General features: G+C 39.2%; 1 protein-coding gene across 1 annotated transcript; it reads right to left on the bottom strand.

Annotated features, from left to right (window-relative positions):
- Window positions 1-14,118: 14,118 nt before the first annotated feature.
- LOC121959321 (carbohydrate sulfotransferase 15-like) lies at window positions 14,119-60,432 on the bottom strand. The gene is made up of 8 exons (XM_042508576.1): window positions 60,181-60,432; window positions 35,023-35,604; window positions 30,929-31,268; window positions 24,738-24,881; window positions 19,999-20,155; window positions 18,367-18,523; window positions 16,130-16,277; window positions 14,119-14,372 (listed from the first exon to the last, which is right to left on the bottom strand). Exons 2-8 carry the CDS (start codon window positions 35,461-35,463, stop codon window positions 14,173-14,175), a joined length of 1,587 nt encoding a protein of 528 aa, XP_042364510.1. The 5' UTR covers window positions 35,464-35,604; window positions 60,181-60,432; the 3' UTR covers window positions 14,119-14,172.
- Window positions 60,433-64,237: the final 3,805 nt, after the last annotated feature.

Below are 64,237 nucleotides of genomic sequence, written 5' to 3'. Positions count from 1 at the left end.
AAAGTAAACACTTTTGTTCCAACAATGTACTTTCATTAAAAGTGCATGTCTTTGCTACTGACAGGCTCAGATTATTGTTCCTATTGTCTGACAGCAGTATGGAAAGGATCCCTACAGAGACAGACCTTTTCATCAGCTGAGAAAGATCCTTTCTGTTTGATCAGAAAGTGGACCGAAATTTTCGCCAAAGCTACCAGGCTCAATTTAAAAAAACAATAATTTAATTATCATGAAACACACTTCATTTAAAGTTGACAGAAACATAACAAAACTGACAAAAACCATCTTGGTTGCTCTCTCTCACTGTTCTCACAATCACCAACTCTGGTTTGGTTAATATAAACTTGAATTCACCCAGTTAGATGTGAGCATATGTCAGCTCTATACTACACTTAACTGCACTAAAATGACTGTTTATTTAAACAGAATCTGGTTAGTTTTTGCAATTGCAATTTCTGGGCTGTTTCTAGTTAAACTCTTAAAGAAAAAGGTCTATCTCTGTAGGAATCCTTTCCATAATATTGTAAGACACTTACAATATCAATCTGAACCTGTCAGTGGCAAAAACAATAACTTTTAGTCAGCTAATGGATACAGCGTTCTCTCTCCACACTGGACCAATTTCAAAAACTGTCTTTCCCATTAGAGCCCTTTGACACAAAAACATGGGAAAATAGTGTCCAGGCTGAAGTAAACTGAATGTACCCTTAAAAGACACTGACTCACTGAGACTGAAATAGCTCTGTGATGCAGGTCATTATTAGTACGTGTTGTCTGACCAAGATTGAACTCTTATGCTGCAGTAAGTTCTGTTGCCCGTTTATGTTTTCACCATCTACAAAATCTAGCCAATATCCTGCATTTACTTTCCTCTATAGATCTCAAAAGACCTAAAAATATAGATTCCAATTTACATCCAGGGACAAATTTCTACTACAGTACTATATCAGTAGTGCCAGTATACTACGGTTTACGACAATGCAGGAAGTATTGTGTCCGTTATGTAGTGAGGTGGACTGCAATATTAAAAGGTTAGGATAGAGTGGTATGTAGTTCATAGGATTTTTATGCAATCACTTATGTGCAGGAGTCCAGATTACATCCCATGAAAGACCTGTGATTAATGTATGCTTTTTGATGAACCATAATCACAATTTTTCCTTAACTAACTGGTAAAATAAAACACAAACAAACTGTAGTTCCCAGGTAGTGTAACAGTAGTTTTATTATAATTTTTACAGACATATTTTACCAAAGAACTTTCCCTCTCATGCACTTATTTTGTACTATGTTCTTGTTGTTATTTCATTTGAACATTTGTTTTTAGAAATGCTCAACAAATAAATTATTATTGTTAATATTGTGCAATTTTTAAAGCCAAATGAAACCTAAAACTGCTTATAGCAAAGAGAAACCCTACATATGGACCATATTTATCTTAGCTGTGTGATCCCTGGTTCTTACAGGGATCAATTTATAAGTTACTTAGACACAGTCAACATTTATTAAAGCATGAAATGTTTTCCTAAATTTGCTGTCTAAAACAGCTAAAATGTGTGCATTAAAATACCTGCTGTAGTCTGAAAGCAAGCAGATCAAACAGCCACTTATCAGGCAGCAGAGCGGAGCAGCTCGAGGCAGGGATGTTGTGACAATAGCTGTCTTTCTCAGTGAAGAACACCCAAGGTGGGAGAGTGATGGCTCCTGCCTCTCTCCATAATCTCTTATAGGTAGAAAATCCCTGGCTGAATTCTCATTAATTGGACGTCAGCGCCCAGAGTGACAGGCTAGAGGCTCAGTGACAAATACCTTCCTGTGCTGCTTTGGCACCTTGTAACTGATGAAAATTGGGGACTGGTTTGAGATAGAGAATCTGAGGGAAGAAAGAATATTGTATAGTGGATTTGTACTGTTAGGCAGAACATGGCAAAATCATGTGTTCCCTGATAAACAACATGTAGTTAGTGTCAACTGGGACTTAAGTAAGAAATAAAGAAGCAAATGTAATATTCCACACTGCTTGAATTATGCATATTGAGCACATTATGAATATAGGTTCGGTAAGATTGAGCTGCATATAAAGTCAACAACAGACGTTTTTTAGTCCTTTGGGGGAGTGCAAAGTGGAACAGCTTGGTTTAAGACCTCCAGTTGGTGCTCCACCTACAGGCTTGGAGAACTTCTGTTGCTGTATTTGTTTTGGATTTTAATACATGTTTTTGAATTGTTTCTCAAGCTGCAGCACATTGCCCTAATGGAAATGTTTTTTTGGCTGATGCAGTTCTTTTGCCCTTGTTGACCACTGTAGTAATGGACCAAAAGTGGCTTACAAATGTGCAGCTTTTTCTTTTTTGCATGAGGGGAGACTGATTTATGTGTGTAATCTCACAAATTCTGTACACACACAGAAAAACCTGTACAGTGTGCATGCAAACACATTTTGTGATCATCCATCAAACACAACCTTGAGAGTGTCAAACTGGCTTGTGTCCAATACTTCTAATAAATGCTGATGTTAAGAGTTCAATGAGGACGAACCGGTACAGCCCTGGTTGACAGGGACGAACATGTCTTGTCTTATTTATTTTTTTATTTACATGTTCACCTAAATGTAATGTGACACTTTTATGGATCCAGAAAGTGTCTTATAACAACCTTGGATTTACTACTTTAAATCATGTGCATTTCATTATCGATGAATCTCAACTCTTGGTATTATTGATATTCAGACGGGTAGGGAAACTAAATATGCTAGTGGAATTTTGGTTCAACTTCAATTGAAAGCCAAATGTGCTGAGTTTCCTCCACAAGGATGACATTGGTGCTGTCAGTGTAAATTTTAATGACATAGACAAGACATTTCTGCACGGTAGTATATGTTTCTGAACTTGGCTAAATTGTATCTGTGAACATTTCTGATCATAGAAGAAAGTAAAAGGCAGGTGATGAATTTTAGCAATACTTCCCCTGTGTCCATGGAAACTGTATGAAAACGTGGCGATGGTCAATTTGCTCGACCGGCACACTTGCAGAGCAGTATGCTTTGAGTCTTGAAGTCTGTGTCAGGTTATGTTCTCTGTCTTGGAACTCAGAAACCTGCTTTCCCAGCCAAGTCAAAGATATAAGCTGTTTTTTATTGGTTTGATCATCGTCAATATATCTAATGTTGTAACATAAAGTAGCAGGATCACACCACATAGCAGCCCGGTGGTAATATTTCTCTCATGGTGGCAGCAGATTTCAAATGTCAAGATCAGATATTACATTTTTGAAGCGGGTTCAGTTGATCCAGTTTCATTAGATTTTGCTTTTGTAGACACTTTATACCTGATCCTGATTAGTACGCGGCAGTGAGATGTTTTTCTTTCTTTTGGTTTAGTACTCGCCACATACAGAATCAAAGCAGTCAAACCTGATATTTTGTACAATTACAGTTATGGAACCATTTCTACTGAAGAGAGAAAAACCTCAGAAGTACAGGCTGTGATGAACGACTATATGACATTGAGAGAGAAAATGTTTTATATGAGTTATATGAAGTGGAACTTATGAATGTGTGGGTATTCAAGGAGCCCAGCCAGCCTGTGGTTACTATTTTCACGCTTTTGCAAAATCATTTAGAATAGTGTAAGACAAGATGAATATGAGAGGCAGTTGCCTTTAACTTTACTCTTACTCCCAAGTTTTTAGAAATTAAAGCTGCTTTAACCAGAACTTTAAAATTAACAATGGATCAGATGACTGCGTGTATTAAAAAGGGGTCACTCATAGTGATGGGCCAAGTTGGTGGAGAGCAAAACAAAGCAAAAAACAGATTGAATACTGGACTTGCATTTGCTGGGTGGCCAGAAAAACAACTCAAAATGAATGCTAATGTTTCTACGTATGTTACACAATAAATAAACTACTGCTTTCTAACAACTTTGTCATGTTAATTTAAAGGTATACCATGCAGGAAATCTGTGTTACTGCTTGTAAACACAACATTTAAACTCGGCCCCTCCTCCCTACACTGCTTATACACTTCAAGCTGTGCTATTGCATCAACACGTTCTCATCCAAATTCATCAAATATTTCTGCTTTGTCAGTGGACCTACACATCATGTTAAGTACCCTCCTGCATCAGTTTTGGACAGTGTGTCAATTTAAGTGTGTTACATGCAATGTGCCTTGACAAAGTACACCTGAGTGGAAGTTCACTATTTGTTTAACCAATCCTCTTCACCTCCCACCTGCCATATACAGACTTTCTAGCTTTTTCTCCTGCAGTAGTTGCCACCATCTACTGGCCAATTTTTTTTTATTTATTTTTTTAAAAGCTAATTTAAAGTCCAGAACCTTTAAAAGTTACTTTTACTAAATTTCAAAAGCAAATGCTTTCAACGGTATGTGAATAATAACTTGTCATCGAGCGCAGTAAGCTGTTTATTCAGACCCATTGAGACAAAAATACTTTTGACATCTGTCTTTTACACTGGATTTAACCTACTGGTTTTCTACTTACCGCATTGACTGTGTCCAGTTATAGCACTATTTTATGATTGCTGCAGAAACTATTATCATTTATCATATCCCTACAACTTTGGACAATTTATTGTTGTTTGCGGTTTGGGGAGGTTGTTGGAATGCCTCCCCTTTGGGGACCTCTGGGTGATGAAAAGCTCTTTATCTATTCATCACACACTTAGACCTCAAGTTGCTTTGTTACAATGTCAGTTTTTTCTATTCAGTGTCCTGGATCCTGATGTGTTTCAGCACAACCGCCTTCAGTCTCCCTCCCCAAAAACGCTCCCTTCCTGAACACCTGTGTTTCTAATTCTTTGTCCACATTCACCGGGGTTGGGACAGGTTCCAGCTGGATGTGACCGAAAACACGCCAGATGTTCACATCTAATAACAGGGACAGCTTTTAATTTGAATTGCAGGACAATCCTGCTAGAAGCGTTCATTTGCATATGAGCACGATCAAATGTAATAAAAGTTGATGTAACATTTAGCTATTCATTGTGGCCAAGTTGTTTATTTTTCTTCTCATGTATTGTCTCAGGGAAGTAGAAATCTTGGACTCTGTTAACACGCTAATGACACATAGACTATCAATCTCTAAAACACCAAGGATTTCTTCAATGCATCATCCAGGATTTAATAATACAGCTGTGTTCAGCATATTGGCAGTAAAGCAAAGCAGCGTTGCACGTTCTACGGGCACCCTGAAGGACATCTGGTAGTTTAGCTGCTGCAAGGAAGGAGATGGTCCGCCCAGGCACAGATGTAACCACATTAAAATTCTGTACTGTCCTTGTTGTGAAATGCCTGGCTGGACTCTGAGGGGGGAGTTAATGCAGAGCAACGACCCTGTATCCATTAAACCTTGCTGAACAATGACAAAACTGCAGGGGCACAAGATGCCTCGGAGGAGAGAGAAAAAACAAGAAGAAACATCTGGTTAAGCACATCCTCCATTGTTTAATGTTTGGTCTGATAAAAATAGCTGAATTGATTAATTTCAGCCACATGGAGACTCACCAGCACTAAACAGTACCATAAGGACTAAAAATAAAGATGCAAACATGCAGGAAAAGGCATGAATGATTTCCTTAATGGGTTTACCGGGCAAAGGGTTGCGGGCCCAAAGTCTTAGGCCCCCCCCCCAAAAATGTCACTCAAATTAACAAGAACTCACCGGGAGGAGACTCAAAATGATTACAAAAATAGGCAAAACAATCACAAAGAGACAAAAAAACAACCACAACAAAATGCAAAATGACTACAAAGCAATACAAAATTACCAAAAAAAGATACAAAATGACAAAAGAGACAAAAAATACCTCATAGAGACACAAACCAACCACAAGGAGACACAAAACGCCCATAAAGAGACAAAAAACAACAACAAAAACAACCTTGGAGAAACACAAAACAACTGCATGGAGACACAAAACAATAAAAACAGCCAAAAAAAACCTCAACAAAGTCGTTGTGTCTTGCTCCTGTTTAGGTGAAGTGGTGGGGCTCTTTGCGTGTCTCTGCCCAGGGGCCCATTATCTCCCCATTAATACGCTCATGGTAAAAGGAGTTCTTGAGGTTTGAGGCATTTTTAAAGATTTTGGCTGTCCTTGACTTTGGAGGTATAAATAGTTTTAAAAGAGGGTGGGCAACAATCTTTATAAGTAAAATGCCCACTGCCTGAAAACATCAAAACAACCTGCAAGTTTGACACACCAATCTCAATAGCATTTTATAGCTTAGTACACTGTGTGAAGTAAGAAGCAGAGCAATCAGTAATCACTAGCTACGCCACAGACCATTTCTATTTCTACAATATGTGTCCAAAAGAGATAAAACTGCATAGCACTGTATATCACAAACAGATGTTTAGGGCTGAACATTTAATATCCCACAAATGTTAGGAGAGAGAAGTGAATAGGAGTATCAGGACTCCTCAGTTCAATATCTTCAGCTTAAGTTTGCATAACTGTATGTGATATAAAGAGAATAATCACTATATTACATAAATACAGATGGGGTTTTATAAAGATCTGTTTGTTTCTTGCATTCCTCACTTTCTCCATCATCAGTGGGCATGATTGGGCCTCACACAGCCTCTTCACAAATAACTGGCAGGCTATCAGAGCACTCAATCAGCGTGATGGATAGCAAATGTTTGTTGCATAAACTTGTTTATTCAAATTGTTTTTTCTTGCTATCTAAAGACATAGATCACAGAGTTGTGATTTAAAAGATGATTTTTAAATTTTTTTTTCCCCACTCAGCTTGTTTTAAAGCAGTGATACTCAACTTACGGCATGCAGGCCAAATCTGGCCCCTGGTAGGATGCTGGGTGCCCCCCTTCCAGCCATTTTCTAATTTACAATAAAAATAAAGTGATTCAAATTGGGAATAGTTTTTGTACTTTTAGTATATATAAGGTGCAAGAGTGCATGGAACAGCATAAAAATAAAGCTTGTTTTATCAAAATAAGTGCCAGTGGAGGATCCCCGCACCCTCTGACAGAGGTCCTAGATAAAACCCCAATGTTCCAAAATCACAGAAATGTTCTAAAATCCTTGAAGCGTCCTAAAATCCTAGAAATGTCCCAAAATCCTTGAAGCATCCTAAAGTTCTAGAAATGTCCTTAAAACCTGGAAACGTCTTAAAACATCTTGAAATGCCCTAAAATCCTAGAAACATATTAAAATCCTAGAAACATGTTAAAATCTGAGAAATATTGTATAATCCAAGAAACATTTATGAGGCTGCTGCGACTGGCCCCTTGCCACTGGTCATTTTGTAAAAGTGGCCCCCAAGCAACGCAAGTTGACTATCCCTGTTTTAAAAAAAGTTCTGAGAGGGAGATGCAGTGATATTGTTGGTGGTCTTTGACAGCATTTTCCCTGGATGTGATGGTAAGAGGTCAGAAACATAATTTAGTGATCAGAGACAAGCATCCGTCACATGAAGAGGTCCCACACCACCAGCTTATTCTGAAAGAGGGCTATGAGAAGGAAGAGCGGGGGAGTTTAGAGATACTTGATGAGGAGTGAAAAGAAAAGTTATGGGAAACACTTTGGAGAGAGAGAGGCCTCTCTGCTAGAGCCCTGCTTCAAAGCTTATCCAGACTGACAGAGGAGAAATGGACCTGGGGACAAAGTTTCTCCCAGCCACATCCAACATCCTGTTGTGAATCCCATGAATGTGACCTGAATGTGACGTCCATATTACAGCTTCAGGCACTCCATCGTCATGCTGTCGGCATCCAGACGTCTTCTTTCAAGCAAGGAGGATCTGTACAGCAACAAAGGCAACAGAGCCAACTTCAAAACAGAGAAGGCAGCTTACGGAAGATTTTCTGATGTTCTTATCACTGATGTCATCAGATCAATTACTCCTGTTTAATAAGATTTTTACCCAGCAGCATCACGTAATGTTTATAACATGTAAATAAGAGCAGAGTAAAAAAAAAAAAAAAAAAAAGGATTGATAAAGTCTTCTTCCTCTTCAGTTTCAGTCTTTCATAATCATAATTTTAAAAGCAATAAATTAATTAATTAATTAAAAAAAATAAAAATAAAAATAACACATATATATATATATATATATATACACACACACACACAGATACAGATAAATGATGAAACGCCAAAAATATCAGCCCAATAGTCAGCCAAGCTGATAATCTGTTAAACCCTAATTATTATTATTATTATTATTATTATTATTATTATTATTATTATTATTATTATTAAGGTGCTTTTACCCTCAACAATCCACAATTGATAATATTTAGCAAAAATACGTATGTTGTATAAAATACATTCAAAATAGGCCTAAGTGTACGGATCAAACCTCTGCCATTCATCCTGCATATCTCACAGAGGCTTTATTTATGAAACAAAAAAATATTGGATTGCGCAAAGGTAGCTTCTTGTTGCAGACTACTGCAGCTACACTTGCACGTGACAAACTCCACTTCTTGGAGCTTAAATCAAACGCACCCTTTACAGCAACGTTAGCGCGCGAGGCGGTCTATTTAAAACGCTACTTCACTTCGCTTTCTGTTGTTTTCACCGAATAACATTCCTGCTCTTTTGCTAACTATTTCTTATGCTCGTTTTTTATAGTAGTTTTTAAGCCTACAGCCCATATATACAGTATTATGTTGTGCCGGGACGAGTTTGAAGAGGATATAATCCTGCTGCTGCCACCGTTCACGGATAAGTTACCTTGTCAGGTGTTGATGCTAACGTTAGCTCTCATAACAAACTTGGATTTTTTTCTGACTTGGGACCTCAACAGCTGTTGCCAAAGGATTTATTGTCCCCCCCCGACACAACAACCAGAATCACTTCTACACTTCGGCAGGGTAAGTTTCGCTAAAAATGATATATAATTGAATGTCTTGGCTGTGTTTGGTTGGTGTTCTTGTGCCTGGTTAGCCATATTATTAAGCTAGGCTAACGTGGCTTTCGCCCTTATGCTGGCTGTTTGTTGTCCCCAGCTGAAATGTTGCTGCCATATTAATGTGAAGGAGGCAATTTTTATCTGTTGACTGTTTGTTAATTATTCAGCTCGCTGGTAATGACTTAACTTGTTTTCTTTTGGTTGTTTGTTGGAACAAGCATTGTGAATTTTTCATGCTGTTGATTTATGATGATGAATGCTGATGTTTGTGTGGTGTTGTTAGTTTTGCTGCATATTTCCCACTTGGGTGTCTGTTGGCTCACTGTAATTGAAGGTAATGATGTGTACACACAACAACTACTACTACTGCTGCTGTTACTACTATTACTACTACTACTACTACTAAAACTAAAACTAATAATAATAATAACAATCATTATTTATATAGCACTTTACAAGCTTAAGAACAAAGTATTTCCCAAATAAAAAAAGTTAACAAAATAAAATAAAACAAGATAATGATAACCCAAAATGAGAATATTAAGAACATTATAAAAATTAAGTTTAAAAGAAATATCCATATGCATAAGCAGTAAGATGCCAATAAAAGAAATGATGTCAACAGGTTGAATGCCCATAAAACAACAAACTCTTGTATTTAAAACTGGTGAAAGTGCAAAGTATATAGCAGTTCATAAATAAATACATGGCAAAAATAAAACATAATTATAATAATCATAATCAACTTAATTTACAGAGCACTCAAAACAAAGTCACGAAGTGCTTTACATGATTGAACCAGGATTTAAAACATTATAGCACTTGAAACCAGGCAATTTCGATTATTCAGAAAGTAAATTGGATAAAAGAAAAACCGACAATAAAGAGTACCGACAATAAAACAGATAAGCAATGTTGGCAATTGAGTTCCCTGATGACTAGGACAAATAAAATCAAACAATTCATGCAAAAATAAAAGACTAGAATAGAAAACACAATTATAATATGAGAATAAAGACAATGATAATACTACTACTAATAATGATGAGGATAATAATATTAAAAATGATAAATGGGAGATTTTTCTGAATTGAGGTGTTTCCATTAGGGTATTTTGTATTCACAATTTCAATTTGTGCAATTTGAGGTTAATGGAAACCCACCTTGTGACACTGTGTGGTTTAAAGTCTGCACATTGAAGTTGTTCACCAGATTTTGTCATAGTCTGAGGTGCCCTTTGCTCTGCTATGGATGCAAACTCTACTGTATACTGCACAAGTAAAAAGAAACTATTTGTTTTAAAATTTTAAGCTGACGCTGGAGATAAATGGAGGTAGTCTAATCTTAACCCTAACTCTGTTTTTTATCAAATTCAGTCAATTTAAAATCCTTAACCCTTTGAAATCTGGATTGACATCAGCTTTCTTGTGCTGTGTCCAGGCGCCTTTCACAAGCATTGAAACCTTTGAGACCTGTGAAAATTCATTTGGTTTCTTTTAAAACTTTGGGAGAAAGGCAATGAGCAGGAGATGCCTCATAAGAAATTGAGGTCTGTTTCCTAATTTTGTTGGAAATTAGGAAACAATGACAAGACAATGGCCTGAAAATTAGTTTAGACAAGAGATGAAATTATTTAAAATTTATTTGTGAAAAAATGGGTAATGTCCAGAAATGCTACACATATGTGAGTGTATAATAGCATTTCTTACAGTTTATTTATTTATTTTTTTAATTTTCAGGTTATGTTCTTTTTGTGTTTTTGTTTGTTTTTTGGGGGGCTTATTTTTAGGTAACTTTTTCTCTTAACAAATTTCTCTCTAATTTTGAGTAATTTTGTGTTTAGTTGCTCATTGCCTTCTCCCCATGTTTTTGAGAGAAATCAATCCAATTTGCTGAGGTTTCAAAGGGTTAAGCAGCCCGGATACTACTAACTAAAGTTAAAACTAATCATTTATTTTTACACTGTGATACTGCTGCAGCTACTGCTGTTCATACAGCCTTTTTCTGAGCTCCACCTCCAGCCCAGCATCCACCTGTAGGCTCTGAGTCTACGTCCCCTTTGGGTGCAGTTTATTATCATCACTCCCCAGTCTCCACTGTGCTGGGCTTGTTTCCTTGTGGAATGTGATGGGGTCAAGTTGCTAAATATCATCATCTCTGTAATACCGCCATAAATCTGCTCCATGTGAGTTTTTCTTTTGTCCAACAGACAGCTAAGTACAGCCTGAAAAAAATGTGTAATTTCCTACAACAACAGGTTGTGTTTTTGGAATACAGAGGCCAAGATTCAGCACAGAGGCAATGAAAAGGAATGTGGGATCTTTGGCAAAATGTGTGTCTGAAAAACTCTCTGGAGTTTTCTCAGCAGCAGCAGTTGTCCAGTTTCCTGTCAGTCACTGTACTCTGATACAGTGCAGACGAGGATGAAAGACGCTTTGATAATGTTTGTGAATTCCAAGGAAATTGAAGTTGGTCAGAGGCTCTCCTTGAAGTGGAACCTCTTCAGCCAGCCAGATGGACAGTCCAACTCCAAACAAAATATGCAAATGATTTGCAGTCACTTTTTGTCAGATTGTCTTGATTTCAGTGAGAAGGAAATAGTCAAAACTGCTTGCATTTTTGAGATTGTGCAGTGAAGGAGCTGCGTTCCCTTTTGAAAATGGCAACAAAGGAAAATGGGATCTAATGGTATTCAATAAATCTGTGTGAATGCAGGTTTACTGTTAGTTATGGAAGTAGGCTTTCCAGTGGTATTTGGGTCAGTTGGTCTTGATATGAATGTTTGAGAGGAAGGCTCAAGGCCTGCCAGAAAAGAGAAACATGAAATTGAAGCACCTTTTTTATTTAAAGCTCATTAAATCATCTGGCAGTGGTTGATGCTAGAGAAATGTTACTGTTTTACTGTTGACACAACTTAATAAATGCTGGAAATTCAAGTTGCAACTGTATATTGTTAAGCATTGTCTGCCCTCTGGTGCAGAGAAAGGGGATATTACAACTTTTGTATTATGTCAGTATGTCAAATTATTGCATTTCTTTAATTCATAAATTGAATTTGTTCAGCCGTGCACGTCTCTATCTTAAGTTGTTCAAAAGTCTTTGTTTCAAGACTTTTTAGATTTAATGGCCTCACATTCAATCAAAACCTTTCAGTTCAGCTCCCTACTAATTGATAATCATTTTGTGTTTTTGGGATACACTTCCAACAGGAAGGAGAGGAAATCATTTTGAGGGCTTGAACAAAGTAATTACATTCAGTTATCTGACTCACTCAACTTCAGTCAGAAAACAGTGTTTTTCATTAAGATTTATTTAAAAATCAAGGTAGTATAATATTTATAATTCTAATTGTGTTATTATTCTTATCAAACTGTTATTATCTATACATTTATTTTTTATGATGTTTTTATGTTTTTTTTTTTGGTGTTATTTTTGTATTTATTTGTCGTGCACCTTTTTAGCATTTTTGGGATGGTAAATTATTAAACTCATATAATAGCTATGTGCAGTGGATCCCTGTTTATTCCATTTGATATCTTTAATTTTTATGCACGGTGAAGGATAGCGGCATGATCAGGCAGAGGTGGGAGCAAGTCATTGTTTTCCAAGTCACAATTAATTTCATTTATTATTCTTGAGTCTGTAGCTCCTGATGTATATAAACTAAGGTGTCTTACTACGTTCCTGGGAATTCAGTTTGATACCTTCAGCTTGTGACATTGGTTGTTGTTGTTGTTGTTGTTGTTGTTGTTTCTGAATGTTGTGGACAAACCTCCTACAAATACGAGGCAGTAACTAGGCAGGTCATTTACAGATGGATCCTATTAGCAGTTATGTATTCTCTTTCCTGAGTGTTGTTCGAACCTCACCTGAAAATTTTTATATATTGCCCGTTCTGCTTGTTTGATCGCTAGGGCTGCAGCAAAGGATTATTTTCATCATTGATGAATCTGCCTAATATTTTCACGATTAATCAATTAATTGTTTAATCAATGAAATTAAAAAAAAAAAAAATAATAATAATATGCTCAAAGTGATGTCTCCAAGTTGCTCAGTTTGTCCAAAAAAACGTGCAAAACCTGAAGACTATCATACATTTACTACATCCTTCACTATCATAAATAACAAAAGCAGCAAATGTCTACATTTCAGAAACTGGAACCAGCAAACATTTTGCTTGAAAAATGACCGAAATTATTAATTAATTATCAAAATAGTTGGATTATTTTTCTTTTGATTGATTAAATGACTAATTGTTGCACCTGAACTGATCATGCTCATGATGACTTTGAGATGAAAAGTGTTTTTTGTTTTTTTTGCCCAAGTTAAATAAGAAAAAAGGGGTCGGCAGGAGCACTTCTGGTGTCCCTCAAACCAGCGGTGTTCATGGAAGGGGATCATTTTTTTTTTTAAAAAAGGAGGAACTTAAAAGGACCTAAAGTGCCTGGACCTGCTTCTTTTACACCACAGTTTTTTTTGGTTATAATTTCCTAGTTATTTAAAATAAGAAAATATGTGAGTACTATTGTTCTGTAGTATTTTTAGCTTTTAGATGCTACTATTGTTATCAACAGCAATGGTGTTGAATCAGGGCAATTACAAGTGGCTTCCAGTAGAAGGCGGTGTTGTTTCATTAAACTTGTGCTCTGACACCAGACGACTCCATTCAGCTTGTTCTTAGTACATACACTGTAGAAGTACGCAGGGGAGACTCTGAATTATGATCAAGGCACAAAGTCTTTTATCTGCCTGGATGTATCCCGGCTGTGTCGGACAAAAAGGGCGAGCGCTATCATCCTTTCAGCTCTGTGTGGCGGACTATCTTTTAATTAATCAAACCAAACTTAAAAAGACAACACAGGACTCTGTTTTATTATCTTTGAATTCACTATTTAATTTTGTACATCTGGTCACAAAAAAAGCAAAACAATAAAGACCTTCCAACATTTCTTTCGCTCTTGTGTTCGCTCACTCACTCTCACTCTCACTCTCTCTCTCTCATACACACACACACACACACACACACACACACACACACACACACACACACACATACATACATACATACATACACACACACAAAATCACCACACTCTCTTGTGCTATTTTCTATCTTTGATTCATCTCGTCTTTTATAACTTAGAAAATAATTTAAATTAAAAAAACATCGATTTTTATGGGCACTTGCGAGAGATGGAGCTTAAACGAAGGGGGCTGGCTGACATGTCAGTGGTTTCTTTTTTTACTGAAGTAAAGGGGAGGTGGGTTGTTCAGAGTTTTGAGTTGTTCTCCCAGAGGAAGGAGTCATTCCGCAGCACTTTGGCCAATTTCTCATTGAACGGCGTGTAGAAATCCCGCAGGATCTCTTTAGTGATGGGCAACATGGGTCCCAGGTTTTTGTCAGCCGGCCTCCTGGTGTTTGACGCCGGACTTCTTGTGATCTCTGACTCCTTTTCTTGTGTCAGCGGCCCTGTAAAACACACAGAAACACCTCTCTCACATCTCTCCTTTTATTCTGGGCCACTTCAGATTTTGCTGCAGAATTAAACAAATGGAACAAAACTACAGTAAAGGACTCTGAAATGTCACTGCGTATCAGCGGTGCTCTGAGCAGAAGATTTGACGCACTGGGAGGTAATCGCATCTTTGGCAGCTCTTTGAAGAGGCAAGTCTTAGCTTTGGGGCAATTAAATGTGGGATGAACCAATGAGAAAAGGGGGCTACGAGGCAAAACTGTATTTGACTGTCGCACGTATACCCTAGCCTGTTACAAACAGCAATCTACTGTACGCCCCAAGGATCTTTGATACGGAAAATATAGAAGGTATTAGAAAGTTTAGAGCTGTATCTGAGGGAAATTTAATTTTCTTTACTAAGCTAGTGGCTATACATGACTTAAGCATTTCAAAATCAACATGACTTCCTAATGCAGTACATCTGCTGCTCTTTGTTAACATGGTAGCAGAAAACTCCATTATTTCCCATGAGTACTTACCTCAACAGCAGACATTTGTGGTTGAAACAAATGCATTTAATGTTATACATTAGGGCTGGGTTATGTGGCGAAAAATTTTATCACAATATAAATTTTCATATTGGTCAGTATTGATAATTATCCACCAGAAACGTCAAATCATTATTTAATTAAAGCTTATAGGCTGATATTTGCAACTGAGTAAAAGCTGAAAAAATCATATGGTTAATTCTGGCTTAAGCTATTATTAATTGCCAGAACATGACAACATTTGCCAACAGCAATCTGAGGTGATTCAGAACAATTATAGTCAAAATAATGTCATTAAAAAAAACAATAGATTGACAAATGGATCCTAATTGTGGTCAGCAGTGTATTATCCATGGTCAAAACAATACTGATAATTAATTAATGTGTCTGTTGAATTTTGCCGTAATATTATGGATTGCTGTGTGCGTTAGTGGCTGGCGAAAGGTAGCCAATCTAGTGTAGTTACCATTTAAGGTGCATTATCGCCCCCTCTATGGAGCGTTTGGTTGGTTTAATTATATGGAGGATTTTTTGAGCATTTTTAAATATATTTTTTGGGGCATTTTTGCCTTTTAATTGATAGGCCAGTAAAGGTGTGAAAGGGCAAGAGAGAGAGAGGGCCACATGCAGCAAAGGTCCAAGGCTGGAATCGAACCCGCGGCCATTGCGGCTGGCCCACTGCCTCTATACATGGAGTGCCTGCTCTATCCACTGATCCACCGACACCCCAGCATTTTATATCGGGGGTTGACCAATATTGTTAATTCAGGGCTGATACCGATATTAATTATTAGTTGTTAAAATGAGACCGACAACCAATATTTGGAAACAATATGCATTTACAATAAAAATGAAAATATTTCAGTCGAAATTTAGAATTTGGAATATAACAAACTCTTGTTTAAATGGCTTTAGCAAATGTTTTAAGACCAGAGGGAGATACACAGCTGCGGTGGAGCCAAAAGTAGCACACTTTTTCATTGATTCATGTTATTGGCAATCATTAAAATAAAACAACAGAAAATCGTAAAAATGCCACATATCTGCCCTGGTAATCTGTTGACCCCTATCTATCGAGGAAAATTCTACTGAGATAATTATCATTATTGTTCTATCACCCAGTCCTGTTGTTTATCCCTACTTGTTTTTAGTAATCTGTGTTGTATTGATCAGAGGGAATGCTTACAGTCACGGTCTCATGTTGCGATGTGAAGCTTACTCACCCAGGTTAAGGAAATCAAAGACTTTGTGCATTGTGTATTTCCTGTTAGAAGCATGGTCTTCCAACCTCAGGACCAGAATCTGCTCCCTGCTGAAGACGCTCAGCCAGTCCATTAAGTACACGATGTACAGGCCAACTTGCAGCCTGACCTGAGAACACAGAACAGGAGAATCAATGTGAGATAACTAAGCTCTAACCATGAAACTTCCTCCTTAGCAGAGGGACACGGGGGCGCATGCATTGTTAAACCTCTACAAGGAGATGAACAGGAGGAGGAAGGGAATACCGCCAGCTTTCTCTTTCATCTTCCCCGTGTGCACAGGCGGGGAAATGCTAGGCACTGTGTGGTTATGTGAACAGTTGCTGGTATCGTGATGTGAGTGGTTGAGGCATCTGAGAAAGATGGAGTTTCTTCTAGATTTAGAAACCTGCATCACCACCTGCCAGTGGACCACATGCTGCTTTATTTATACCCTTACATAATGTTGTTGCATTTTGTTTTGTGCCATTATTGTAAATTTTCAAAAATGACAAACAATTGCTGGTTCTAATCTCTTAGCAGCCCAGTTGCTAGAGGAAAATGTTGAAATTGTACATTTCTGTAAATCATGAATACATTTTCAGGTTTGATACAAATCAAAGATTCTAAAGTTGTGTAATATATAGCTGACTTTTGTCATTGGGAGGTGGAGGGTATTACATCTACAAGAGATGCATGCCAAGCTGATGTTCAAGAGTGTAATTGATGTTTTCAAAGGGGTTGTTTTTATAGCGACCTGTTGGTGTTTTTCTATTTGTTTTTTAGCCTCTAAAGAAGGGTATTTTGCAGTGACTTGTCTTTGTTTCTGTCAACTTTTCAGACTACGATTTGTGGGTGTTTTGTAACGACCAATCTGTGCTATTATCTGCATTTCAGGCACATTGCTGCTTTTTCTGGCGATATTATGACCCTAAAATTGGGGTATTTTAAGCCAAAACATGATCTCTCCCTAACCAGAGGTCTTTTGTGCCTAAACCTAACTACACATTACTACAGCATTGTGCAAATGTAACATATCCATAGTGTTTCACAAATAAATAATGACAACATTTCTTCTGACAGTTGAGTTGCTGTTAAATGTGAGAATATTTTTGTTTTTTATGTCACAGTAAGTTCAGTATCTTTGGATAATGGACAGTTGGTTGGAAAAACAAGCAATTTCACGATGTCACTTTAGGCTCTGATAACTTGTGATGGATGTTTTTAGCTATTTTTGACATTTTTTTAGATTAAACAATCCCAAACTCCATTAAAATATTCTCCAAAAATAACTGGGCTGTTGATCCCTTGTGAGATTTCACCAGAGCATTTGCAGGTAGCCTAATTGTTGTAGAAATGGATTTTTAGATTCCCATGTGACAGTTTGTTGCAGAACAGTGGGCGTAAATAAAATACCTTGTTACTGGGAAAGGAATTATCTTTGTGTCCTTGTGCCTCTTTAGCAAAACTGAAAGGCCATTCAGAATAAATGATTGCAAGCCGGGCCAGCAACTCTTCCTTTGTTAAATCAATTTGGTACAACACTGAAGGCCAATTGTGTTCTCATGCTGTGTGTTTATTCCCCTTTTCTCCCCGGACTCTAATCTGAGCACTAAAACTTTTATCGAGGAGCCACAGGCATGAGAGACTGCTGTCAGGACAGCTGTAATGCTTTTCACATGGTCTAATAACTCTGAGGAGATATTAGTGGATGGACAATTAGGCCAGTGGCAGTGAGTGAGCATGCTCCCAGAGGGCCATAAAGCTTGTCAGTGGCAGTTGGAGAGGAGGACCTTTGAGTACAAGGCAGCCCGGAGGGGGGAGCCAAAAGAGGACGGTCTCCTCCTCCCCCCCCTCTCAGCCAGTCTGCCTCAGGGCACTGTGGGAAAAGCTGGCCGAGGGCCCAACACTGAGGCCCTGCACTGGCTAACTCTAATCTTTTTAGTGCGTAAGAAGGAAGTTCACACCACTGGTAAACTTAGTTTTCTAGTACAAAGAGAGGCTCGAGACGCTGCCCTGCTCGGTAACACTGTTGCCAATCCTTTTCATAAAGTCCACCCTGCAAGCTTTAGCATGTGCTAATGAAGTGTAGATTCCACTCCATCTGTCTTTTTCACTCCTTTTTCTATTTCTTTCTTCCCACCAGCTAATACGCTGGTCGCTAAATTGCGGTTTTCTGCCGGGCTGTGAGACAAAAGCAGGAGGGTGGGTGCACTCACTGGCATGGCGTTGTTGACAGTAGTATTGTACACACAGGAGCGCATTGTGTACTCCGTAAGGCACCCCTCGAATAACTGCAGTGACTCGGACACCTTCTCGTGGAAATCCTCTGCAGACTTGTTGGCAATACCAAAGTAAAGGTAGTCAGAGTAGAGCCTGAAAGAAAAAAAGATGCTATGTAAACAAATTTGAACAATTTTTTAAATGTCCTATTTTACGATATTTATTCTATTTTTAATTTATTATTTTATTATATTTTTTAGACTATTTATTTACTTATTTATTTATTTTTTAACTAAAGCAGCTTTAAACCTGTTTTCAAGCATATTTTGTCTTGCATCAAAAATCTGTCAACTGCAGCAGGCACTTGGTTTGTAGCGACATACCTATTTTAAGGTATACCGTGATAGGAAGTTGAGGATAATGATACTGTGTGCATTTGCTTGTCAACAATATTGGAAAGAAAAAGCAACTGAAGTGAGAATCTCACCTTTATTTTAGTTATTTTCAAAATGGAGAGTTTTTACACATACTCCCATTTAAAATAAAAAAAAATAAAAAAATAAAAGTGCTTTCAAGTCTTAAGTATAGTGATAAAACATTTGGTCAACCAAAATAATCCTTCTGTTTTCATTCCTTTGAGGCTCATTCTGACTGTAATACAACGATACTTGTGCCTTGTGCCTTAACATAACCAAACTTTATCCACAGCGTTGATCAAATGTAAAGAAATGTTAAATTTCTACATAATAATGCACACAAGTTACAGATCTGTGGCTTGCAGAAATGTACAATGTCAACATTTATTCTGATGATTGAGGGAATTTTTTGTCTTGAGAACTTAATGACTTGGATAAATATACCCCTGCAGTCATCCTGGGACTGGACTTTATTGCACTATTATGCTTTTATTTTGTAAGTGATTGCCATTGAAGTGATGCAGGACTGGTTATTCTCTATGGGATCAGTACCCACAGAACTAAATGAACAATATTCGAATAAGTGGTCATTAAAACCAGCTTATGACAGAGTTTTAACAGAGTGCATTCATCTCCAGCCGGATATTTCAATGATGGGTGACTAAAAGGGAATAGGGGATATGAAATCCTGGGACTGAGCATAAAAATTGCATGATATAGAGAAAGATATTGATCCTGAGAATAATTTTTATTGCAACATGCATAATCATTGCGAATGTTATACTGAAGAACAGTTTAACAGGAATGCAAATACGCATATCAATAATGTATTTCAATGGTACATTTCAATATCAGGACAAAAGCAATTATAGAGAGCATGTTCAGACATTGTCTGAAGTACAAATCGATGTTAATAGCATAAAGTAATCCCAGTATAAACACAATGCCTTGCAGGCATTGGTTTTCCACAGTGCTGATAAAGGCATCATAATGAAACATGACAGCCAGACTGGGTAAAAGGCAACACGTCTTCTGTAACAGTGGGTCTTTTGTTTGCTATAAACAGGAAAAGTATCCATCTGTATCTGCAGTGTAAACAGCTATGATAGAGGCACAAAGGTGGTGGTGCGCATATCAGAACTGTATCTGCATCTTTATTGCATTTCAGTGTGGATATACAGTAGGAGGCGGCAAAACAGAGATTACTCTCACCTTTCCACTGGGTCCCTGAGCATTATGATGAAGCGTGCATCAGGCTGTAGGGCGTGGACAAAGTCCTGGATCAGGAAGGGAGGCTCTCCCTCTGTGGTGTTGTCGTAGAAATACACCCAGGCGTTGTTATCCCACATGGTGGACGCGCTGGCTTCTCCTGGAAAACACGCCCACAGTGGTTCAAAGGAAAACATGCACAGAGACCCTCATATACATATAATTATGGAGACACAAAACAAAACACACACACAGACACGTTTCCATAGTTTTTTTCCTCACTCTTTTGCCTACATTTGATACGTGTAGTTGAATTCTTATTCCTCTGTTTAATACATCCACCAAGGTTTTTTTTGAAGTTACAAGTAGAAAAATTAGTTAAGCTATTGATTAGTCTACTGCAGGAATACCTAAAATGGCTTTGCCCAGGGACATAATACAAAATGCTAGGAGGCCAAAAGCCATAAACAAACAAACAATTCATATTTAAATGATTTGTCCAGACCTCTGTCAGGAGGCCCACAAGCCGCAAGTTGAGTGTCACAGGTCTTTTGAAAGAAAATTTGATCTGCAACTTTTGATTAATATTTTTTCAAGCCAAAAATAGAATTTTATGTTTCAGCTTCCCAAAGATGAGGATTTGCTGTTTTTCTCTGGTATATTATATTGTACATTTAATATCTTTGGGTTTTAGATATTTGGTCAAAACATGTAATCTAAGGACATCTTTTCTATCATATTTTGACATTTTGAAAACTACTGAAGTTATTAATTAATAGGGGAATCATCAAATAATCAGCAGATTTTACATAATGAAGACAGATTTCAAATGCATTTTATGTCCTCAAGCAATTAAAAGTTATGTTTACTGCTTCAAAAAGACACTTCCAGTTTTATGTAAGACTCTACTGTCACATTGACAGTACAGATAATGTAATGTGGCAATGGTGCCCCAAACTCCCCCAAAGCTCTTATGTCGAGTGTTTGCACAGCTCAGTATGTTTGTAAGATCCAATTTTCACCCAGAGAGTTTTGTTTTATCTGATTTTCAATGATTTTTTGGAAGTAATCAGTATAAACAGATAAAATCCCCCATTAAGTTCTACAGAAAAACATACAGTAATGAGCCACAAATGGAAGTTTGTTTCAACTTCTTCGTATAATTGCCTTTGAATCGAGGCTGTAACTAACAGACACAGCACGTTCCCAACACACATGCAACAAGTCAATAAAACGAAAGATTCGAAAGCAAGTGCGAAAGCAAGAGCAATTACATCTCCAGCTGTGAGTAAAATTGTGGAAAGACTGCAATCCAGACAGCGATGGTGCTGGTGCTCATAACAAGTCCAAGGATGTCGTTTCTCAAACAATTTGAGAGCTGAAACTTTATCAGGCTGCGCTGAGAAATGATATCCAGGATTCATTAGGCTGTCTGTGCCTTCATTATCCTCTTATCTGTGAAGTGAAGCTGTGATGTATTTGGAGGGAACACAACACGGGCCTTATCTGCCTCCCTTCCTCAGAGAAACGGATGATAGCCAGGGCCTATTTTCTGCGATGACAACGGTGAGACTGAAACAGGATCGCTGCTAATGCAGTTATGCCTGAAATGATACACACAGCGATCAAGTCTATTTAAAGGTCTCGGTGTCCATTAAAAGGGCTTATTTTGCTCCGTGGGGAGAGTTCATAATAGGGCAAACAAACGGCGGAGCCAGACCGGCGTGCCTCTGGTGTTGGCCGGCGGTTGAGGAGAGTCAGAAGCCCAAGATCCTGGCCACAGGCCTGCACCTTGCTGGGCTCTCTCAGGGCATGGTGTGAATACTGAGCGGGGCTTCTGCACACTCCCCCTCCTTACAAGGATTACTTATTTAAAGAGGGAAACAAAACAGGGCGGCATGCTAAGCTGCGCTCAATGCACCAACTCAGTCAAGTCTGAAAAGGCTATTGTTGAAAACTCAAATCAGTTTTTCTTCGCAGCTGAGCAGTTCTTTGAGATTGTGTTTGGATGAGGGGAAAAGACAGAGACAGATGGAAGCAGAGGCGCTGGGAGCAGGATATGCAGATAGAGGACGGAGGTTTGTAAGACTTCTCCACCCCGCTGCGGATATTATTGCTGCCCTGACAAACACAAAAAAACAATGATTCCTTTATACGGCACTTCAGTGAAGTGGCTAAGTGAAGCAGAAGGAAGTCCGGTATTATTAAGCTGTTGGAGCCTCTCTTTAGGGCTGAGTCACCGCCCCTCTTAAAAATCACCGTCACTGGCTGGAGTGAGAGTGGCTGCTACAGCGCGGCTCCATGCTTCAGCCTAGCTACCTGCTGCTTTAATCGCAGCTTTGTAATATTGCAGGCGAGATTACAAGTGAAGTTCCAGTCAAGTGTCAGGTCTCCACAAGCCAAACGCTATTGGCTGCAGCCTGACGAGGGCACACAGTACTGTCAGTCCAAGTTCCTCACACAAATCACAGCGCTGATACATGACCTGAGTAACTAAGATGATACAGCAGAGGACATGATGCGACACTCAGACAGAGCAGGAAGGCAGAGATTACATTGTACAGGAAATGTGCGTACGACTAAAACTGTCTGGAGATCTGATTAGAGAGATGGCAGACTATGTTTTACACGCATTCAGCAGAATCTTTTCTCAGCATTTTTCTTTAGATAATCATTCTGAACGTACAAAATCAGAGGTGCTTTCATTGTAACAGTCATGTGCTGATCAGCAACTTCCTGTCATAGTGTGACACTCAAAGGGCTGCTGAGTTTCACATGACACTTTGATTTGCTTGCTCAGTGTGAAAATCTGTATTTGATGTTTAGTTTCTGGGCTACAATTAAACTTAAGACTATTGTTGGTACAATGGAGACTGATTACTGTATGGTGATCATGTCTGACCATGTTAGCAGATGATTTATTATAACCAAGTTTCTCATGCAGATGAACATTTAACTAACATATGTTAACTGATTACATAAATATAAAGTAATGTAACAGACAGCTATTTATCTTCTGTGTTTTCCCTGCGATTACATGACCAGGTATTATTAATCCACTTGACCACTGGGTAGCTTCAACCACAGGTGCTTTCTTCAACACATTTGTTTTTTGTATCTATCACTTGCAGCCATGACTGTTTCTCATTGTCTGAGTAGAAGGAAGCTTGAGGAACACCAAGGCTAGCTGCTGTATCTCGTTTTTGGCAGTTTGCCATAAGCTTCGAGGAGACTACATTTTTCTTTGAGAAAAAATGTCTTTTTCCCGCCATGATTTTAATGTGTAAAAATCATGGGAGTAAAGTAAATTAAATAAAAAAGAGTTACTGTAGTTTTATATTTTTCCATATGATGTCATGCATGACAATACCCAAAATAAATACTGTCGTCAGACTTCTTGATTGCTATACACGATTAATTAAACAGCGCTTGTATAAGAATGATTGTGTCCCAATATTTTTGAGCCATAAAAGCGGTTGATCACTGTAAGGCTGGAGATACACTTGCTGTTTAACCATGTGTTTGTATATTTGGCATTCACTTGATTCATGAGCGTTCATTTCTGAGGATACTCACAGCCAATGCGCCAAACCTACGCAGGGGTGTCGCAGTCATCATGCGTACACGTAGTTAACAGCAAGTATATTTCTGGCCTAACTCTGATAATTATAAATAGTTTCCACTGTATTAGAAATGGGACTGAAAATGGGCTCAGGGTTAGATTGGGGTTGAACAAAATCCAGTGCTAGGCAGTGGTTGACTTGATTTATAATGATTTACAATCAAGTCAATCAGTCAGTTATGGGCTGATGGAGTCTAAGATTGTCTTTATTTCAGATCCCACAGGCACTGGAATAGGGGTGTCCTTTTTTGGCCCTGACCTGGATCGGAGTCCTTAATTTTGAGTATTTGCCCAGCTCAATCCAATACTTACCTAAATGTTGATTTAATATGACTCAAACTAGACACACCTTACTTTTCACAAGCTACCAAATATTGAAGGTCCTTGCTCCAAACTCTTGAGTTTATGAGCCCAAATTATTGATACTATTTGAATAAAAGTATATCTGGAGAATGGAACTCCTGAAACTGACATGACCCAAACAGCTTGAGAGAAGACGTGTCACTTTGAAGAAGAAAGAAAGAACAGGAATTTGATTATATTTTACTCAATACCAAACCATTAAAACATGCTTGGATTTTCATTGATTCAGCTATAGGATCGACCCTGGACATCTCTGCCTTTATAATAAATCCCTTAAGAGGCAAACTTTAACGGTTAAAACTGTAAACTAGTGTCCTTGCTATAAATAGGATGGAAAGTGTAAAATGGATAGCTTGTCGTTTTAAAATAGGGGATATAAGAGTCTATAAAGGCACCACAGATTGTGACACAGCCCTTTTTGTCACCAGATACAGCAGTTACTATGGCTCATTATAATTAATAGCCAATCCAAATAAAGCATCAACAAAATATTTTTTACAGCACATTACGGATAGAGTGGCTTTGACCCTTGCACGCCATGTTTTGGTTTGCTTTTAACATCAGTAATTTATTCTAAGCTTATCCTGTGTGCTGGCCTTTGGTTACAATATCGATCAAAAAGTGCATAATTTTGATAATTTTGATTTGGACACAGTTCACAGATCAAAGACTCAATTTGTGAGCTACAACTTAAATAGCATACAGCAAATTATTATGATTATCATTAAATAACATAACCATACAATACTTGGCTTACCTATGATGATGTTAGGTTGGCTGGGGCTTCCACTGGCATTTGCTGTGAGGTTGCCCTGGATTTGGTAAGCAGCCTGATCGAACAGGTCCAGGTAGTCCTCCACTGGGTATCGATCATGGAAGCCCTCGCTCAGACGGATGATACCTGGTGGAGGAAAAAAACAAAGATGGTTGATAAACTTTCTGAAGTACAGTTATATCTCTAGTGCATGTCTACTTTTGTTGGCGAGTTATCAGATCTTCTGTTTTGTAAAAAGTACAGACAGACTCTTTATAAGACTACAAATGTTAAGGTTAGACCTGAGGCATTTTTGGTACACAAGAAGTTTTTCATAGTTCCTCTTTTTTTCTTTTACACCACAAGAACTGGGAACCATCCATAGTTCTTAGAAAGAGGTTTTGTAGCTTATATATCAGAGTAGGTACTCTCCAAGCGGAACAAACAACACAAAAGACACACAACAGCTTGTAACATAAAAAAGGAAGAAAAGATGGGCAAACTGACTGACAGTAAAGTTCAGGCTTTACTGAGAATGTGCGTCTATAAGAAAATACTAAAGTTGGGCACCAGACTCAGTACTTCTAAGGGTGCCGACTGAATTACGTCATTACAGCAGAGAACCGAAAATGTGAAACCCGGTCACTCATCTGTGTGGAAGTGTACCATACCCCGTGTCTAGACTGGAATCATATCACTATCAGTGAAATAGCACTATCTTTATCTTCCTTTTACAACCTAGGTGAAGCAGAGTATGTTGTAAGCACACTTTGTTCCAGTTCATAATTACACTCTCCCATCACTTTTGCCTAGCAGCTATAAGTTTGGACTCATTGTTATTACTGAAAGAGTTAAGTACAGAAAATCAGTACTGTTTGGTCTCGGTACCAAATTCCAGGTGCTGGTACACAGGATTTGCCACAGATTCATTTATATGGTGGCCCACCACGAATAGATGTTTTATTTTTGGAGCTGGAATCCTGTTGAGTCCACTTGGCTATTCATTGCACCACACTCTTGAAGCACACCCGGGGCACAGACAGAGCAGCAGAACATCATCTAATTTTATAAATCTGCCAATTTCCTTTAATTTTTGGAGTATTTCTCATTAAGTTGCATATTGCCTTTTTTCCACATGGTGTTCAAAGAAATCACACCAATTTGCTCAAGGTTCAAAGGTTAAAATACTTGTGAAAGCACGAGAAAGTGATGTCACTCCAGGTTTCAAAGGGTTGAGCACGTTTCATTCCTGGCTGCCCTCTGCTCTCCATGTGTTTCTGCGATCACACTGAAGGAGGTCATTAAGGCTTCTGTGTTGTCCTGACTGTGGTGTGACCTAATAAAATCCAAGTTCAGATCCAATCCTAATTCATCAGGGAATACCGTACTGCTCCGTTTTCTCTGTTTCCAATTAAGGGCCAATGTCAACTTAATGCTTTAAATGCAGGACTAGCAAATGTGTTTTCCATCTGAGCTGTTGTGGTCCACAGCATAATTACAATTTACTTGGCAATTGTGGAGATTCAGGGTAGGACTTAGGACTATCCATGCAACTTGGGGATAATGAGGTAGCTCAGGCGTCTGTTACTTTCAGTGGTGCTTTGATGGTCTCGCAGTAAAACACCGTTCTCTAGTTAGCAGCAAAACATGATTAGAAGACTCTAGTAAACTCTCCAAACACCCCGCCTGCATCATTATTAATCCAGAACGGTTACACTTGTATGAGGTGTGATGGTGCTTGTGTGTCTTGCTTCAGGGCTTCCTCTCTTTTTTTGTTTTTTTGTTTTCCTGATATGAAAGAAGCGTCACACCATTTTCAAATAATGGGCACTGTATATACGGCAAGCACATCTGCTTAAGATTCAGACTGCTCCTCTCAGAAAGTTATGTGACGCATATTGCATCAAATCACCTTTTCACTGCATCGCTTGAGTGGATCCTTGAGGGGGGAATGAAATAAATAAATACAAAACAAGACCATTTGAATTCAGAGTGTCCTCAAAGGATGTCTTAAGAGAAAAGTGCTGATTACCAGGACATAGCTCTAAGTGCAACACTAGGAGGGGAAAGAGAGAAAGAAAGAGAGTGGCAGCAAAGATGAAAGGATGGGAAACAAGGGAGGGGGGGACAATAACTGAGAGGGACCCATGTCCTTGGGATACAGCTGCATTTTGCTGCTACGGAACATCACACGCTGCAAAGGCACGAGGCAGACAAATTAAGGCAAACAACTCATCCACATCCCGCGGCTTTATGAGGTTCAAATAATTATCGACTCAAACTGAACACATTAAAATACGTCTTGCACACAGACTGATCAATCCACCAGTTTGCGGCTCTCTGAGGGATTAGGGGCATAGTCAGCAACTGGATGAACTTCAAAAGGATCGTTTTGGCTGCGACTGTTAAGCTTCCTTTGATATTTGCGGTGAGAATTTGGATGAATTTTTTCCGAAAAATATGGCCAATACTGTATAGCTTGCTCAACAAGTAACATGCCAACCCCCCCCCCAGTCAAATTATTTAAATCATTAGGTAATTTTTAGACAGATAGCTGCAGGCGAAAAAAGTGTATGTATCAGTCATTGCTAAGCAGAAGAATAAGTCCTCTGCAGTGAGAAATTACCGTTAAAAAATGGAGTCCTCATGCTGCGCTGATGTGATAAAGCAGCTGCTGTTCTTAAAGGAGAATTATGAGATTATCTACACACTATATGTGCGCGTCTTTCAACTCAGTATAAAGTCATTAAAGTATCTAATCTGTTTCCGATTTCTTAATCAGAGCTGACTTTGAACAGATCGGTGCCCTACAGTTTAACTGCTGCTCTTCACTTTTTTTCCTCTTCTAGTATTTCTTCACATTAGTGACACACACACATACACTGACTCACACTCCCGATGCCTGCCTCTTGAGCTGCTGAAGATGCTCCATTATTCATGAATCTTAATGGCTGTTTCAGTTATAAAAGAAAACAAAAAGCATGGTAGGTATTGAGAATAATGATTTGCCTTCTATTGGGAGCAGAGAAACACATTTAGAGTCATAGCTTCTTTAAAAGTGTTACTGCAGGGCTGTGTGCTAATTATGAACTACATTTTATTTAGAAAAAATGTAAACATCCAAGAAAGGAACAGACTCAGGATGCTTTTTTTTTTAGTGTCATAAGGAAAATGTCACTAAATTTAAACTAAAGGAGCAGTGCATCTGTGAGTTAAGTGAGGGGTTGGATATATTTAATACAGAGGGTTTAGTTTGCCCAAAGTGAGATCTCGCACGGCTTTTAATCCCATCTGTGGTGGTGCGGTGGCTCTTTTAACATCACAGATGCACATGGCAGAGCAAACACACGCCGGCTTCCACACATTTAGACGACAGAACTGCCATGCGACCAGATGTCTGCTGCGAGGCGGCGCTTACCTCTCCACACACAGTTTGAGGGTTTATCTCTTTGTTTGAGAAAATGACATATTGCCACCTGTTCAAACTCCATGAAAAGCGACAGTGTAAGCCAGGATTGTGGCAGTAGATTGTGTGCATGTGTCTAAAAAGTCTGAACTGAAGTGATTATGTGATAATGCACAAGTCTCCACCACCTCAACTGGCAAATATTAACCAAAGCTAAAGGGAAATCCTGAAATAATGCTGGGCAACATGGAGAAAATCAAAGAGTTTTGACCAAATACCTCAATATCAACATTGTGATGATATTGTGGGGTTGACTGTGGATTCTTTTTAGATAATTAGATTTTTTTTAAATAATCATCAGTAATATGGATATAATGACTAAGTCAACACTGAACTGTAATTCAGCCTTTAAACCACAAGGACAACACTTCTGATATTATGATATCCAAAATCAAGACAATATGTAGTCTTATGTCATAGGGATCGATAGGGCATACAATATGCAACAGCTCCCTCCATAAAATGAAATTATTTGCTGTCTAACTAAATACAGGGTTCCTGCAATTCCTTAAAACGTTTTAAAAGGCATGGAATTCATTAATGTAAAAATATGGCATTAATTGGTATTCAAATGTCTTAAATTGATGTTTCAAAACTCCCAAAAATGTGTGGAAAATAGGAAGTCGTATTTCATCAAACCCTTTCCTTCTGACATTGCATTGTAACATCTCAAACTAATTGGAAATATCTATTTATTTTTGAGACTATCCGCATGCATCTCACATCAACGTCATGCAGGTTAACGAAACAAAAGACACTCATGTTTTGTTTCCAGCTGCAATGCTTAGAGCAGAGAATTAACTGTGAATTTAGTAAAACTAGGTTTAAAATGAGTAAATCCAGATTTAAACTTAACCAGAGCTCTGTTGCACTATTAAAAATTAATCTTGGTTTAGTAAAGCCAAGTTTATCCATTTAAATGAGCTTGATCAAGGTACAAGGCAAGCATCATATAGAAATTAAAATATGAATATGAATAAACATATAAGTATAAAATAGAGGTGAAGGAGGGGTGTTAACTGTTTAAACAGCTTCATAACAATAATATTGTTGCTATCTTGCCAAAAAGTTGCTAGTGTAACGGTACTCGTGATATCACTTGGCCCAGTCTTCCTGTTTGGCTCCAAAACATTTTCCTTGGTGAACTGGTATCTTGACAAAAAATCTTCATCATTATTAAAGTCAAGTGGGTTGAGTCTGTCTCACAACTTTCTTCAAAGAACTTGATAATTTTCAATCCATCTCAAAAAGGCAGCCATTGCAAAAGTTACACCTCCTCATTTGTATGTTTAAAGTTAGCCCTGGTTTACAGTTTATATTGGAGGTTTAAGTTTTGGTGCAACAGAATTAAATTTGATCTAGGTTTAGAGTTAAAACTAATCTTAGATTTACAGGGAGGTTTAAATGTATTTTTTCTTAATTTTAAGATAGTTTTAAAATTTGGTGCAACATAATTGAAACATAAACCATGACTAAACAGGTTTAAAAGTTCATCTTTGTTGGTGCAATCCAGTCTTAGTCTTTTTTTTCTTCCCCAATTATAGTTATTGCATAATTGATCTTAAATGTCATCCCGAGTGGCATTAAAAAAGGAATTCAAACTTGGAGTAAGCTGTAGGAACCCTGTAAAATAACTGCATGATAGCTCTATTACTTTTTAAAATGAGAGCATAAAATCCACAAAGAGTAGCTAGGGAGCTGTAAAATAAAGCAAGAACTAGAAACTAAAGGAAGCAAAGTTCATGGTGGCAAGATGTGTCGTAAGGAACGAGTGTTTGCTAAACAAGTGCAGGAAATAGTGCACCCACACATGTGGGTTCAAAGTGTGCCAGTAGGCATCACTTGCTGTATTTTTCATGTTTTCTCTTCAAGTCTTTTCTACCACAGAGACAAATCTATGTCCCAGATGATGGTGAAGTACAGTAGATCTTTCTGCGTACAGTCCTAGTTGAGCCATTAATGAGCACAGCCACCGCATGAGCTCAACAATCTATGTATGAGGACGGGGAAGTTGGAAGTTGCACTGCTAAGAAGCTGATGGTGGTGTAATAGCACACAGGAGGGGGAAACAGAAAAAGGTTATTAGCATTCAAAATGTTGAACGTAGGAGGCAATAAAGAACTTAAATACACCATTAGAGCTGTAAATTTGCGGCTAACAACTCTCAGGTAGAAAATAAACAGTTTAATTTTATTCTCATGCACAGCACAAAATGGGTCTTGAATATTCATTTCTCGGTTAATTGCATTGGGAGATTGAACTGCGTGCATCAGAGATACTTAATTCATGTGACATTCAGGCCTCACATCCAGCTAGGTTTCGTATTATTTAAAAAAAAAAAAGTGATTGCAGGTTTTTATATAGAAAAAGAAATTCTGTTTGACATAGTGTGAAGTTGTCAGAAAATATCCAAAGGACTTTCCCCTCAATTACCTCCTGAAATGTATGGAATTTAGTTAAAACAATCCACACAACTTAACAATGTGATGACAGTAAGTATACAGGAGATATTTTTAATTATGCTCATGAAACCGACAGGCCCGCCTTTGAGGGTGAGCCCCCTTCAAACGCCTGTCACTGAGTGCTTTTCTGAAGCCCCCTGAGGTATGTCTCTGCCAAAATGAACCACTGCAGAGTCACATTTCACACTTTTAAATGCTCTCGGGCTCTCATTATTGTGTGAGCCCGGAGGCCTTAACCACGACAAATTACAGTTTTCTTTACTCACCAAACCTCTTGCGGGTCCACCAGTGTGGCTCTTTGAAAGTGGTGAACTTGACGTCCGGGTGCAGCCTCAGTCTGTCATACAGGTCTGTTGTGCCACATTTTGGCTGGCCAATGATATAGAAATAAGGAAGGCACCGCATGCGGTAGAGTTTACCGTCGCGGTGAAACAAGTGTTCTCGGAAAGTGCTCCTCAAGTGCTGAAACACCGTCCGGAAGCGCCTTGAATAGCGTGCGTACAAGTTTGTCCTGTATGGGTCCGAGGTTATATTCCCAGAATATTCCTCATACCAGCATGGGTTCTTAACACCAGACAGGAATTTGCGGGGGATAGCAGAAAACATCTGTAAAGGCAAAGAAAGCAGGCTGAGTCACCGCACTTCCCAAATATATAAAAACATTTCAAACAAAGCCTTGTGCAAACTCTTGAAATAATCATTTCTAAGGCAGCACGATGGAACATAAATACCCTCCAGTCATTTCACAGACACACAAAAGGAAGAGGTTTGTTTCAACAGCTTAAAAACTTTTTTCATGTTCAGGCCACTGTTTTGGCAGGTGTAAGCAAACACCATCTGTGTGGGATCCAACTGCACGATCATGACAAGTTTGTGAGGGAGGAAGGAGTCTCTAGAGGGGCAGCAAATTGGCTTAAGATGCATGTTGACAAGTGGCTGCAAATTGAAATGCACATACAATGCAGTCAAACACTATTTTAAAATGGACATTTTTTGCTGCGTTGACTCTAAACTTCACGGTAAAGTTCTTACTTTTTTATTTCCACATCACATCAGATAAACAGTGTGGGAGTTGTAGCCATTTTTATACACAGTCCTCCTGGAGACAGAAAGTTAACAAAGTTGAAGTGGTGAATTCTAATATTTGGTGTAAAATCATTTGTATTCACTGTCTGTTTGAAGGCTACAGTCCAACAGACAACAGCAGACACGTGTCTTTACTGTCGATGCTCTGCCTGATACTCTTCACCTTTTCCTTTTTTGGGGGGCTTTTTTCCTTCTATCTGGTCTACAGCAGTTGAAGTACACGATCACTTGGATTGAGGTCAGGCTCCTCTGACTTGGCCAGTCAAACACATTCTAGTGTTTGGCCATAAAACACAAACTTGGATTATTTTTCTGATGCGCTGCCCTAAAAGGGGCTACAAGTCCTTTACTGTTTACCCAGTATGGTTGTGCACAACCTCAGCACTAAAGGACCAAGACAAAGTGACAAAAGATATCGTGGTTACTTGAGCTGTCCGAAATACCCCCTGTACTGCCTAATTGGGTTATGCCCTGTTTCGGGTACTGGCGCGCATGCAAGTCTGTGTACTGATATGATTAGCATAGTATAGTAATGAACTTTAGAGTAGTTCTGCACACAGCATTTTCCCCAGAAACCATTTCTTTGTTACTCTAAAAGAGCAGCCTACACAGCAAGTTGTGCTGTGCCAGCCAGTATTTTAGAGCAGCAAAAAATTAAAAGATTTGCTGTAAATAGTGTAACATTATCTGTTAGCAAAATATCAGAAATTTGCCATATTTTACACCGAATAATCCCACAGGTTAAACAGCAACAGCTAGGCTTAAGTTTCAAGGGATGGCACTGGTGTTACAAATTTTAAATCTTCAATCTTACTGTAAACATCCATGCCATACAACAATGATAAAATAATATCACTAGTACACTGCTTTTAAATGGTTTTTAATTTTTTTTTCGGATCGGTATCGACAGCTATAAGTTCAGGTATCGGAACCGGTAATGAGAGGGAAAATACATTATCAGAACATCTCACAAACTGTTGCGTCATCTCGTGTTGTCTCTGCCAAAAAGTTGAACTGAACAAACTGCAAAGACTATAGCCAACAGCTAAATAGCACATACGTTCTGTAACAATAACTGCAACTATAACTGTAATAACTTTTCGTACCAGCAGGCTGTGGTAGACCTTATTCATTATTCAAACAGGGAAACCTTAAGATTGGCAGGATGGATTCAACACACTAGCTAGCCTGTTAACACATTAACAACACAACACAATGTTGAAAGGGCAAAGAATATTTACAGTATGCTACCGCACATAACAAACAATTACAAACCATTTCTGCTAATGAACTCAATGGTGATTTCATGCCCTCTTGACTTAAGTCATTTGTTTGCTTTCCTCACTGCCAATCAGAATCATTTCATTCACTAACAGGCTCCTAATTGGCCATAAAGAGGCTGACAAACGCTGACTAGTAATAATGGTGCAAGACTCAATGCAAAAACTAGGGCAAAAGAATCTCTCTGACAGCCCAATGTTGACCTGGTGTGTCAGGGCCCTTAAAGTGGAACCTCTCAGTTCATTGTTGGTTTCCCGGGGGCACTATCAATGACTGCAGACCAAATTGCATGAGGATGCTATTGGATAGACCTATGACCATTTACAACAATTGTTTACTGCAGTAATCAGGTTGACAGATGCTCACTGATGGCTTGACTTTGACTGACGGCCGACTGTCGACTTGAGCATTTAGTACTTGTAGTTTCATTGTTTCATTTCTAATCCAGTGTGCTGTACTCAAGCAAAAAGTACGACAAAAAAAAGTAAAACTCATCCTCAACTGTGGACGTGAGGTAACACATTTGCGACAGTCTTTTTTCATTTACACTTCACAAGCCTTTTTTGGTGATCAAACACAACAGAGGCCCATGTTACTATGACTCGCTCAATACCTGTGAGACACGCAGCTACTTTAAGGACAATTAATGCCGGATCCATCCTGAGACATGCTATTGATTGTCCCGCGGCCACACTCTCCTATTCATTAGCTGGTTCAATAAGAAATTAGTTATGTTGCAAATAGCTCTAGCACAAGCCATTATCATTAGGATTAACAATTAATTGAACCAGGCTTTTGAGGTGAGACGGACACTGCGAGAAAGCCACAGGGCCAATGTGGTGGGAGACTGTGGGATGACTTTGAGCTTTAAATCCCTTCTGCAAAAAAAATGGTTAGTCATATGCAATTATCTGGTGTGACATGAAGTGTTATACAAGGCTTTCAGAGCAGTTTTATCTCTTTTATAAATTAAATTAGAAAGTGCAACCAGTGGGGAATTGCAACAGTGTAGCTGTATTGAACCCGGTGTAGACGGCATGTAGGCACGAATACTGATATGAATCACCTTTTCACTTAGCATTTAATTATGCTTTAAGACAGATCTGTGATTGCCAATTAAAAGAGAGATCAATATCCCGCTGGGCCATGTTTTGTATAATGATTAAAATAAAGAGATAACATTTACACTATTAAATACTATTAAACACTGAGGTATTCATTAAGGCAGTAAATCTGATAACAAAATCAATTTTTTGATAGAATTAAGATCTTTTTGAATATATTACTGCAGTGATTTTCAAGTGGTGGGTCGTGATCCAAAAGTGGGTTGAAGGTTTATTCTGAATGTTGACTCATGACCATGTCATTTTGCGAAAAACAGACTTTATTTTTAAGTACCATGCATTTCCAGCTCATAGCTTTTATTTTGAAGGGCAGTTAACTGCAGTCAAGTATGAGAACTTATTATTTATTTAGTATTTTTTTCGAGAACAAAAATCATTTCATTGCCCTGTTCTCACTATTATTTGGCCTGTTGATATTTTGTGCCTTTGCACTGGTCTTGAAGCAATAATAAACACTATTTCAGTTGCAGTGTTGGTTGAAAAATTGAAATAGATGAATAGATTCAGTTTTTTACAGTTTCTGGCTTTTTAGAGAAAAGGAAAATCCACAAAAAAAACAAAAATAAAAACAAATTCAACAAAATGTTTTTAAAAAGTTTTAAAATATTTTCACCCAAATTTTAAAAGAAATCAGCAGAAATTATTATATATTATTATTACAGTTTGCCTTTTCCCCCCAAAGAGGTCCAGGCAAAGCCTCCAATGTCCTCACATATACCCTGTTTTAAGCCTACGTGTTATTTACATATTTTGAAATAAAACTGAATATTTGGTAATTAAAACAGACATTGAACTACTGACTGAGGAAATCTGAACTCAGTGGACCAGTTGGGAACCACTGTATTAGGGCAGATATGAGTTATACTCACATGTGGCTCGCTGTTAACCAGCGCCTTGAGCTCTGGGAGCTGTCGACTGCTCCGAAACTCCACCTTGGCTGTGATGGACTTGACCACCAATTTGATATGTGCATAGTCCTTGACTGATGAGAGGTTGAAGGCAAAAGGTCCTGGGCTGACTAGGGTGCTGAAGTGGTAGGGTGAAGGGGTGAGCAGGAGACCCTTCTTGTCTCCTGTCAGAATATACGAGGCCATGATAAGGAACATGATGGCCAGGCCAAACAGAAAGCTGTAGATTCGGATCTTGCGGAAGCAGCTGAGGGTACTCCAGCGTCTTGGCAGCTCCCGTTTCACCTCCAGGACCGCAAACAGGTTCATGGGCGTGTCATCCACCTGCAGGAGCAATGGTCTCTTGCGGTAGTCATCCACTGTGGAGCCTAAAAGGCTGTATTTGTAGTCCATTTGCGTCATGGTGTCCCAAGTGTCACAGCTCAGACACACGAGGATGTTATAGAGCCAGCAGGACAGGAGGTTTTTGGATGGTAATGTGGCCGACAGTTGAAATCCATGATGGGTTGTGAAGACCAGCCCACCTCAGCCACTGACGTCTGCCTAGTAAAGGAAAAATACATACAGTCAACTAAATGGACTCATTGTTTTATGTCTGGACAAAGGCAGCAAGTTCTAAAACCTCAGAAATATTCGAGATCATCCTTTGTTTCCACCCATGCCTTTCCTGTACCGCATTTACATTATCTACGAGATGTCAGAGTCCCTCAGAATTTTATTGATGCAGTGCCTTGACAAGGAATGGTGTCACATCCTGTTCAAATGCTGACTTGCATATGCCTTATTCGAGAACCAGGTCACCACCACCACATTTCATACGTCAAGAGCATGTCATCACATCCCTCAGTCCCAGAAAAACTCAATAACAAAATAATACCGCTTTGTGAAAGCAGTCAAGCGATTAGATAACTGAAGGGAATATCACTTAAACCTTTGTGCTTCTCTAGGTGTAGCAATACAACCTGAGGCTGAACAAAAGAAAAAGAAATTGACAGCAGAGAAAAACACTGAAAGAAATCTGTTTGCTCTGAATATTGACTTGATATCTTAGATGGGTGTCCAAACTTTTTGAATGGGGAGCAGATGAGATGTGAAAATACCTGGGGGCCAGCTGCTTCTAACAACAAAAAAATGAGAACAACTCATCTATTTCTTCTCTGTTGTAGCCCATTTAGTATTTTTATTAAGTTTAATTTATACATTGTCATGGACATGGCTGATTTAGATGAAGTGCTAGTAAGAAGTTTCAGATCATCCTGTAATTGATTACTCACTCCAAATGTTGCAAATTCTTGGGAAATGTGGTATAATTTTGGTTGCGACTATTAACTGAGCAACAGTCACATTTTGAGGGGTTAAACTGCTTCCTCTTACACTTCCTGTTTTAATCAGACAGCACAGCAACACCCTCGCAGTCCATCCTCCCACCCAGCGTGCATCACAGCCACAATATGGAGGGAGCGATAAGGACGAGGGATGCATTCAGCCTAGAAACTACGAGCCTTCGTGTCAGACTCTCCTGGGGAGAGACACGAATATAAGAGATATCCGGTCTGGACCGGAGAAGGGATTATATTATCAGAAAATGGTATTCCTCGCTGTGAAGTCACATGGATCAACAGTCGGCCACAGATAAAAGGAGGGCCAGTGTCTAAAGGGTGAAAGAATTGGGGATCTTTAATGATAATGCTCCTGCAGCAGCAACGTGCAGTTTTATCCTTGAGGCTTTCTTTGTGTCTGGAGCTGAGCCAGCATGATGGCAGTGAATACAATACAGCATAATGACAAAAAGCCAACAGAGCCGAGGGTCTAGGACACTTTTCAAAGGATGAGTGGGTAACGGAGAATATGGCTGAAGCCTTGAAACCGCATGGATACAGCCATGATGTATCTTATACCTGCATCCAACTTGCATTCATCATAAGATAAGGGCACTATGGAAGTGAGTCATCGCTCCCCCTCATGGCTGCTGATATCGTCTGCCCCCCACCCCACCCCACCACCACCGCCGCCCATCGCCCACACCCTTTGCACAACTCTGTATTCACGGTGCTTGAGGCAGAGCTGATAAGAGGATGGCTGGAGAGCGCCTGCCTACCTACTCAAGCAATGTCATTTACCCCCAGCTGGGCCCTTAGCATCACCGCACGGCAACAGTCTCTCCAGGAGACAGGTGGAGAAATAACGAGGCCCGCTCTGAAAAGACTGATTTCCAGCCTTCAAGAAGTTGTCTGACTGCAGCTTCAGTGGGTGAAAAAGAGAGCTGTCGAATAAAGGTTCAATACAAGAAGCTGAAATGACAGTCAGATATTGGTGGGAGGGGAGTGTTAGCCAGGAAATCTTTTGGAGCAGGGCTATATATAGCACTTTTAAAAAACAAAAATCTACATCTATAGAAATTTATCTATAGGAGATATTGATTATCTAATGTGCACCTTTTATGATAGCTTCAGCCACCAGTGTAAGAACAAGTATGAGAATGGGGTGAATTGTGCCCATAGTGCAGGGATACTTCACTTGTTTTGTCCTTGGGCCACCTAATAAACTAATATTAATAAAATTCATCAGTGTATATAATCAATGAATTTTTTCCGAGAGGCAACTCTAGTTACAGCAGCCCCACACAGGTCAGGTATATGCAGGGGCATTTCTAGGATTTAATGACATTCTAGCCCTAGCCCTGACCTCTGTCAGGTGGGGCTGACCCAAATGTTTCTTTGAAGCTATGATCGTTGCTATTGCAATGTCTTTTTTATCATTCTGTTTCCCCTCTCTAAATTTGTATGCTTTTGCGGGTCAGTGGACGCAGTGCAGGTGGAACTCATCATGGGTTCTTTTCTCTAAGCAGCAGTTTGAGGTGTTTTAGGAGTATGAGTCGCGGGATGGAAAATTAATCTGTTGATCAGATCGATGGATGAGAGGCGCAGCTGCTGCAGACTTAGACACAGTGTAATGAAAGATTAAGTTTCACTTCCACTGCACCTGGTGCTCTGCCTGCTCTGTCTGTGCCCAGAGTATGCTCTGCGCTATGAAAGTTGTGCCATCAGTAACAAAATAGTGTGTGTGTATATATATATATATATATATATATATATATATACATTATTTTTTATATTTCATTTTTACAAGGTACATGCACATCAATAAAATGAGGCTACAATTTCATTTTTACAAGGTTGGCCCATGGGCCAGGTCAATTTTAAGGTAGCCATTAAAAGTGGCGGCAAGTGTTTGAATAAGGGCGGGCCGCCAAAAATGGATTTATGTGTGAAAAAAAACTCTGCATTATAATCACATCAAAAGCTGTATTTGAATGCTTAGTTTCTTTTATTTATGCTGCAAGTGCAAGTCAAAAGTTTTTCTCGATTTTAAGGTAAATTGCAATTATTAGAAAGTTATTATCAGATTATTTTAGGTGCACTGATTGATATCCTTGTCTTTCATTTACCACCCCCATCCCCTGTCAAAGCCTTAAATAATTGCAGATATTTATCACTGAAGCTTCAATATATTTATTGTACAAAAAAATTGTTGAATCAATTTATTTTCGTTGTGAACGGTGTAAAATGGTTGAGGATGTCACTGAGACAAGCGCTGTATAAATGCAGTACATTTACCTTTTACCACTGTATATGATAAGTGAGAGTGATGAATTTTAAATCACAGTATCTACTCCGGTTAAAGTTTGCACGTCAGAGATGGCGTAACAGTGCTTGTCTACACCAGAATAAGCAGTGTTCACTTTTGTGATTCAAATAGTTTGTGATGATGTGGGGTTTCATTTGAACAAACTCAGATTTTCCAAATGATGACGAAAGCTTCAAAAAGACTAAGCAGTTTGCTTTAACAGAAATGTAATTACTGCATGTCAGAGGTCCTGTTCCATCACGGAGATGGACACTAGACTGTGTAATCAAAGTGCTAAAAGTAGGATGGCATTTTCAGGATTGCACTTGAGTAACAAGCCCACTGTTTGCTATTGATGAGCTATGTGCTCATCTGTAGTCGGCGTGCCATTAGCACTTATTGACCGTCTGTGTCCTTCATCAAGGCTGAAGTCAACGAGGTGCTCGTGCCTGCGGCTATTTAAAATAGAGGGAAGGAAGAAGAGTTAAAGATGGAGAGAGAGAGAGAGAGAGAGGTAAAAAAGATGTAAAGAAAGAGAGGAAAAAGAGTCTGTCATTGACGAGAGAATGTCACTCTCAAGGGAACTTGCATCTAAATCAATCAGTCAGCTAACTGTAGCAGTGGGCGACTGGCAGCATGACAGATCTGCTCTATTCATAAAGCAAATACGCTGCTTCTGTCCATCAAACATGATGAAACAGCTTAACTAGAACAGAAATATGGCTAGAGGGCAGTGGACAAAGAGGACACGGGGTTGCATCATCTACCTTTACTGCTGCCAGACCTTCAAATAAGAGTAAAAAGTCAGGATCTGAACATTTTCCTGACTGAAAATGGATATTTAGCACATCTATTTATGCACATCCAAAAAGATTAAGTGCCTCTGATCACTGTGTGTAAGAGAAACTAAGCTCTTACTGTAAGTTAAAGCTTTGTTGATGGGTAACAAACTGTTGATAAATGCTCTAAAGATCAGTAATAAACATTAGTAAGACAAAAATTTGACAAAATCCACTCTGCTCATTAAAAAAAAACCTGTACAGGTTTAATCTGGTTTGATAGAATTAAACAGAGCTATAGTGAAAAGACAAGCAAGCAACATGCATGCTAGAGGAGGTTTTATACACACATAAATGACACAATCTAGCCGCACAAAAGCTTTTCTCATTACTGAACTATAAAGCCTTAAAAAATTGCGAACAATTAATTACATTATTTGGTACAAATTATGAACCCATTTTATAAAGTATGCTTTATTAGAAACTGCTGCCAAGAAAGGAAATATCACTCACTTAGAGAGTCTGCAAGTCTGAAAGTATGAGTGTCATCTGACTTGGAGAGATCAAACACATTAACCACACAGATAACTCAAATTCATAATGATTGTAATTAACTTCAAAGACACTGGCATCAGTGGTAATGGCCTGCATGCTGTGCTGATAGTTCCCTCCCTGTGTGGTGCAAATGGAATTGCCACGGCCTTAATAACTCATCAGAAGGAGACCTCTCCATACTGTCTGCCCTGTCATTCAGAGACGGATCAGTGAAACAGGCAATCAGGCAGATTTGTTTAAAGTCTGCCGTCTGCTGCGTTCCTGGCTGTCCGTCTCTGCTGTGAAAAAACCAACCAATCTCACACACTGGGAGCTAATTGCTGTTCTCTTGGGTACCTTTTCTTCTTCACTGAACAATTCCTTGCTTTGTGTCTATTGCTGCCAATACAGGAAGATTGATTATTTGTGTGAAAAAGATGCAGTGTAGATGGACAGATTACCTTTTGTTGTACTAAGTGCTGTAAAAGAACCAATCGAAATCTATTGTTGGTTACCACTATTAAGCCATCTGCTGTAGCAAATCAAATTTCAAACTGGTTGTATTACAGTTTTTCCCATGTGGTGGACGTGAAAGGCTGCTTTCTTTGGCACTGATTGCGAAGATAAAAATATCCAAATTGACAAAAGACACTATCTATTTTTCAGTGCCACACTGACATCTCACCAGGGTTCAGGGTAAAATGACACTGTGGAACAAAATAACCCCCCAAAAAATCAAGTTGCCCTCGTCTGGAGTGGCAAGTTTGCTCTGTTCACTTGACACAGCCAAACTCTACAACTCGGTCCGTCACCTAATGCCAAGGAGCCAAGTAAGTATTTTTTTTCAATAGACTTACAAGGCAAAATGACTATCACTATCCAAATTTGATAGATTCATACCGGTAACATTTCAAAAAGTCTAAAAAGTCTAGAGGAGCCGCATTATTAAATCATTTTACTCCAATGCAAGTTAGCAGAGAGCTAAATTGAAAGTTAGCTGCTCGCCTGGAGGAAGTTTCTAGTGTATCTGCTCTATGAGCCCAACAATGCTGAAGATCTGGGTAATTTTATACCCAGAAAGTGGAACTTCTTTGGCTTCATGTGTCACTGAGCAATTTTCTTAGTTCTATTTATACATCTATGCATTTCACAAGCTCTCCTAGCTTTTATAGTCAACTGAACTTACAAAGTGCCAAGAAAGCAAATATTCTTACACCTATTTTCCTTATGAAATGGAAAATTGTAACCGTACAACTTCTGCATTCAAGTTTCTCTCTGTCACCAAACTAAGATTAGCTCCCAACAAACATGAACTCTGGCTTGGTTGAAATTAACCCTTCATTTACAGAGTTACTTGTAGAAATATGCTGCCTCTTTCTCAGCTCAGCTGCCTGTTTCTGCAAAAGAGACTGACCTCCGGTGCCACGTGCTGTGCAATACATTACCTCAGCATTTCTGTTTCAGTTTAGCAGAGAGAAGAGTGTCTGTATTTTTGACAGTATTTAAAATCATACCATCGGGATTTCTTATTACCCTGGTAGTGCTACAGCCCATGCCTACTAGACATGAATTTACTTGCAAGGTAGGAATTTTATTCAATTTTTCCCATACTGTCCGTGACTTGTGGTCATATTCCATACTCATATAAATGCTCTCACACAATAGGAATGACAAAAACACTCCACAGTCTTTTTAATCATTCATTCCACAAACCGCAGTGACAGATGATCATTATACCTGGCTGGAGATGCAGTCTGTGCAGCGGAGACCACACTGTCCTACTTCCTCGACTCTCTGGTATTTCAAATGGAGGAAATTAATTGCATGGCCTGCTGATGGGCCCCTGAAATGCCCTTTTTGTTTTGATTCAAAGCAAAGCGCTGGCTCACTCTCTGGCTACAGAGAACTCAGTGCACCATATCACAGAATATTGTTAAAATATCTTAGTTATCCCCACAGACCTCTCTGTGTTGTTGTCTTTATCTTCGACTGCAGAAGATTAAAAGACCTTTTTTTTCTATTGGGCATAACACTAACCCATTTACAGTCGAACTCAGATGTTTTCTGCTTGTTTTCTCTTTAAAAAATGGTGAAGGAAACTCTTGAAGACACTGTAAGACAATTTGCCTCAGTACATGTGTCTGACCTCAGAGGACCAGAGGAGAGGAGTCTACTTATATATTAGAGTATATTTTATTATTCAGTGCTGTTTACATAGCATGACAGCTTAAACTTGACTTATCTGCGGGAGCAACAGGCAGATTAGAGGTTGCGTTGGGACTGGGAGTCAGGGGAATACTATATGAGGTTATCCACAAAGCGAGTCGGTGAGTTCAAGCGAGCAAGCCTGATCCATTTTACCATGAAGAGTTGATAAAAAATGGTTAAATCCTTCATGAGAAATAAATCACTGAGTCCCAATTTATAAACCAGGGTTCCCACGGTCATGGAAAACCTGGAAAATTCATAGAATTTCACTGTTACATTTTCCAGACGTGGAAAAGTCATGGAATCAGTCAAAATCATTAAAAGTTTTGGAAAAGCCATGGAATTTAGCTGTGTGTACTTAAATTGTTACAGTAATCTGACAGTGATGACCTTCCACATAATGTAATAAATCAGCAAATTTATTTGCAGCTGATGATGTAACGTAGCTCTAATGTCTAATGTGTCAGTGTTTAATGTTTCGTTTTGCAGTTGTGTAAAGCGATACGCGCACCTTGAGTGTTGCAGTGTTGCCTCCCCTCTATACGGACAGAGACATGAGTTTTAACTATAAACTTTATGAAAAACAGCTTAATACAGATGTGGAAAGTGCTCATTATGAACAGCAATGTGCTGTTCTCCTTCACAGCTATGGAGAAAAGAGAAAGCTAGCCTGATGGTTCAAGGTGTGGAGGAATATAAAACATGAGCACACAATAACAGAGTGGACTCAAAACCCTGCGATGAAGAGACTTGGGAGACCTTGAGAATAGAATAGCACATTCTGTCCACAGAGTCCTCGTATGCAGCTGCTCAGGAGTACTCTCGACCTACTCTCACAGACTGATTTTAACCATCCACTGTCATACTGAAGCAGCAGTTTGTCATTCAGGAACAAGCCCGTCCACACAGCCATTTCCCCTTTAGGACCACTTACAGATTCTCCAAAGCAAATAAGCAAAAAACTGAAGAATAGAGTAAACGGCTAATGACTTCAGACTGTAAGCAGAAAATCAGTGCTGCCTGCGGACTCTGGCAGTTTCCCGTTTATGGCTTTTTCTACACAAACAGCCGATGAGCTGACTGTAAAAGCCAATACTGGCTGAAGGGCTGTAAACATGCATTTAATGCGTGTTCTCTTCTGAGAAACAATCTCATCCTTGCTACCGTGACCTCTTAACATTTTCCAAGAGACGGGAAGTGGATTTTGGTTGACGTCCACCAAAAACACAGGAAGTACTGTGGGGCTAGAGTGTGATAGAGGCAGTCAGAAGGAAGAACAAAGATGGTGTCATCGCTGTGTCAGCTGGAAAAAGATGTTTTTCCGCCACGCCACTCACAATAATTAAAGTTCAGCATGAGGCCACTGCAAGGGTGATACAGCCATGAGACTGAGCCTGACATGTGACACTGAGGAAACCCCTGTGATTGGTTAAAGTGGGGTTGGTGATAAATAGCAGCTGATGACACTGATACTGCCTCCTCCAGTGTCAAAGCTATTTTAATTTGCAAGGGGGATCTTAAAGGGACAAGAGCTCTCTCCATTAGGATAGGTTTTCTTTGTAGCATATGATGCGTTTACATATTCTCAGCAAACAAATAATCATTTTTAGATTAGATTATTTTAATTGATAAAAAAAAAAGTTGTGATCCTTATGTAATTTTTACAGGTATACTATGCAGGATTTTCTTAAATACAACAAAGACAATGCAGGCCTTCTGTCTGCATTTTCTTTTTTTCTTTTTTTTTTTGGCAATGTTTGCAATGTTACTGGGCACAGTGTGCAAGTGAGGGCAGGACTTTAAAAAGGTAGCAGTCAGGTGACAGGCTGCACACATCCAAGAGAAAGCTACCAAAATTGTGGCTATAGCACGAAAAAACAGAAAATACAGCAGTGCAGACAAAACTCGTTCCAAAATGAGACTCAATCCAAGGTTGGCTTTCAGTTTCACTGGCAATATTGTTTATCAGCAGTAGCTGATTCATGCATAATACCCTACTTGGCGACACCCTTGGTTACCCGCGTTTATTATCAGAGTAAAACGCTGATACAGATAATCGCTAAATGCCAAATATCGGCCCCGATAATCTGTCGACACCTATTTAATTCTACAGCAAACACCTTAATCAGCTATTTTGTTTGAAAATCCACAAAAAGGCAGCTGGTTTATCTGTTACAGTGCAACCCAACAATCTTGTACTGCTACATCCTGATTCTACATACTGTACATACGCAGATATCTGTTTATAGGATTATATTTGCTGTGGCTAAAAAGTATAGATAAATGCATTTTACAGTAAATGAGGTTCTCCTGTGATGGTGACATCAAAATGTTTAAAGTAATAGAAAGTAAAAAAAAGAATAATGGTGAGAAATCGCAAGCAGGCAGCTGGATATGCCTCTAGTCCCTCTGAACACACAAGTAACAGTCAGATTTTTTTGATGATTGATTTTTTTAAACCTCATTTGAATCATCAAAATAAATAGATGCTCAAAATTAAAATTTTAAGCCTTAACCATGGAGCATTTATTTTTAAAAAAATGAAATCAATTGGCAAAGGCATCATTGGTGGGAGTAAATGAAGCGAGAACCAAAGCAAGCTGCTGAAGCATGAAATTGCTCTTTACAATAGCTTGGGAGTACAAGAGAAACATCTGGAAATAGGATTGCATTGCGCTCCATCTCTACGGTGTACCACAGAGCCCACCGATAATAGAGCGAGCGGGAGCCCTATGACCTGTCAAATATGTCACTTCCTTCTCTAGCGCCCCCAGGGGCTGCAGCCCCATTTAATCATGTAAATCATAACCATGTAACACCAGGCAAGAAAGAGAAGATCAGTATTCACCGCGCTCAGAATGGATTCATTCGTCATATTACCGAGGGAGAAGTCATCCATCACATTCCCCCAGATCACACACACTGTTGACCGAAGATCAGAATCTAATCTCCAGGAAGTCAGGCAGCAGGCCCCCCCAGGAGACCAGAGGACCCGTCCGTGACCCGACTGAGGAGCCGCCGGGTCAAATTATCAACGCAGCCTTTCGGACACTTTCACTGCTGCGGAGGGTGGCGAGAAATGTGGCCTCTGCCCTGGATTCATAACTGCTGCTCAGCTGGGATCTCAGACGGAGTCCCAGTTCAGCACTTTCTTCCATCTTATCTTTTATTCATTATTTTAATTTCAGCAGCCTCCCACTGCCTGGGCTCCTTCTAAGGTGGATAAGTGCTTATGATGGTGTCATTAAAAAGCGCAGAAAAACAATGGCCCCCATTTAAATTATTGATTGCGGTAATGGATATGTTATGAAGAGCATGGGGTGCTCTGGTTTCCACACAAAACACATACAATGCGGCTAAATTGGGATTGAAAATGAAAGCGGAAAGATAAAAGAAAAGGTGAAAGGCCATGTGTTGTATCTGGGATGGGGCCTACTTTACATCAAATTATGAATAAATGATAGTAATTTTATTTAAAGAGCAGCATCTTTAACACAATAAACAATCAAGGAATTCTTGTGTGAATGAAAAGGAGCTTCAAGTTTGAGGGGCATATGCAAAACAGTGCTGTGTTCGCACAGCAGCTTCCGATGAATAATGTATCAGGATGAACTTAGATGTGATGTGTCTGTAACTTATTATCTAACTTTAGAAAATTTATACCCCGATGAATTCAAATAATTCTGGAGACATCCTTGCGTGTATTTCCATATTTTCCTGCTATTGTCAGTTTTTTTTGGGGCTTTCTAACAGTGATCTTCTAGTCACTTTAATTCAGTTTCTCCATTTTATCTTTTGTCTAGCTTTCTGTGTCAGCGGTCAGATGTCGTCTTCTCTTGATCACAATCTTTGTTTGTGAAATATTAATCTATGTTGCCGACTGATTTTTTTTAGATGAAGGTTGAAATAAAACACATAAGAGAGACGAGAGACATAGGAGAGAGTTCAAGAATGCTGACTGACAGTGGAAACTTATATTGTGAGTTAGTTGTGGAGGAAGCAAGTGAACAAGGAAATGTGAAATACCACTTCCCTTACACTCTGTGTTGCGTAAGAGGATTGGTTGTTTTTGGGATTTGTGAAATATGTAGCCATCGGTTTCTCGTCCCCTCTCGCTTGTTTTAAACCATCAATAATGCGGGTGCCAACTGCAGCCTGAAACCTTTATGCTGAGCACCATTAGCAACTCAGCATCAGAACTGTTTTCTTAGAAGTCAGATAAAAAATGAGGCTTCCCAGAGCCAGTCCAACTCAAAGCGTCAATATTGGGATTACATTAATACCACTTTATTGATGAAAATAAGAGAGGAACACAGGCATACTGGAGACAGCAGTTGATGCTAGAGTTTGCCCCTTTACCTAATCTGACTGTGTCCTTCAGACGTCCACCTTTTCATTTGTTCAACACCTGCTCCTCCTCACCTCCTCACTCTCTTTATGAGACCTGACAGGCAGTCTCTCTACATGTGGACCAAAGTTCAATCTACTGTTAATTTTCCTTTTTGACAAGAAGCAGACAGAGCTGAGGGAAAGCAGTTGGTAATTAATCCAATGGGAATGTTTACTGTTTCCAGTGGAATGCCTCTGAACCCAAAGTGCAGCATAAATGGCTCCAATCCAAATCGGCTTACAGAAAATTTAGGGGGAAAAACCGTAACACTTGTATAAAGGGAAGAAAAATGTTGTGGCTGGGACTTTCAAGGCTATATTTACAATTAAAACAATATTGCAGTTGTAGGGTATTTTTCCATCCACATGCTGTGACCCGTTGACACTCTTGACATTTGTAGGACACATCTGTAAACACTGTTCTGTGCTCTGGAGTCACACCGTGCTTCATGTTGGTAAACCGCTACTAAAATGTGCCTTTATGGCACATCTGTGCAACATATAAATACAGTATGTATTTTGGTTGACTCAATGGGTCTATTGTGAGAGGCAATAAAGTTGAGAAATTGAAGACATACTAGATCCAAGTGCTCGGGATGTGTTTTATCAACAGAAGTCGTGAACATAAAAATGTGAGTGGCCAAAAACATACATGCAACATGTGACTGATCCTGGAAAAAAAACATCTAAACATCTGTGTTTCGCATGTTTGTTTCTGCTTTTATGCTGTTTTCATTTGCAACCCGCAGTCTGAGTTGTATTCACCAACCATGTCTGGCTGGGTCTTGGTTACCTGCAGGTAGTTACCTGTGAAGGGGTGCCTGGTGGTGCAGTGGATGGAGCTGCACCCCATATACAGAGGTTGTATCCTCGCTGCAGCAGCCGCAGGTTCGATTCTAGCCCTGACCCTTTGCTGCATGCCGCTCCCCCTCTCTCTCCCCCTTTCAGGCCTAAAGTGTCCTGTCCATTAAAGTCTATAAAAGCCCCCCAAAACATCTTTTAACAGTCCCTATGAAGAGGCAGAACACATTGGTAGAAATCTTTGAACCCATCGGCTAATGTCTAATGACTTTTTGACTCTATATTATTATTATATATATTTTTTCCAATTTATATGAATTCCAATGCAGAAATCTGTTTATAAAATGAAGCCAAAATGATCTGCGCACAAAGGAGGATGCAATAGCCTGGTTATCCATTTGCTACACCAGATTTCCTGAATTACTAGCCATTGCCTCCATCCAGAGGCTTTCTATACGCCAGACAGATAGAAAGCTTGAAATATGTTATTAGCTCAAAAACCATAAAGTTTTGAGTTCCTTTGATTGGCTTTCAGAAGGATTTTGCTGAGGATTTTCAACACAAAGAGGAATATGTAGATCATCAAACATGGCTGAGCGAAGACACAAAGTCTTACTAAAGTTGGCTCAGGTGATTGAGCGTATATGAATATGTCTGATAACTATAACTCCCGTCCCCCTTCAGGTCCCCATGCGCCCCCTAAAATGGTATTCAGGACAGTCCTAGATGTTGTTGATATTATAAGAGACAAGATATCGCTTACATTTTGGATATCATAATATCCCAAGTGTTTTCTTTTCCTGTTTTTTAAAGCTGTATTACAGAAAAGTGATGTATTTTTTATTGTAATTTTCTGAACTTATCAGACTGTTCTAACTGTTCTATCATTTGCATTTACCCACTTACACATTATATCCACATTACTGATGATTATTTATAAAAAAAATCTAACTATGTAAATGTTTTGTGAAAGCACCAATAGTCAACCCTACAATCTTGTTGCAATATTTATATTTAGGTATTTGGTCAAAATACCCTAATATTGATTTTCTCCATATCGCCTAGCATCAAATGAAGAAATGAAAGGCATCAGTAGTGGAGATAGGAAGTTTTCACCTGACAGTGATGACATTATTCTCAATGGTGACTTTTTATTGGTGGCTCCAGCTCGGGGAATTCAATCATAACTTAATTGTTTCAAATCTATCACACTAAAACCTCATCAGCAAACACTTTACAGCTTGTTAGCAGTCAACGGTGTGATTATATGAAATTCCCAAAGTACATGTCACTACTGTATGTAATGCGTGAGGTTAACACAATGGTTGTGGGATTAATTTGTAATGTGTAGAGGGGTTATTAGTCTTTAATTCATCAATGACTAATGTTCCTTTCATTGATCAGAATGAAAGGGAGACTTGAGATATTCATTGTTCTCAGTATAAGCATATATTTTAAGTAGTTGCCCAGTAGACAGATGATGATTATCGTACCCTGGACTCATATAAGCTGCAGTTACTGAGGCCTTGACGGCCAAGTAAGGAAGCTAAAAGGAGCTCATTTGTTAAGCCAAATGAGGCTTGAGAGAAACTTTCTTTCCAGTCGAGCTGCTCCACTGCTTTTTCTCAACTTCCATCGAATAAAGTTGTTTACTTATGACTAAAGCTGGAGGAAAACTTGAGTATCTCCCAAAAAACAAACCAAAGTTGTTGTCAAATCCTGCAGTTGTGAGGATTCCAAGAGTAACTTGGCGCAATCAGACAAATTCAGCTTTTCTCCGCAGAAACATTGATGGCTGTTGACGCCCAGAAGTCAGCCAAGTTATTAAATACTACATTTCCATATGCGACAATGTGTGATGATGATGAAGAGAAGCACCACAGGCTGTGATGTTTTCGGAGCAGCTTCCTGTTCTGTCCTCCAATTCCCTGCTTTCCTAAAAGATCTGCAGGAGACCCATAGTAATCCTGTGCAGTAGCATTTCACACCTAGTTAACAGTCAGAGTTTCATCTCTAACTGTGCTGAGCCTCCTGCCAGATAGGGATATGTGAACGGATTGAGTGTTAGCCTATGACTGCCAGGAAAACGTGTGAATTAACAAAACGTAGGCTATTACTGAGTCGGCTGGCTTACTGCTACGCCGCTCGGGACCGGGCCTGATGCAAACAGTTTTAGGGAGGCTACTCGAGGGCATCCCAGCGGATCCATAATATTAACTTGGCCTGTGGATTTTAACTTATGAGATGCTGTGCTTTATCTTTTCTGTGCCACATTATACATGTGGCTCCACAATAATGAAGGCTTGGACAAATTCTCCAGGCTTAACGGACAAGCAGGCAGGTTAATTCTCCAAATTAAGGGTGAGAATAAAGAGGTCCCCCTCTTAATACAGAGGATTAATTGCATGGTATCTTAATTTTCAAGGTTGCCAATATGTTCCGCCTCTCTCACAGAAGGATCACTTGAAGTGTAATTTGAGTCAAGGTTTAGCATAAATCACAATAATACATCTGTCCTGTTCAGTATGCGTTGGAAGTAGATTGTAGCAAGAAAAAAACAGTTTAATCACAACTCTACCTGCTTGGCCACTTCCTGATAAATGGAGGAGGGGGAGTGATGTTCTAACTACAACAGCACATCCATCTTGCAAAGTGTAAAAATTTCTCTGGTTCGCCAAAGGTTCATACTGGCAGCGTCTGCCTGCACAGATATAAAACTCCAGCTCCAAATTAACTTGGCAGGGATAATCCCACAAAATGATAGCTGCAGCGATGAAAATAACATTTCTACAAATTCCTTGTGACCCAGGCCGGGTCGAAGTGTGTCTCCACGCTGCCAAGGAGTCTGAAAAATGCAAACAGCCCCTGCAGGTGCGTCTGACGCTTCTGCTGGACATTTCGAGACCGTCTGGTAAACGGAACTCGATGTTGACCTTTGAACTCAGACAGACGCGCAGCTCGATGGCAAGTGCATGCAAGTTTTTTGTTTACCCGTCTGAGCTCGTTAAGACGCCGCCTCTTGCTGTGGTTAAATTAGCCCCGGGTCCACTGCTGCTTGCACTTAGAATCACCACCTCAGCCATATGTTCACTTGCATGGAAGGTGGAGAAAAATTTGTCTGCAGTTCATCTCAGTGATGAGATGAAATTATCAGGAAGAATCTTAATGTTTTTTAGGTCATTCAAAAAAAAAAGAAAAAAGAAGAGTGTAGTGAGAATAGGCTGTAGTATTGAAAGGTTTCACAGTTGCTCATTTAAAAGGAGTAGCCAGAGGTAATTGGAAAATGAACACATCTCTCCCCGGCGCTGTATATTGTCGAGGTCCCCACAGGTCTGTGTGGAGGCCCATTAGAGTGACATCTGGAAGACAGATACTGTCTACAAACACACACACACATACACACACAACCACTAATACTGGGTGTATCTGCTAACCTAAGGGATTCCATGGCAACACATGAAAGAATCCACGATCCCGTGGCTGTGTAAATATAGATTTTAAAGTTGTGTGTAAAAGCAGAATCATGCTGCTTTTATTTCTCAATTTTGTTTCTCTATGGAAAGAAAAAAATGTAAATGCGAATATCAATAAAACAGAAGTCTGGATGTACAATCCTCTCTGAAATATAATTATTTCTTTTGATTGAAACTTAAGTTAGAAGGAATCTGGTGAATAATAACGTCACTCATTTATGAACATGTCTTCGTATTTTTTAATGTTTTAGGAACATTCTCTGACTAGTTAAAGGTACAATGTGTTACACATAGGATTGGGTATCGAAGCCTGGTGCCTTCCCACAAGACGAATACCTATCAGACCCAATCATAATTCAGATTTTGGTGCCTCATTTCAGTGCCAGATTATGTGAGTAGTGAGAGCAAGCGACCGTGTGTGTGTGCGGGTGAGGCTGCAGCGAGCGGAGCAGAGAGTTTAGTAGCAGTGCAGCAAGTTAACAGAAAAGCCACTGAAGTTACCAAGGTGAGTTAGCCTCCCAGGCTCCCTTAAGGTGGACTTGTTAAGGTGGACCAGCTTTTCTCATTGCAGTGACCGTCTCAGCCGCTTTTAAACAGATACAGATTTTGCTGTTAGCATACCAGCATGATGAACAGCAGTGACAAAAAAAAGCATTGTTTTCCTACCTCTGAAGGTTCATAAAGTCTGAACGTATGTCCATTCCTCGATTATATATTCCTTAAGTCCGTCAGGATCCAATGATCAAAAGAATTTAAACAGTTTCTCATAAAAAATATTCCAGGTTGTGAATATGGATAAAGTTGTGTCATGCTATTAGCCCAGGTGCTCTAAAAACACACTCTCTCTCTTATACAAGTAATTTTTCGGTTTAATTTTTTGGTTTAAAGAATCAGTCTAGTTGTTGCCTATATCCCATTTTGCCATACATAGTGTCATTTTGAGGCAGTTACAGCCTGCTGCCAGCACTGTCTTTATTCTCCTGCTCCTTTTTGCTTTGATATGTTGGCATATGTTAGAATTAATGCCGTTGTATTGTTAGGTAGCAAGTATGTGACAGTACGCCACGGGCAGTTTTGCAGAGTAATGCAAAAGAAATGTAACAAGTAGTGTAGCAAATTACCTTCAGCATATAGTAATTAAGTAATACATTACTCTTTTATTTAAGTAACTAAGTAAGTAAGCAACTTTTTTTGAGTAACAACCCTGACACTGCTTATATACTGCATGTCTATCACAGCCTCTCGTCTCTGAATGTGAGTCTTCTTGGAGCAGGAAACGCCTTTTGGGCATGTAGGGACATCTTATTCAGGTGTAAATCAGGGGGGGGGTTTCAAAGTCTGACACCTGTCTGTTTGTTAAGATTTGAGTTGAGTTATGCCTGTGAGAGGGAGTGTGAATTTCAACACAAATTGCTGCAATTGAGCGTTATGAGTTTTTAAGTGACTTAATTGGCTTTCACCTCAAGCGGCGTCTTTATTGCACGTCCCTCGCTAACTCTCCTGCCACCTCTCACAACCTGCTCCTTTTAAGAAAAAAACAACAAGAGAAAAGTCATTAAAATACAGAAACAATGAACCTTAGCTACACAATTTTTCAATAATTTTATAGCTAATAATGAAGAGATAAGACCAGTGATGTATTTAATAAACAGGAATTTTTTGCATAATTGTAAACACACAATTTTCTCTGCATAGCTAATATTGTTGTCCCACTCCGCACAGTCCCATAAATCAAACCCCTAGCTGCAGAAGGGGGCTGTTCTCATTCGCCAGACTCCATCCATACCACACAACTGGGTACAGATGGTGAGGGAAATAAAAGCCAGTTTAGTTTCCCATGCGTCATTAATACAAGCAATGACCCCCAACTTGGCAGCGGCGCACAGCAACTCTGGGATGCCAGATTTACCTTCTTACTCAGCACCTCAAAGTCCCCGCGTGATGTCCGCAATTACACGCAATGTTACGCAGGAAAAGAATGTCCTGCGGATATGTCAATAACAAGTCGCACATGTGAAAAGTCGTACGTGCTCTTGACATGTTGGTTTTCATGTGTGACTTGTTTTCTTGTTGCCATTATTGCTCCATAATCAGCACCCTTTTTAATTGTGACTTGTTTGTGATATGTTTATATTGGGAGTTGGAAATCTGGCATGTCCAGAAGGCATACTGTATGTGGTGTGAATTTACAGGCAGATTTTTGTGTGACATTTCTATTCAAGAGATGTATCTGACTTATAGATGTCTCAAGTACAGTATATAATTTCTGTTAGACCAGTTAAAATGACTCTAAAAGAGTTAAGAGCTTACAAACTATGATCACGGGCATTTTTACCCGTGATTTGTTGATGTTGGGAGTTGGAAATGTGATGTGTGGAGACTGCATACTGTAGTGGTGGGTCTTTATAAGCGTATTTTTGTGTGACATTTTTATTCAAGATAAGTATCTGACTTATAAATGTCTCGAGTACTACATATAATGTCCTTAGACCAGTTAAAATGACTCTTAAAGAGTTTAGACCTTACAAACTATGACAAGATTGACCACAACCGGAAAGCGACTGAAGCAAGGAAGACGCTGCTGCCTTTCCTCCTTGTTTACTAGAGTCAATAACACTGGTGGAAAAAACCTCCATGCAAGTCATTCACGAGATAAAGCAGATTAATGTCTGTCAGCATGTTAGCTTAATCACTGGAAGCTCATCAATCACAGTGACAAATGGCCTTGGACCGCTGCTTCAACCAGACAGCATCTTCTTGAGCAGTTGCTCTTCCACAGCCACATAAATCCTGCCCACTGATCCACTACTCTCATCAGGAATACATAACATAACTTCATTGGTGGAGCCATCCATCACTGGGCTCCTGCATGGACCATTATTTTAAGTCCATAAGTCCAACTTCTGCACTTAAGCGCAGCCGGAAAGCAGCCGGATACTGTCTACGGTACAGATCATTCAATCTAAAACTGGAGCCTGCCGTCACTTGGCTGCGAGCTCACAAAAACAGCAGTCTGTCTATGAAACATTTATGCAACAAAGGGTTACTGGTGACAAGAGCGAAGCTAAAGATGGCATCTTTAAGAGCTGACATGTTTTGATAGGCTGCCGAGCGACTTAACTTTAAATAGACACACTGAACAAAACAGGATGTGACAATCACTTTGTTTATGTTATGTTGCAAAACCTCAATGTGAATACTGATGAGGTAGATGTATGGATCCACTGTAGCAGTTTCAGGATGTGCAGTGTTCAGTTTAAACATCGGTTCTAAATATCTTACAATATGGCACTGAAAAAGTATCATTTTTATACTGATCTGACTATCAATTGCTTATTTTTTTGTGATGAATTCTTTAGTCTGTATAGGATGTCAAAGAATAATGAAAATGACCTTTTAAAATGGGATGTTTTATGTGACCAAGTATCTACAACCCCCAAATATTCAATTTAAAGTTTGGCATTTTTGGTTCGTTCTTGATTTTCAACAGTTAGTTTGTTAATGTTAAAAATGTTATTAAATTAAGCCCTGAAGGACTGCAGAGACTATCTGATCCTGCAAAGTCATAATAAGCCTGAACACAAGTGTTGTATTTACATCAAGAGCTAAATGTGCATTTTGTACTACATACTAAGTGATGCTGTTTGTTTACATCACTGGTGATGTGGGGAAAACATGTGCTCTTGTCAACCTTCATCTTTTTATGTATAATAAAATGAACTAGATGAGCCACAGTTGATCTTACATGAATATATGAGTTAAAGGACAACACAAATTAGATCAGAGAAACTCTTGGTACAGCATGTACATGGACAAAGACATACAAAAAACTTATAAAAAATACAAAAGAAAACAGAGCAATGATTCACCCTTATAAAGTCTAATTCACACGTCATACAGTTGTGACTAACGCTGAAGTCTAAACATCCACAAGGTCTTGATCTTGCAGTATCCAATCTGCATGCAGACAGTGAAGGACTCTGAAGCCTCCAAAAATACCTAACCATGGCCATGGATGAATCATACATTCTTCCAGTTACTGTTATACGTGATGACACCCAAATGCTCTGATATTGAATAATATTTCCAAGACAACCTGATTCCAGCTATCAACTGTGTTTTACTATAAACCAAGTTAGCTGTAAGCTGCCGTCACCAGTTAGCTCGTACAACAGTTAAGGATATTTGCCAGTTACAAAATAGGGCAAAGCTTGAGCAGTATCTAATTTTGCATACATTCATGCTGTCCTGAAATTTCACTGAGGTATACAGTATATGGTGGTTTAGTATGTAGCGCTACTTACTTTCAGCTTTTCAGACTAATAAATACACATTAGAAACCCAGAAAATGTTAAGAAAAATAATATGCTCACACCTGTTTTCCTTATTAAACAGAGAAAATACAACTGAGCACCTTTTTAATTGAACTTTCTGTCACGGAGGAGCGAAGACTGCCCACATTCAGCACAAATAATTCCTCGACTAGCCGTGGTCACTGGCCAACAGTCGCTCATATGTGTGCCCATACTCCAAAACCAACAACTTTAGTGGGGGTGTTTGCATGAGTAATGTGATGCAAAAATTCACTTTGTGTGCACACGCCATAACAGCAAGGCTACATTACAGAATGGCTAAATTCCAAATTGTAAAGATGTGTTTAAGAACCACAATCTGGTTAGTAAAAGAAATGTATTAGGTAAGGCCAATCCGGCGTAGCCGCAGAATCTTTGAGCTTGAGATACATAAGAAGATGTCATTTTTAAAGGACAGTCGGCTGACCTTGTCATGTGTTAATGGTGCCTGCATATACATGGGCTGAAAGTCCATATGGACAGACTGTGTGCCCTTTGCCCTAGAAGAGCCTTTTTGAGTTGCATGCAATGGCCCCAAATGCACACTTGGCACTAACCTTCCTGCAGCCAGTGACTGAAATAAAAGACCCCTGAAAGAGAGGTCAAATGCTTCATTTAAGAAACACAGAGTGCTGCTTCAGGCTCTTAGGCTGAAAAGGGAGATGTATCCCATAGACGGGGGGGAAAAAAAGGAAGGTGTCAGAGTTATCAGAGCAAGGCCAGAATGTGTGAGTCACTGGGAAAAAAGAGGGAATGCAGGGTATCTGAAGGACTGGTCAGAGGTTTTGGGGATGAGACACTGAAGCTTCGGGACAGTCAGTTGCCCCGTCTGGTGCAAAATGTCCCAGACATGCCTCACAAAAGACAAAGTGGAGCAAAAGGAAGTTGGCAGCAAGTCAGGCACCACAGTGTTTATCAGTGCATCTGATTTCTAGTGAATTTTATGACTCATAACACGGCCAGGACAAAATTATATGAATCTATTTCCAAATATGCCCATTTCCTCAGATTTACAATTGGCAATAAAGACGGCCCTCTCCTTTTGAAAATTAAAACAGTGCAAATAAACAAGAGCACCAGTGTGTTAAATCCGTGCAACGCTAAATGCAGTATGGCAGAACAATTCGCACCAACCTCTTCATTTGGACGCAGCATGTCTCTGCTAATAAAAGCCGCTCCGCTGCACAAAATTCACTGTGCATGTTTTGCAAATTACACAAAGACACAATAGTGTAACAACATTGGGGGAAAAAAAGACAAATAATACCAGCTAATTCCCAGAAGCACCCCCACACACACACAAAATACAGCTTTGAAGTAACACGTTTCATCTTGGACTCAAACTAATCCAATGTGTGTTTCTTTATTTGTTTAAACATGTTTTATCACTGTCAGCGTCTAATGACCACCGTGAATCTGAAAAGGGCAACAGCTCTGTGCATGTTTGCTGCCACACTCTGCCTAGTTTGCATGATGAAGTGGCTTTAGAAAGGCCATTTAAATTGAATTTCCTGAGATTCCCCTCAGCCGTTTCAATTGGATTCCCTTTTTTCTTTAGAAATCGCCAACTAAGATTTCAATAACAAAGGCATCCATTCTTTGTCTGTAATACAATAATTAAGCTGGTCTATTACTGAAAGAAGTATAACTGTAATAAATGATGGAAAATTCATCTTAAAAGCTGCGTTTGCTGCTGTGATCACATTTACATGTAATTAAAGTCTGCTTGTAAGACCCGAACATCTTGCTTTTTTATAATTGATTGAAGAGTTATGACATAAATATGATCCATTTATAGTTCTGTCTCTTTTTGCATGCCCTTTATCATGTTGCACAAAGCCCTGCTTCACATGCAGATTTGACAGCGTGTGGCAGTGTGATTCATCGTTTATTTACTTTAAGTTCTTCCTAAATGAATACTTCATCAGCCCACTACAAAGACTGAAGTTAACGCTGCATCTAAATCAAGAACGATCAGGCGGAAATATTACAGCTCAACTTATCTTGGACAGAGCCATTCATCAAAGTGCCTCAGTCACTCTGTGGAAATCTGCAGTGGGAGAGATGAAATGAGCTCAAACAAAACAGAGTGCCTGCAAGAGGCCACGCACACTACACCCAGTCGTGGCATTTAAATCATTCTAATCATCCATCCCACTCGCTGTATAATAATATACTGCAGCGAGAAAGAGAATCCCCCACCAGGTTTACGACGCCTACGTCTCAGCTTCCCACACAGGCTCTGTGTCAACTTGTAAGCAAACTGATGCACACTCTTACACAGTGCACACAGAGACTCTGTGTGTCTCAGGCAGTAATTATAAGATATATTGATACTGGTAAAAAAAAAAAAAAAACTATATAAAGAATATTTTAGCCATGTAGTGAAAGGCAACCATGCACCTCCATCTGCAATAATCATTAGCAAATGTAATTATAATCATACATAAACTTAACAAATTGCCATTATTATTATGACCATTACTAATGTCTGTGTCCCTTTGTATCATTCTGTGTCCCCTCTTTAAAGCAGCTGTGAAAGCAGCGTAGGTGGAGTTTTCCATGAGTCGTTTTTCCTCAGCATTTGTTTGTGACTTACGGGGTTTATAACTGATCTGTCGATCCGCTCACAGCTGATCAGATCAGATCCATGGATGAGAGAAGCAGCTGTTTGTAAGTGAAAGCAAACTTTTAGACCCGGCAAAATGACCAGTTTTTCATTTCACTGCATCTGATTTTGTACTGCTCCATCTGTGCCCATAGGACACTCTGGGCTCTGACAGTGTGGTGCTATAAATAAAAAAACAGTATATATATATATATATATTCCATCAGTGCTCCTAAAATATGGTCTAGCTCCAAAAATAGATTTTTTTTTGTGGTGGCGGATGTTTTAAATGTGGTGGGCCACCACAAATAAATGAATGTTAGGAAAAACTACAGTGCAATGTGAGTGCTATGCAGGCTATATTACTGCCAATTGTAGTCATTTTTGTAACATGTTAGCAAGTCATAAAAAATGCCAGAAAAAGTCATAGTATAGCACGTCATAAAAATGTTTTTTAAGAAAAAGTCACATTTTGAGAACCCCTGATGTATTTTTCAAAATACTTATGGTAAGGTGATTATGGCCCTGTGTCTAGCCATGTTATTATTTTCATTATTAGTTATTTATTTTATTATTGTCAGATAATTAGCCACAGCCCCAGAGGACAGCTTTAAATGACTTGTTTTGTCTAGTTAAAAGTCCAAAACCTCTAAATGTTCACTTTACAGTGATACAAATCAGAGATAAGCAGCAAATCTTCACATCTGAGAGGCTGGAGCCAGACATTTGTGACTCAGACATTTAAGTTATCTCTCTTTTTCGACTCATCGATTAACTGCTGCAGCACTTGTGCTCCCGACAACTTCTTCGTTTTCCTCCCATTTGCCTGCCCTTTCTCTCGATTTCTTTCCATATGAAATCCTAATGTCTGATGTGCTGGCATGTAGCTACCGTGTGTGTAATTGAAAGCTCAAGTTCAGTGATTAAAACCCCTTGTGTGCACATTAACTTATCCAACTTGAAAGTAACGAGGGGAGGAAGGAGGGAAGTTAACGTGATGTGATGCACCCCGAGGGTATGTCTAAACCATTAGCCAAAACTTATCAGCCCTCACATGAATCCATATTGTAACGGCGGGTATCGTAGATCTTTATATGTGTTTATAATTTAGGAGTCAGTTAAGGATGACGTGTGAACTGTGGAGGTTTAATCAGCAGGTGCTCAGATGGCTTCTCAGATCTATTTTTCACATTTATAAATAGGATTTCATGTTAGAGGAAATATATGGATTTTTGAATTCAGGGTGAACTTTCCCTTTAAGTCTCAAATAATCCTGTATGGATTTGGCTATGGTTTGAAGTGTTTAAAATATACAGAGAGTTGATATTTATTTAAACAATAAAACGTCAGACAATGGTAAACAGTAAAAAAAATGTTCATCACAAATTACCAGAGCTCAAGGTAAAATTTTCTAAGTTTTGTCCTTTAAACAGAGAAACTGCAAATCCCCAAATTTTAGTGGGTAAAACCAGAATGTTTGTGCTCAGATGGCTTCTCAGATCTATTCTTCATCACATCTAATGATCAGAATGGGAACTACTGAATAAGATGCAACCAGGTGGAATTTAATCTAAAACTGGTGCAAAAACTGAACATTTTTCCTTTTACGCATGGTGATCCCAGCATTCCCAGTCTGCCCCATATGTGCCTGGCGGCAGTCTGTGGTCTATGTTGTGTCTCAGGTAGGACAAAGAGACGAGAGGACCACTCCGTCCCTCCTGAGGCTTCCCCTGCTCTCATTGGTCAGCGGGAAATCCTTTTGTTTTGTCTCTCACGGTAGAAAAGCCTCAACAACGCATCTCATGAATGGAAAAATATTCCTGCACGATCTCAAAGAAAATGTGCCAAATGTGTGATTCTTAGAATAAAATCCGCCCCTCGTAAAAGTGACCGCGACTCTGAATATTTATTTGTGATTATAATTGATCATAACCGCCTCGATATTCTTCTTCAACACGCGAGACGCGCTGTTAACTCTCCAGTCAGCAGCTCTTTCTTCCACTTTAAACGCAGCAAACTCAACTCTTGAGTTAGATTAGAATACATAGTGACCCATTCATTCTCTACGGGCAGCGGGTGCCTCTCCGCTGAAAGGAGCCCGTTATATTGGCGATGTCTCCGGTTGTATACAGCTCACACACACACACACACACACAGTCAAACCACCTAAAAAAAAACTTTTCCATTTCTGCACGCGCTCGCTTCACAGTCTGAAAACCGAGGGCATGAACTTCACCGACTCGGAACTGATGCGCATAATAATAGCAAAAACTGCTAATGCATTGACAGAAATTAAAAGAAATAACTGTGTGTGTGTGTGTGTGTGGGTGTGTGAAATAAAAACCTACCATGAGTTTCTTCTTGCAGCGCTCACGCGACTACCCGGATCAAACAACTTCTCATCGCCGGCTCGTATATTTCCATTCCGGTCACCGGTCACGGGATTAATGGCATTTGTAAGTCCGTGTAATTATTATTTCTCTTCCCCTCCGCTGGCGGTTACATGTGAACAAGTTGTAGAGTCTCTGCGCTGTGACAGCCTCTCTTCTGCTTCTCTCTCAAGCTGCCGGTATGAACGGTGGGAGTCAGTCAGCCTCTCTCTCTCTCACCGTCTCTCTCTGACGGTGGTAAGGGTGAGGGGTGAGGGGCAGCAAAAGGCGGAGGGAGCAGGGGTGCCCTAATGACTGAACTATAACACCCTAATCTCTTAGTAAACAGGAAATCTACCTCTCCTAGAATAAAATTGCGGTAAACATTCAGTCAGTTCACACAAATTATCACACAAAACATCTTTCTTATGCAAATTTCTAAACATTCATGCACATAAGTTTGATTTTATTTGGATATCAGTTTCAGATTCTGTACTGAACCCCACAGCCCAGTCACCAGTAGAAAATGTTGTCATCGTATGTTTGTGCAAACCAGCTTAGTTCATTTTAGCTTTGTTGTCATTTGGCTCTATATTTACATACAGAGCAGAATGAAAGAGTGTTTTTCAGGGATCTCATGTGTAAAATATAAAGATAAATACCGTCAATAAACACTAAGATCATCCTCACTATCAGTAAAAACAACATAAAATAAATGAGTAAAAAAGTGCTTAATACAGGTAAAAAGTTAAACAGTGCGAAATGACGATTGCAAACCACAGATACGTTAAAATACGTTGAGTTAATTTAGATGTGTTTAAATATGACATGCTAGGTTTCTTCCTGTGTCCATTTTTGATGTTCAGGGGCAGCGTGTCAATTTACGCTTCATACCACTGTGTCATTTCAAAATTTGCTTCCATTTTTACAGGAAATGTACAGTATGCTGATTAGATGCATACAGCCGTTTTGAAATAAATTTACAACATACACAAAACACTTTTTGTTCAGGTTTATTTCCTTACGTTAGTCAACAAAAGCATGTGGTTAGGTTTAGAAAAACTCGCCATGTCATATTTTAATGTCTAGGTCCACTGACAAAGAGGCAATATTTGATGAGTTGTGATGAGAACACGTTCTGAAGTAGATTTGATTTCATGTATGTGACCTGACTGTCGTCTGGCAATGGCGGGGATGGTAGATGTTGTGACATTAAGACAAAGATGGCCAAGCTGCAGACCGTTGTTTGGGACCAACAAACAACAAAATCGTTTAATTTCCAGTGGCGACTATGCCATTAAAACCAGACATTTTGAGTTAAAATCATATGTTCCTCAATGTAACCAAGTGGTTTTTGGGCCATAACCTACCCACGCATCAGCACAGTGCTGTATAAATGCTAAGGTTTCAACATATCGGTGACATAATCAACGAATTACACATTTTCATAGTTTGCAGAAATGTGCATTTCCTACATTTCCTCTGGCGATTGGGCTGCACCCCAACATAATGGAGGTAAATGGAATTTAATTTGTGGTGCTGACAGTAGGTCTACTGAAAGATTACATTAAAAACAATCAAGGGACGTCCCAGTGGTCTAGTGTTTGAGGCGCATGTCATGCAGCCGCAGAGTTCCCGGTTGGATTCTTGCCAGGGGGCTTTGTTGAATGTCAGATCAACACCCCTCCCCAATAATTAAATATAGATAAATTAATTGACAGCCACAACCAGAAACAGTGTTCATCGTAACTCATTCCTTCAATACTATAATAGAAAGTACTTGATCAAATCATGGTTTTTACCTAATCCTTTAAACCAGCCCTGTCTCATAAAATATTGTGTTTATATACTAACTAATAAGCTAATTTAAAACAGCAAATAAGTTACATTTGTAGGGAAATATTATGTTGAGCTTGTTATATTTTACACAGTCACAAAATGTTGAAATTGATCTGATTAGCAAATTGTTCACTGAGAACATATATAATTTGGTTATTTTTTGCCAAAATAGATTATCTTGCAATACACTATCCACTTGACTACAGCATTTTTTCTTTTTTTTTTTAAAGTTATAATGTAAGCAAAATCATAATCTTTGTTACCTCAATTTTACCACAGACAGGAGTTTGATTGCAAACCTGAGATTCTCTTATGGCTGTCCTCAACTTTATATATACATGAAGACAACAACCTAATTATAAAAAAAATCATTCATATAGAAATGTAATTTCTCTGAGAGGTGTTGCTTTAAATGTACTCACTTCACTGTATGTGTGCAGCAAGATGATAAAGTATTGGCATCTGCCAACCTCAGTAAAACCGCACAAATAAAACGGATTTCAGAGAAGAGTTGATATGACATAATACATAATGATTTAATGCCAAGTTGTAATCCCATGAAATGTGCTCACTGTGACTTATTTAGAGTAACCATAATGTTTCCGGAAAGATAAATTACTGTCACTTTTCTTTTTGGGAGACGTCTGGTGATAGTCTATATTTTTTACTTTTTTTAAACTGCTGTTATTTTCTTATTATCAGCAAATCCAATGAAAGGACCAAAACCAATACTGTGTTAGTCTCCCTCTCAATACGTTCCTTCTTCCTCAGATTTACTATGTGCTCCCACTCACTCACAAATATTGTGTATAGTTTCATTTTTAAAAAGGCTGAGTAATTTCCTAAAACGGCTCAGCACTGCACAACAGAGCTCTATGTCATGCAGGAATGAGCCATATCAAGCTGTGGCCACACATTCTGTTGGTAGAATGATTTCATTGTTGGTTTTGGTCTTTTTATAGAATTTGTTGACAGTAAGACAATCATAGCAGTAAGAGCAGAGTAACGCCTCCTTTAATGTTATTTGTCAAAGCAACACAAATGTTCTGTAAATGTCATTGTACTTTGTTTAACGTAGAAATCTCAGACAGATACCTCAAAACAAACAAAAAAAATAAAAATAATCTGCATTTTAATGAGAAAATATGCTTTTTCTAATTTGTTTGAACTGGCCCTTTAAGCTGTGCTGAATGCACTACAGATCTCTGCAGCTGCTGAATAAATTCAAAAACACTATAAACCTGTTATTGCTCAAGTCTCCATTGGACCGTCATTGTATTATTGTGGTGCTCATTCCACGGCAAATCTATAGGGGGGCGTTGGTTTAAGGGGGGGTGAAAGTGGGGGAGGGGACAGCGGACACCAAGACAGCTGCTGCTCACTGGCTGGTTGTTCAGATCATTACGGCTCAGAAGGATTTATAGGAGGTCACATTATGTCTGTTAGGTTTCCTTTGCTTTGCTTGAGCCACATGGTGGGTTAACTGTGTCTACTGTCTAACTGCTACGGCTCAATATTAGAGAAACAATAACAAGGCGTTTGCCTCAAGACAAAAAGAATATAACAGAATGCACTTCAATTATCTGGGAAAGCAAAAGGCCAATACTTTCACATTTATCTGAGAATGTGTGTCTGCTGGTGTTTCAGCAGCACGCAAACCCCCCACAACTCTGGAAGCCCATGTGGACTAGAGATGTGGGAGATGATTCATCATGACGCATCCGGACAGATTCGGCAGCTTGACCGCAGTGCAGCCACATGCGGCCGCCGTTCTCTCTGCAAGAGGCGGATTCACTAAGAACACGCTCAGCTGGGAAATCTGTTGTCTCATATCATGTTTCAGTGATGCCGCCACGGGTCTGTTACTGCTGTCGCTGAGTCAATCATCATCAACATCAGTGCAAGCATCATCTCGGCTACCATTAAGCCTTCAGTTTTCCAAGTGCTGGTTTCAAAACATCCTTTATTGCCAGTGTATGTCCTTTTCCTTTATTGCAATAAGCAACTAGCCCAAGGGAGGTTATAGATTTTCAAGAATTTCATCTTCTCGCAAAATGAATTTTTGCGGCCGTCTGCTGTATATGTCACTCGAGGATGATCTCAATCTAATCGACTAGTAAGACTGTTTATACTCAAAGCTCCTGATGGCAACAACACCCATGATGATGATGGTGATGAAGTGTGCAATGGCTGGTTG

The sequence above is a fragment of the Plectropomus leopardus genome, chromosome 19, assembly GCF_008729295.1.
Source record: "Plectropomus leopardus isolate mb chromosome 19, YSFRI_Pleo_2.0, whole genome shotgun sequence".
NCBI lineage: Eukaryota > Metazoa > Chordata > Actinopteri > Perciformes > Serranidae > Plectropomus > Plectropomus leopardus.
The sequence above is the reverse complement of the archived record's forward strand: the minus strand, read 5'-3'. Positions and strand labels throughout refer to the sequence as shown.

Coding starts and splice junctions, on each gene's coding strand:
- LOC121959321 (XM_042508576.1), bottom strand. CDS start 35,463: ATGACGCAAATGGACTACAAATACAGCCTTTTAGGCTCCACAGTGGAT. Junction 16,278..18,366: donor CTGTCAACAACGCCATGCCA/GTGAGTGCACCC, acceptor CTGTGTTCTCAG/GTCAGGCTGCAAGTTGGCCT. Junction 14,373..16,129: donor CTTTGATTTCCTTAACCTGG/GTGAGTAAGCTT, acceptor TGTGTTTTACAG/GGCCGCTGACACAAGAAAAG.